The sequence below is a fragment of the Haematobia irritans genome, chromosome 5 (assembly GCF_050003625.1).
Source record: "Haematobia irritans isolate KBUSLIRL chromosome 5, ASM5000362v1, whole genome shotgun sequence".
In the NCBI taxonomy this organism is placed as follows: domain Eukaryota; kingdom Metazoa; phylum Arthropoda; class Insecta; order Diptera; family Muscidae; genus Haematobia; species Haematobia irritans.
Genome location: NC_134401.1, coordinates 88,288,200 through 88,360,288, shown reverse-complemented (window position 1 = coordinate 88,360,288; position 72,089 = coordinate 88,288,200). Strand labels below are relative to the sequence as shown.

General features: G+C 33.9%; 1 protein-coding gene across 1 annotated transcript; it reads left to right on the top strand.

Annotated features, from left to right (window-relative positions):
• The first annotated feature begins 54,203 nt into the window (after positions 1-54,203).
• lms (lateral muscles scarcer) lies at positions 54,204-64,770 on the top strand. Its single transcript, XM_075310295.1, has 3 exons — positions 54,204-54,622; positions 63,635-63,783; positions 63,854-64,770. The coding sequence occupies exons 1-3, from the start codon at positions 54,322-54,324 to the stop codon at positions 64,625-64,627; spliced, it is 1,224 nt and encodes a 407-aa protein (XP_075166410.1). The 5' UTR covers positions 54,204-54,321; the 3' UTR covers positions 64,628-64,770.
• The last annotated feature ends 7,319 nt before the right edge of the window (positions 64,771-72,089 follow it).

Here is a 72,089-nt window from a genome sequence, read left to right as displayed (position 1 = left end):
TTTGTTATAAAGTTTTTTTAAAATTTTCTAAAATTAAGAAAAATTGTTCTTCATGGTGGGTTCACTGTTTTTTGAGTGTATACTTGAAGTTGAATTTGCTAAATATTGAAATAAATAACTTTGTAGTATCGCACGGTGGATGAATGGAAAGTGAGTGAGAGAGAGAGAGAGAGCAGGGTCACGGACAGCTACACGCAAAAAATAATTATTTTCTCCCAAACTAATTTTTATACAAACAAATATCGTTTCCCATTTGCTTTTCGCTATAAGGAAGTTTGTTTGGAAGAATGGTATAGACTTTTTGTGAAAATCTTTGACTTTTTTACAGGGTATGAAAACAATTTAATAAAGACTAAAGACCAGTGTTATGTTGGCATTATCGCCTAAATTGGCCATTTTTCACGGTTACTTTTCTTTAATAACTCATTTCACCGGAAATTAACATTTTCAATTTTTGCATTGGATCATTTCGCATTAAAATTTGCAACAAGTAGATGTGTTTTATTCTGTTTTTGCAGATTTAGTTTTGATTATAGCGGCTATGCTCGTACCCACCTTAACTAAAAAAAAAATATTTTTTTAATTTTCTGACTAATTTTATTTGCTCTTATATATTTATCACTTCCATGTTGTTTATTTATTTCTCATCTCTGTTTTGGTGTAATACAAACAATGAATACGGAATTGTTTGATTTTATAATTTTTACAAATTTTACCTTTCCTCCAGACAGAAAATCGGACCATTCAGTCAGACAATTATAGATATAGCCATCAAAGCACAAGCAATGCGTATATACAAGTAATTCTATTTATAAACCATATTGTAGGGCGCCTACAAACCGATGTAGAGAAACTTTATTTAAAGGAACAAAAACTGGTCCCTTTTTTACAAACGATGTATTTAATACAACTTTTGGAAACAGAAATAATGCAATTTTACATATATTCGAAAAATTTTCGCACGATTGTGGTGGAAGTGGTACTACGAAACCTCAAAATGTGTCTTATTTAAGACAAAGTCAGAAAAGAATAGTGCTTGATATAAATGAAGTGATTTTGAAATAAAAAGTATTTTTTATTGCAAAAATAAAAATGTTGTAACGAAAAAAATGTTGGTGATAAAGGTTTGAACTTTTTGGAGCAATTCAAAAGACTGGAACGGAAACGATCCGGCTGAAATTTCATATGTGATGAAATTCGATACGCGATGTTAATAAATGTTATTCGGTCCATAATTATATTTAGCTAGTGTAATTAGTAATTATATTTAGCTAAACCATTCCCCGGATTTGATCTTTACATAAAAGGAAGATCATCTTGACTTTAATAATTCAGAAAAATTATTCAAAATTTATGAAATAGTTTTTAAATTTGATGACTTTTTGCATCTTGAATACAACGCAAAAATTCGTTCAAAATTGGGACATGTTTTTCCAAACTTCACGTTTTTTACTTGAAACATAGCATTAGCACTTTAATAGCACATGAAGAAAAAAGCTAAAACGACGAATAAATTAAAACTTGTTTTCTCAAAACGCAAAACTCGAATTTAAAAGAAAATGGTTTCTTAAATTTCCCTTACTTCAATATTATGGTGATTATTATGTGGTTAAGCACGCAAACATAATTCTTTCGTATCAAACGAAATTTTAAACAAGCGAAAACAATTTAATAACAAGTATATATGGCCGTAAGTTCGGTCAGGCCGAATCTTATGTACCCTCCACCATGGATAGCTAGAAACTTCTACGAAAGACTGTCATCCTCAATCGAATTACTTAGGTTGTGGTATCTTAAATCGTTTTCTAAATTGTAAGTTAGTCCATACGTGGTATATATTAGACAAAAAAGGTATGTGTAGGTAAGTCTACGAATCGATATGGATTTTTGCACGGTACGTAGGGAGCCAGAATTGAAATATGGGGGTCGCTTATTTATCTGAGGGCTATATATAACTATAGACCGATATGGACCTAGTTAGGCATGGTTGTTAACGGCCATATACTAGCACAATGTACCAAATTTCAACTGACTCGTATGAAATTTGCTCCTCCAAGAGGCTCCAAAACCAAATCTCGGGATATATTTATATGGGGGCTATATATGATTATGGAGTGATATGGACAACTATTTGCATGGATCGCTTTATATGGGGGTTATATATAATTATAGACTGATATGAACCAATTCCTGCATGGTTGTTGAATACCATATACTAACATCACGTACCAAATTTCAACCGAATCGGATGAATTTTGCTCTTCCAAGGGACTCCGGAGGTCAAATCTGGGGATCGGTTTATATGGGGGCTATATATAATTATTGACCGATTTCGACCAATTTTTGCATGGACGTTTGAGGCCATATATTAACACCACGTACCAAATACCAACTGAATCAGATGAATTTTGGTCTTCCAAGAGGCTCCGGAGGTCAAATCTGGTGATCGGTTTATATGGGGGATATATACAATTGTGCACCGATGCGGACCAATTTTTGCATGGTCATTAGAGACCATATACTAATACCATGTACCAAATTTCGGACGGATCGGATGAAATTTGCTTCTCTTAGAGGCTCCGAAAGCCCAATCGGGGGATCGGTTTATATGGGGGCTATATATAATTATGGACCGATGTGGGCCAATTTTTGCAAGGTTGTTAGAGACCATATACTAACACCATGTACCAAATTTCAGCCGGATCGGATGAAATTTGCTTCTCTTAGATAGTCTGCAAGCCAAATTTGGGGTTCCGTTTATATGGGGTCTATACGTAAAAGTGGACCGATATGGCCCATTTGCAATACCATCCGACCTACATCAATAACAACTACTTGTGCCAAGTTTCAAGTCGATAACTTGTTTCGTTCGGAAGTTTGCGTGATTTCAACAGACGAACGGACGGACGGACATGCTCAGATCGACTCAGAATTTCACCACGACCCAGAATATATATACTTTATGGGGTCTTAGAGCAATATTTCGAATGACAAAGTTAATATACCCCTATCCACCATAGGAGGGTATAAAAATTGCGGAGGCGTCTTTTTTGAACACCTGTTTCTATATGAAGGAGTTGCCAGATCGAAACAAAATTTAACATGTGTTCATAACAGAGATGGAAGTTTCCAAAACACTTATCTTTTTTCTGTTTATACCGCGCTTTTTGTGTTAGGCTAAGGAGTTTCCGAACTGTCCTCGTATAGAAAACTGCAGAAAAAACAGGTACATATTTTCAATTACACTTCCCTTCCGTATTCTCCGTCCATTCCAAGCAACAATCAACAATCGACTGACGCGCAAAATGAAAATCGTGTGTATCTGCTCAATGTTTTTATAAAATTCTTTTCGCTGCAAAAAAGTTAAAAAATTAAATGGTCACGAAAAATGTACATGGCCATGTAATGGTTCTAACAGATCTATATGTAACCTATAAAAATACTTTTTTCCCTGCAAAAAAGTAAAAAAAATTAATGGTCAGGTACATGATTTTCCAACCCTGTAATGGTCTCAAAATCTTTAATTTAAACAATAGAAAATGTTTGGGGCATTTGACCATTTAAACGCTTATTTCCAGCATAAATTTTTCGCTGCTCGAAAATTATTTGTACAAAGACAAAATACATGGTTTTCGCGACAAATATATGCCCTATATAAGCATTAAATGGATGCGGCAACCATGTCCAAATATGTTTGTTATGTGCGTGTAAACTGGTGGATTCTACTGCATACACTAAAAAAACAGTGATCCTAGAAAATTTACGTTAATTTTAGAAAAATTTTTATTAAATTTTATTACAATCGCAGATGTCACGCCAATTTCACAAAAATAAGTAAATATTTTTCGACAAATTCAAGAAAATTTATCGGACATAATATTTTTTTCACTTCCCAGCAAAAAAAATTGGAAGTTCTTCTTAAGGCACAACTTTAAAAGCACTTCCAAAAATGTCCTCCCATAGATGTTCTTTATTTTAACTGCACAGGAAGTTAATTTGGGTCAATTTTTTATAACTCGCTTTTTGCATATTTTTAATGGGAAATTAAAAACTTTATTGTTTAAAATGGGTAAAAACAGATTAAAAATTAATAAAATAGTGCAAATTATTTAAATTTTGCCAAAAAAATGCTAAATTCTTTCTGGAAAAATTGCGAATTTTTAAAAATATTTGATGTCAAACGTTGCAGACAAGCATTAAAAGTCATAAAAAATTATTCATTCGTCAAAATATCACAAAATTTCTTTATTCACATCCAAATCACTGGAATCGCATCACACCTTAAGAATTGTTGCAAATTCAGTGCAACGGCTGTTGAAATGGTGGACATCCGTCCTATGACAAGCCCATGTTAAAATCATCGCTTCTGCGCCAATTTTACACCACTTCCGGATCCAAAAAGAACATTTTCACTACTTTTTTGGCGACGCTTTTTATACCCTCCACCATAGGATGGGGGGTATATTAACTTTGTCATTCCGTTTGTAACACATCGAAATATTGCTCTAAGACCCCATAAAGTATATATATTCAGGTTCGTGGTGAAATTCAGAGTCGATCTGAGCATGCCCGTCCGTCCGTCTGTTGAAATCACGCTAACTTCCGAACGAAACAAGCTATCGACTTGAAACTTGGCACAAGTAGTTGTTATTGATGTAGGTCGGATGGTATTGCAAATGGGCCATATCGGTCCACTTTTACGTATAGCCCCCATATAAACGGACCCCCAAATCTGGTTTGCGAGGCCTCTAAGAGAAGCAAATTTCATCCGATCCGGCTGAAATTCGGTACATGGTGTTAGTATATGGTCTCTAACAATCATGCAAAAATTGGTCCACATCGGTCCATAATTATATATAGCCATCATATAAACCGGTCCCCGGTTTGGCTTGCATAGGCTCTAAGAGAAACAAATTTCATCCGATCCGGCTGAAATTTGGTACATGATGTTAGTATATGGTCTCTAATGACCATGCAAAAATTGGTCCATATCGGTCCATAATTATATATAGCCTCCATATAACACGATACCACGATTTGGCTTGCAGAGCCTCTAAGAGAAACAAATTTCATCCGATCCGGCTGAAATTTGGTACATGATGTTAATATATGGCCTCAAACACCCATGCAAAAATTGGTAGATATCGGTCCATAATTATATATAGGCCCCATATAAACCGATCCCCAGATTTGACCTCCGGAGCACCTTGGAAGAGGAAAATTCTTCCCATTCGGTTGAAAATTGGTACGTGGTGTTAGTATATGGTATCCAACAACCATGCAGGAATTGGTTCCTATTAGTCCATAATTATATATAGCTCCCATATAAACCGATCGCCAGATTTGACCTCCGGTGCCTTTTGGAGAAGGAAAATTCATCCGATCTGGTTGAAATTTGGTACGTGGTGGTAGTATATGATATTTAAAAACCATGCCAAAAGTGGTCCATATCAGTCCATAATCATTTATAGCCCCCATATAAACCGATCCCGAGATTTGGTTTTGGAGCCTCTTGGAGAAGCAAATTTCATCCGAGTGAGTTGAAATTTGTGGATGACAGTCTTTCGTAGAAGTTTCTACGCAATCCATGGTGGAGGGTACATAAGATTCGGCCTGGCCGAACTTGCGGGCGTATATACTTGTTTTTTTGCTGGGTTGTTAAAGAAAATTTCACTGTTTGACGGTATGAATTGGAGTTCAAAAGTTCGTTTAAAAGTACGAAGTTTGATTTGGTAAAATTTACCATTTTTAAGAAATTCTGAACTATTTTGTGGGAGACACCAATTTAGTAAATTTTTATGATTGATTTGTGTATAATTCCCCCCCCCCCCCCCCCCCCTTATTTGTTCATTTAACTAACGTACACAAAAAATGATTAAAGTCAATAAAACTTTTTCAAAACATAATAATTCCATGAACTAGAATAGAATTATATTTTTGCAATATAGGGTTCATTGTTTGTTTGAGTGTAAGACTTTTTAGTAAACTTATTATACAAAATGTAAAAATTTTTTATCTTCAGAACATTGTCTTCTGATTGGAAACCACAATTCCAATGCAATTAGTGTTGATTTAATTGAACAAATACCATCATTAAATCCAAAATTAGCAAATAATGTCAACTCTGACCTATTTGGTAATTAATTCCCGAACAATTATTCAAATTGTTCAAGTGCTCATCTTGACATCAACACCACATCACAGCATTGTGGCAGTTGCAGTGGCGGGGATGTCTGAGACATGATCAACCGAATGGAAATCACTGCAGACATAGATTTATGTCTCCCTTACGCGTCATTCACTCACACCCTCCTCTTAGGCCACATGGCAATGGGAGTGTTCGGCAAAGATCTTGAATATAGCGGTAAATTACTAGAGGAGACAATCGTTTATCACAGCACCGTGGCCGAAACTATCCAGTCACACCATCTCATGTATTCAACCATGCATATGGTATCCCAAGAACCCCAATGGCCAATTTGGTACTGCGGCAGAATTTCTGTGGCGCTGTTAAATAGTTGTCTCTTCTGGTTCCGGGGATGTGTTAATTGGTGTTGCTTTTCGCCTCAAAGTAATTACAGATGCTAGTATTGTATTGGGTTATGCATATTTGCCATACGATTTACCCTACATTTGTGATAGATATTGTCAAACAGGTCAAGCAGATGCCTTTAACGTTAATATTGCATCTATTGCTTTTCGGTCCAAAGTAATTATACCGATACTAAAATTTGTTATATCCTCCACCATAGGATCGGGATATACCAACTTGGTCATTCCCTGTGCAACACATTGAAATATAGGTCTCAGACCTCATAAAGGATATAAATTTTAGGTTGTGGTTAAATTTTGCGTCGATATAGCGATGTCCGTCCTTCCGGCTGCCCGTCCATCTGTTGAAATCACGCTAACTTTCGAACGAAACAAGCTATTCACTTGAAACTTGGCACATGTAGGTGTTTTTGAAGTATGTCGGATGGTATTGCAAATGGGCCATATTGAACCACTTTAAGATATAGCCCACATATAAACCGATCCCCAGATTTGACTTGCAGAGCCCCGGGAGGAGCGGTGGAAATTTGATACGAGGTATTAGTATATGATCTCTAATAACCATGCAAAAAATGTTCCACATCGGTCCATAATTATATAAACGGGTTCCCAGATTTGCCTTTCGGAGCCTCCTGGAAGAGCAAATCTCCATAATTATATAAAGCCACCATATAAACCAAACCCCAGATTTGACCTCCGGGACTTTTTGGAGGAGTGAATTTCATCCCATCCCTTTGGAATTCGGTAGTTGATATTAGTATAGGCCCTCTAACAACCCTGCATTGGTCAATAATTATATATAGCCCCATATAAACCGATTCCCAGATTTGATTTCCGGAGCTTCCTGGAGGTGAAATTTTAATCCGATCCGGTTGAAATTTGGTGCGCAGTGTTAGTATACACAGAAAAAAATTTCTCGAAAATTTGAACTTTAATTGTTCAATTGAGTTTTAAAAAATAATCAAATAAAATTTCAATTGATTCAATAAACTTAATTGAGTTTTAAACAATAATCAAATAAAATTTTAATTGATTCAATAAACTTTATAACTGAAAAAAAAAATCAATCACAAAAATTTATAGTATCAATTAATTTTTTAATTGATTTTCAATTAATTTTTTAATTTTTTGTTACTATCATTTCTGTGATTGAAGACATTTCAACTGAAAACTAATTGGATCAATTAATTGCGTGATTGAAATCAAAAAATATTTTTTTGAAATGCAGAAATTGTATTTCTTAATCGAATAGATAACAAAATAAGCATTTCTTTACATTAAGAAAAATTTATCTGATCTCACAGAAATTGTACAAATTATATTTCTTAATATATATATATATATATATATATATATATATATATATATATATATATATATATATATATATATATATATATATATATATATATATATATATATATATATATATATATATATATATATATATATATATATATATATATATATATATATATATATATATATATATATATATATATATATATATATATATATATATATATATATATATATATATATATATATATATATATATATATATATATACGAATTTAACGGAGGTAGACAAATTTAAAAGATGAATATCTTAAATTTAATAAAGAAAAATTAACAAAGATTTTGGACTTTGTTTTAATATTTTTTTTTATTTTAAAGAAATACGCAATTTAAATCACATAAAAAATTTAATATACCCTTCACTGGTAGAGTAGGCAAATGAATACACGAAGATATCCTACATTGCTGCTATATAGAGTGTTTATTGCAAATGCCACGATATAACTTACAACGCCAGATGAAAAAACGAAACTGTTTCAAAAGTCTTGTCAAAGGAAACTTCGCCCTTAATTTAATCTGTGGCATTGGTGCCTAAATACCATATCAACATCTCGACCAAAACATCAGCCCTTTTGGTGCTCCGTCTCCGTTTAGTTGTCGTCATGCATACGCTATTGAATCTTTAGCAATTTGAAATCAAAATCATTTCGAGGACAGATTACAAGTGATAATTGGTGTTGGCAGATTTATGGCCAAAAGTGATGAGCATATGTTTTAATTAATTTCCAAGAACGGGTGGCTACCTCAAGTTTCCATGTAAGGATATGAGACAACATAAATGTTTTAGTCTATTATCTCAAACAAAATAAAATGTTAGCAGAGAAATTTAACACCACGGATACATCTTAGGAAAATCCTTTGGTTATAATTTTTAAATGTTTCAAGAAAAAAAGAGTTTTTAAATAAATTGCAATTATACTGAGGAATTGCAATTCGGCACCAAGGCACAACATTATAACTACTTCTCGAGATGTTATTTATTAGTATGAATGAAAAACAAATCTCACCAGCCGCATACACTCAAAAAAAAGTGAACTCACTATTTCACTAAAGCCAATTTAACTATATTTTAGTTCATGAACTTATTATATTTGGTAAAAGTTTTATTTACTCGAATAATTTTTTCCGTACGTTAGTTAAATGAACTAAAAGATGGGAAAAATTATACACAAGTTAAGGATGGAGATTTACTAAATTCGCATTTGTCATAAAATAGTTCATTATTTCTTCAAATTTGTAAATTTTACTACAAAAGCGTCCATCATGAACTTCGTATGTCACTAAAGACATTCTTGCAATTTTTAACTCCAATTTTTTCCTTCAAACTACAACATTTTCTTTAAAAAGTGAAAAAAATTATATATGTCCAATAAATTTTCTTGTATTTGTTGAAAAATTTTTACTTATTTTTGTGATATCGGCGCGATGCCAGCGCTTGTAATACTGTTTAGTTAAAAATTTCTTAAATTATTCAAAATTTTCTAAAATTAATCAAACGTTTTCTTCCTGGTGGGTTCACTGCTTTTTCAGTGTAGTTTTTTTAACAACTATTTTTTCCAAAGTATGTTTTTTTATATTGTACATCGTTTTTATTTTGTTACTTTTGGCATATATTTTTATATAAATATATTTTATATATATTAAAAAATTGAAAATTCTAGTGGAACACCCAGAAAAAAGTGACCCCTTCCTTAAGTTAAAATGAACTAATTGTGAAGAAAGTTGAACTTCGTATAGCGCCAAAGACATTTTTATTTTTTTTGAACGATGTGATTGTCGTTGAAACTAGGTAGAATGCATTCCATATATTAGTTAACATTTTCCTATATTTATGTATCCTTATACTACAGAATGAAAAAAATTAACTGAATTAAATTCATATATGGAATGATTTCATTGAACTTTTTTCATTCATTGGGAAAAATCTAACATGTTTGTGGTAAACCTTTTTACTTCAAACTTCACCACTGTGGTATCACAATGGACTGAATAGTCTAAGTGAGCCTGATACATCGGGCTGCCACATAACCTAACCTAACCTAACCTACTTCAAACTTAGGACTGCTTACCTTCGTTTTTAAATATAATTTTATTTATTTGTATAGGGAATTGTTCTTCAACAAAATACACGTTTTATTAGTATATTAAATATATTTATTAAGAATCAACAGCATCGACTGGCCTTGAAATATTATTTTATTATTCCACTATTTCCAATTTCCATTAAATATCATCAACTGTAAACCACATTTTTTCTTCTTCTTGTACCTTTCACTTTTAATAAGTTGCTGCGTAACGATTTTGTCCTTCTTTACAATTTCAATACCTACAAATATAAAAAAATCATAAACCAATTTTTTCCAAAAGGTTAGCGTCACCGAATGTTACCTGTTAATTGAAAATTCCAAAATGAAGACGAATGAAGGGGTTGTTGTTCTGTTTTCTTTCTTCATACAACATCGCGAACTTAATTTTTTCTCACTAATTTAAAATAACAAATATTTTATATATTTTATTTTTATTTATTACATTATTTTACTATATTTTTTTAACAATCCCTCCGTATACCATAACAACGCGATTCCAACTAAAACAAGTAAGGAAAGTCTAAAGTCGGGCGGGGCCGACTATATTATACCTGCACCACTTCGTAGATCTAAATTTTCGATACCATATCACATCCGTCAAATGTGTTGGGGGCTATATATAAAGGTTTGTCCCAAGTACATACATTTAAATATCACTCGATCTGGACAGAATTTTATAGACTTCTACAAGATCTATAGACTCAAAGTTTAAGTCGGCTAATGCACTAGGGTGGAACACAATTTTAGTAAAAAACCAGTAAGGAAAGTCTAAAGTCGGGCGGGGCCGACTATATTATACCGTGCACCACTTTGTAGATCTAAATTTTCGATACCATATCACATCCGTCAAATGTGTTGGGGGCTATATATAAAGGTTTGTCCCAAATACATAAATTTAAATATCACTCGATCTGGAAGAATTTGATAGACTTCTACAAAATCTATAGACTCAAAATTTAAGTCGGCTAATGCACTAGGGTGGAACACAATGTTAGTAAAAAAATATGGGAAACGTTTAAATCTGAAGCAATTTTAAGGAAACTTCGAAAAAGTTTATTTATGATTTATCGCTCGATATATATGTATTAGAAGTTTAGGAAAATTAGAGTCATTTTTACAACTTTTCGACTAAGCAGTGGCGATTTTACAAGGAAAATGTTGGTATTTTGACCATTTTTGTCGAAATCAGAAAAACATATATATGGGAGCTATATCTAAATCTGAACCGATTTCAACAAAATTTGGCACGCATAGCTACAATGCTAATTCTACTCCCTATGCAAAATTTCAACTAATCGGAGCAAAAAATTGGCCTCTGTGGGCAAATGAGTGTAAATCGGGCGAAAGATATATATGGGAGCTATATCTAAATCTGAACCGATTTGGCTGATATTTTGCAAGTTTTTCGAGACTCATAAAATATTCGGATGTACGGAATTTGAGGAAGATCGGTTGATATACACGGCAATTATGACCAGATCGGTGAAAAATATATATGGCAGCTATATCTAAATCTGAGCCGATTTTTTCCAAAATCAATAGGGATCGTCTTTGAGCCGAAACAGGACCCTATACCAAATTTTAGGACAATCGGACTAAAACTGCGAGCTGTACTTTGCACACAAAAATACATCAACAGACAGACAGACGGACATCGCTAAATCGACTCAGAATTTAATTCTAAGCCGATCCGTATACTAAAAGGTTGGTCTATGATTACTCCTTCTTGGCGTTACATACAAATGCAAAAACTTATTATACCTTGTACCACAGTAGTGGTGAAGGGTATAAATATGGGAAACATTTAAATCTGAAGCAATTTTAAGGAAACTTTGCAAAAGTTTATTTATGATTCATCGCTCGATATATATGTATTAGAAGTTTAGGAAAATTAGAGTCATTTTTACAACTTTTCTACTAAGCAGTGGCGATTTTACAAGGAAAATTTTGGTATTTTGACCATTTTTGTCGAAATCAGAAAAACATATATATGGGAGCTATATCTAAATCTGAACCGATTTCAACCAAATTCTACTCCCTGTGCAAAATTTCAACTAAATCGGAGTTAAGAATTGGCCTCTGTGGTCATATGAGTGTAAATCGGGCGAAAGCTATATATGGGAGATATATCTAAATCTGAACCGATTTCAACCAAATTTGGCGCGCATAGCTACAATGCTAATTCTACTCTCTGTGCAAAATTTCAACTAAATCGGAGTAAAAGATTGGCCACTGTGGTCATATGAGCGCATCCTCAAAAAAATCGCTTCTTTACCATATGTTCCAAACATATTTTGCAGGAAGCACATATATTATTGGATACTGCCGAAACATTAATATGACTATATCGACTCAGGAGCCCACCCAGAACATTTTTGCCAAAGACACCATGTGTCTATCTTGTCTCCTTTTGGGTGTTGCAAACATATGCACTAACTTATAATACCCTGTTCCACAGTGTGACGCAGGGTATAAAAATTGGTTCTCAGAGGAATTAAAGAGGAAATTGGCAATAGTTTATAAGAAATTATGAATAAACTATTATTATTAAATTAAATATATATATGAAATTTGTGTGTGTAATTTAAATCCCCATTTGTGCAACTCTTGTCTTATATACTCCTTAAAAGCCAACTTATATCTTGCATTACACGAAATGGTTTTTATATTTTGAGGTAACTCATTGCTGTAGATCTATATAAAATATTATTTGAAGAGTTGATTGGTAAGTTATAAACTTTTTTCAAAGCTATATTTTGGGAACATTGCAGGGATTTCAAATAAGTACTACACTTATTGCATCCATGGTTGGGTTAGGTGGCAGCCCGATGTATCAGGCTCACTTGGACTATTCAGTCCATTGTGATACCACAGTGGTGAACTTCTCTCTTATCACTGAGTGCTGCCCGATTCCATGTTAAGCTCAATGACAAGGGACATTGGTGAACTTCTCTCTTATCACTGAGTGCTGCCCGATTCCATGTTAAGCTCAATGACAAGGGACCTCCTGTTTATAGCCGAGTCCGAACGGCGTTCCACATTGCTGTGAAACCACTTAGAGAAGCTTTGAAACCCTCAGAAATGTCACCAGCATTACTGAGGTGGGATAATCCACCGCTGAAAAACTTTTTGGTGTTCGGTCGAAGCAGGAATCGAACCCACGACCTTGTGTATGCAAGGCGGGCATGCTAACCATTGCACCACGGTGGCTCCCACGGATGGACACTAGATCGACTCAGGAGGTAATTCTGAGAAACCAAAGTTATTATATCCTGACCACTATGTGGTTTAAGCTATATGTTAAATAGAAGAAGAAAATGTAGAATTGTATTGTATTAATGGGATCTGTCTTCTATCTAAAAACCTTGGGTTTAAATTAAGTTATTAGTATGTAAACACGAAACGAGAGAACTGATTATCGTTTTAATATCAGCAGGCCCTTCGAGTAGGAAGAAAGAGATCTCAGTTAATTTTCTAAAATATGCCCATGTAACAAATATTCAAATTCAATTTCTTGTAGGTCACAAAAGCGTGCTTTAGTCCGACATAAGATCCCCTCAAAGTTGCAACTAAAATGGTTTACATCAATGCAAATCTTTATGACTAAGTTTAAATTAATTCTTCAAGTTTAAAACAAATACAGTCCTTTAAGAGTTTATATACTCTCCACCATAGGATGGGGGTATATTAACTTTGTCATTCCGTTTATAACACATCGAAATATTGTTCTAAGACCCCATAAAGTATATATGGGTCGTGGTGAAATTTTGAGTCGATCTAAGCATGTCCGCCCGTCCGTCTGTTGAAATCACGCTAACTTCCCTCCTCTTAGAGAAGCAAATTTCATCTGATCCGGTTGTGGTGTTAGTATATGTTCTCTAACAACCATGCAAAAATAGATCCATATGGATCCAAAATTATATATAGCCCCATATAAACCGATCCCGAAATTTGAACTCCGGAGCCTCCTGGAGGAGCAAAATTCCTCCGATCCGGTTGAAATTTGGTACGTGGTGTTAGTTTATGGTCTGCAACAATCATGCAAAAATTGTTCCATATCGGTCCATAATTATATATAGCCCCCATATAAACCGATCCCCAGATTTGACCTCCGGAGCCTCTTGGAGGAGCAAAATTCATCCGATACGGTTGAAATTTGGTACGTGGATTAACCCTTTCACTACCGATGTCCACTTAGAAGGATATTCGAAAAAGACACCAAATTCTATTTTCCTAATTAGAATAGGATCTAATTGCACCACATATTATAGCAGTATCGCCCGCTTTGTCATCTTCTACCCATGAAATAATATACAAATATTAAATTATGCGGACCGTACTATCGATTCAAATAAAGATTTCATTCATTGTTCTGAATTTGATGTGTTTTTTTTTTTTTTTTGGAAAATTCTGCTATAGCTCTAAAATAACCTATGTGTATGAGTGCTGTCCTGCTACGTCGGATCTAAATCTTAAAAAGCTTAAGGTAAAGTTGAAGGCTAAATTGGCAATAGGTATCCGCAACTTCTTACTGCTTCACATTCCTGGCCAGAGCATTTTCACGCAATGGACCTTATGTTTCTCCTACTTACCTCCTTATTTTAAGCTCACTTATATTATTGGGATTATTTCTCTCTTATTAATAAATGATTCCTGATTCTTGGGTAATCCCAATAATAAGAGACCCTTCCCAAAGGATCTGATGCCAAACTCTCTCACATTCAGTTGATATATATCTAGAAATTTCCTTACTATTTAAATTTATATTCCTCTCTGTTTCTACAGGGATCACAATGGTGATTGGAATTTTATTGTGTCTATCACCGACCCTATGACCTTGGTATGGATAATGAACATGTTGTCAATAGGACCAGAATGGTTATCTTTGATATATTCTCTACTAAATTGCTGTGTTCTTGGTTAAACCACATTTTGAGATGAATTTCCGTATATCCGGAGTAGATCACAGAATTCTATGAAATCTCTTCCCAATAAAAGAAATTCTTCAAGAATTTCAAAGGAAAATTTAAGACCAACATCCCGATTGGTGGGTATGGAGCTGCAAGAAGTAATAATGCATTTACGAAACACAAATACCATAATTAAAACTGTATGTTTTTGTTAATATCTAATTTGATAATTGGTTGTAATTTATGGCCTTGTTGCAACTACGTCATTATTCATAAATGCAATACAGCAGTGGAGCAGACTCCACAAAATTTGGATAGCTGTGGCAATACAACATCACAATTTTCCATAGCATTGCAGTTTGGGGGCTCCTCTTACTGGGGTAATATGTCCGTCTGTCGCCTGCCTGCCTTATGAATTTCTGAGAAATGAAGACATCTGAAAACATGAATGGAGGATGAATGGTGCTGATCTCGAATGGATTGTACTCACCAGCAATTCAATGGGACGGTTTAACACTCATTTATGTGATACTAAAACAAAATCAACTTTGTCATTCTGCCACTGCTTAAAAGGTGGCATTTTAGTGTAGCATGGTGTGATTATGATCTTCCGATTGTGGCTGGCTGAAGGCGGTTGAAGGGAAATTATGATTTTCTGTTGAGAAATTATGTCGCAGAGTATATTGGTGCAATGTCGTTTCCATTTTAGTGAATGAATTTATGATTTAAGTGTCATATTAAGATTCTTTAAAGAATTGCAAAAAGGTCATATAATTAGCATTTTTTTAGTTGGAAAAATTTCTTCTGCATAACAACGAACATGTTCATATTGGTTGTAGTGAAGAGAACTGTTGATAGTTTGAGTTGCGACTCTAATATTTGTAGAAAAATATCTCATTGTCAAGTTTGGGAATTTTACTGTTCTAAAATTTGCGGAATAATTATGCAAAACCAGACTGATTACTTTTTCCCATGTTTCTGGTACAAACGGACTAGTCTTTTAAATCAAACATGTCAAATTTTGCAACAACAAATTAACCTTACTAAATTTAACTTATTTTTATTGCAAACAAATTACTTGGTTATAATTTATCACAATGGACTGAATAGCCTAAGTGATCCTGAAGCTTAATCGGGCTGCCACTTTAACCTATAATTAAACAATATAATTTTTCTAAAATTTCCAATGCCCAGTACAATTTTCTTTATGCCTACAATGTCTCAAATATTTTATGAACTAAGCGTGACTGTACAATGTTCAATGTAAACTTAAGGAGAAGAACAAATCCGTACGATGCTCAAAAACAGCAAGAGTGCACATATGCACGGTTATTGTAGCCATGACTTGGTGCTAATGATTCCTTTTTATACCCTAAACCACATAGTGGTCAGAAAATACGTGCCTATCAGATTTTAGACCCCATAAAATATATACCGATCGACTCAGAATCACCTCCTGAGTCGATCTAGCGATTGGTGTCCGTTCGTCCGTCTGTCCATGTATTTATTGGATTCCGGTCGCAATTATTAACGATTTTGGTGAAATTTGGTACAGGATGTTTTTTGGACACAAGGACGAACGCTATTCAACTTGAAAGAAATCGGATAAAGTTTAGATATAGCTCCCATTTATATATGTATCGCCCGATTTCGACAAATGGGGTCAAATTGCGCTGTTTTACTCACCGATTGTCGTCAAATTTGGTACAAAGTATTATTTTTCATCACTCTTTAGTCTGCAAAATTTCATCGAAATCGGTTCAGATTTAGATATAGCTCTCATATATGTATCGGCCGATTTTCCCAAATTTGGCCATAAACCCTTATTTACCAAGCAATCTTACTCGATCTTCTATAATCTTTTATAGTACTAGCAATATCTGCAAAAAATCATCGAGATCGATTCAGATTTAGCTATAGCTCCCATATATATGTATCGCCCGATTTTTCCAAATTGGGCTGTAAATCCCTTATTTATCAACCAATCTTACTCAAAGTTGGCTTACTTTAATACGAGCTGCCTCGTGTTTTATAGTACTAACAATATGCGCGAAAAATCATGGAAATCGGCTACACGCAAAAAAATAATTCTTTCCTCCCAAACGAAATTTTAGACAAACAAAGTTCGTTTCTCATTTGCTTTTCGCTGTAAGCAAGTGTATTTGGAAGAAAAGTATATACTTTTTGTGATAAACGTTTATTCTTTTCCAGGATGTAAAAACAATTTCATAAAGACTAACTCAAAAAAAAACATTGTTTTCTTGATAATTGCATTTTCCCTCACATCTTTCTCACATCCACGAAGTTTTTTAGTTCTTAACACCTTTTCCTGTAATACCAACAATGTAGAAGAAATTATACGATTTTATAAATTTTTAAAAATTTTTTACCTTTCGCCTGGATGGAGAATCGAACCGCGGACCATGCACTTTGTAAGCCAACACACTAACCACTGAGCTATGTACGTTATGGTCATCAATAGATAATTATCCATATAAGTTATATTTATATAGCATAACTTGGGGCGCCCAAGAACCGAATAAACAAAGTTTATTCAACAGTTTGGCACCGTAGAGCAGTGGTTGCTACGTCCGACTTGCATGCCAAGGGTCGTGGGTTCGATCCCTGCTTCGAATAAAGTTTTTTTTGTTTTGTTTTGTTTTTTTTGTTTTTTTTTTATATATATTCCAGATATGTTCGGAAGATTCCGAAAAAATGTTCAACATTACAGTGTACTATATTAAATTTTGAACTGTAAAATATGTCTTATTAAAGACCTAAAAACAGAAAAGAACTGTGTTTGATATAAACGAAATGGACTGTGTTGTTCTTTCAAAAATAACTTTTTTTATTGAAAAAATAAAAATTTGTAACAAACGATTTTTTTGGTAATAAAAGTTTAAAGTTTTCGAAGCAATTCAAAATAACAAAAGAAAAACGTTTTCGGTACACGTTTTCCAAACGTTTTTTTTTTTCTTTGCGTGTAAGATTTCGATATAGCTCCCATGTATATGCATTGCCCGATTTTGTAAAATTTGCAGAAACCAGCATTCCCGCCTGATTGACTTTAAATTTTGCACAAGGAGAGCAATTGTTGGGTCGTAAAGTGTTTCGAGGGAGTAGAATTTTTTGCTTAGCATAGAAGACGCATTTCTCTAATATAAAGTTTTTTCCTTGTCCAAAAGTCGATAAAATTTTCAATGAAGTCGTATTGTCCTTATAATTAAGTGATTTCACTTAAAAATGGGTTTCATAACATGAAAGAAAAAATGTTTTGGGCTAAGGTCAATTTGACTTTAATAATTCAGAAAAAATCTTTAAATTTAATGAAATTGTCTTTATATTTGTTGTCTTTTTGCATCTTGACTACAAAGCAAAAATTCGTTCAAATATAGGACATGTTTTTCAACACTTCATTTTAAAGACGGTTTTTACTTGAAACAAAGCATAATTTCTACTGAAAGACAAGGCCGTATTCAGGGGGGGATGAGGGGGATCAAACCCCCCCCCCGAAATGAATGAATATTTTTATATAAATAAATATATATTTTTAGCTGCATAGAAAAATCTTATCGAAGATGTTGAAGAAAAGCTGGAGGTTTTATTTTGAAAAACGCTTACCTATAAAACTTGCACAAATCATAGAATACTAGTTGAAAAGCCCGTCAAACGACGGTCGAAAAAACAAATTATTTTTGTTCTCGCACCACAAATTTCATTTTTGGAAAATCTTTTTGTGAACATGACTCGCTTTGTTTGGCCATAGCAACAACAACGAAACAGCCAAACACTCATGTGTAAATTAAATGGCGCAAAACCTGCGAAAAGAACCTGCCTAATTCAGCGATGGAAGCAATAAATAGATTTTTCCAAACGTGCATATTCATTTAAAAAATTTTGGTCACTTTGCCAGTTACTCAGGGATGGAAAATACAATTTTTAAGAAAGTACAAAAAAGGTATTTTTTGAGCGGAAAGGTACTTTTTACTAAATTTCAACAAAAATTTCACTGGAAGATTATTGTCAAGAGACTGAATTTTAAAGAAAATAAAATTTTGACAAAATTTTCTATAGAAATAAAATTTTGCAAAAATTTCCTATAGAAATAAAATTTGTACAAAATTTTCAATTGAAATAAAATTTTGACAAAATTTTCTATAAAAATAAAATTTTGCAAAAATTCTATATAGAAATAAAATGTTGACAATTATTTCTACCGAAATAAAAAATCGATAATACAGAATCGCATTCTTTTTTCGACTAAAACTTTCTTGAAGTTCAATAAAATCCTGTTGACTATGTCTTTTACAAAATGGAGATTTTCTTCCCACATGAACATGTCTGTTTTGCCATATTTGTAAAAGACTATTAGCAAATAAGGTTGATAAAGACTTTCTCAAAATATTAAAATATTTTGTCAAAGCTATTGTACCATAAATCTGATATCGACTCAAAAATGTCTACACAAAAGGTACTAAATCATTCGCGGGGGTACTACGGTACTGACCGGGGTGAAAAAGGTTTGAAAAAAGTACTATAGTACTGCATTTTCCATCCCTTCAGTTACTACGTGCTCATCCGAACGTTCATTTTCAACAATGAAGAGATTAAAGACGTATCTTAGAAATTCGACTAGCGAATAGGATTGGCATTAATGTCGGTTCATCGCCGAATAAATGTGCCGACTGAAGAAGTCATTGATTTATTTGCTGCCCAAAAAGCCCGTCGGCTCAATTTATAACAAGTATATACAGTACTAAGTTCGGCCGGGCCGACTCTTAAATACCCACCACCATGAACCAAATATTAGGGTTTCCTTTGACATTTCAGGAGGACTTGAGGATATTCCCGAAGATAAATTTAAAGATTTCACCTATGAGGACTATATCAGATTCTGGATTTATAAGAACCATTTTTGTTTGAGTTTTAAAGGAATCATTAACATCTCTTGTAAGTGTGCAAGAAAATTATAAAATAAAGTCTTGATTTGAAATCTTAAATCTGTAGAAGTAAAATCTGGAAATTTTACATTGAGTTTCAAGCTATTTTCATGATCAGTGCGCCTTCTACACCCTCAAGAAGTGAAGTCGGTCTATATGGAGGCATTACGAAATGGATCGATAAAAACTCAATCCGATACACGTTTTTGTGAGCCTAAAATACCAGAATATTTAAAATTTCAGGCAAATCAGATAAAAACTACGGTTTCTAGAAACCCAAGGAGTTAAATCGGGAGATCGTTCTTATGGGGGCTATACTAAAATATGGACCGATACTCACCATTTTCGGCACACCTCTTTATGACCGGAAAATACCTCTAGATTTCCAATTTCAGGCAAATAGGATAAAAACTTCGGATTCTAGAAGCCCAAGAAGTAAAATCTTGAAGTCGGTCTATATGGAGGCTATATCAAAATATGGACCGATACTCACCATTTTCGGCACACCTCTTTATGGTCCTAAAATACCTCTAGATTTCCAATTTCAGACAAATTGGATAAAAACTACGGTTTCTATAAGCCCAAGATCCCAAATCGGGAGGTCGTTTTATATGGGGACCATACCAAAACATGGACCGATACTCACAATTTTTGGCACACGTATTTGTGGTCCTACAATACCTCTAGATTTCTAATTTCAGGTAAATTGAATAAAAACTGCGGTTTCTATAATCCCAAGAAGTAAAATCGGGAGATCGTTCTATATGGGGGCTATACCAAAATATGGATCGATACTCACAATTTTTGGCACATGTATTTGTGGTCCTAAAATACCTCTAGATTTCCAATTTCAGGTAAATTGAATTAAAAATTGCGGTTTCTATCAGCCCAAGAAGTAAATTCGGGAGATCGGTCTATATGGGGGCTATACCAAAACATGGACCGATAATCACAATTTTTGGCACACCTCTTTATGGTCATAAAATACCTCTAGGTTTCAAATTTCAGGCAAATTGATTTTTTAAGACTGTAATGCAATGTTATAGTCTCGAACGTTATAAAAACATTGACTCAAATGAACTTCCTGTGTAGTTAAAATAAAGAAGATCTTTGGCTTTATTTTCTCTTGAAGAAAAGGGAATTTTATTTGTCTAAATTTTCGTTCCGTAGGAAAGTATTTTTTCTTTGGGTGTAGAAACCGCTCTGGGGTTAAAAAAAAGACAGATTTCGTTTCTTCATAAAATTTAGTTTCTGTTTTAAAAAAACCAACATCAATTTTTCTAACATTGAAATTAAGATGAAAATTCTTTGTAAGTCGAGACAATTTGTCTGATACCCCATCCAATGAACTAGAAAACAATTGTCCCTACCCGTCTATAGTAGAAGAAATAAAACATTTCAATCTCATATTACCCCCTTTAACACCAACAGACTAATTAGTCACATGAAACTGAAAATCGCAATTAATCATACTAAAATATCAAGCCATACAAGAAAGAGGTCAATGGACATACCAATACAGCAACCCCAAAATGCAAAACATCCCACACTCAATGTATGATTTGAAATTACCTAATAAATTGTTCGTTTTCATATTTTTGTGATATTTGAAACCCATATGTAAAGTGGTTCCTGTGGTGAAGAGCGTGTGAGGATAATGGATAGTGGGCGCTTCTAATTCAAAACAGTTAAGGCGGAACATTTTCAAAAAACAATTTTTTTAAAAACTCCTTCCACGGTGAGATCCTGATATCATTAAGCAATGGTCCGTATATTAATACAGATGTTTCGAAAAATACCAAATATTCCAACTAAAATGTATTCACACAAAAAAATTGGGAAAAATGAAGAAGAGACATATAAACTCATCGCGTATTTGAAATGTTGGGTATTTTTGTGCAATTTAATTAATGACTTTGGTTTCGTTATTTTCCCAGAGATTCGAGGAAGGAATAAGCAAATAGAGTTGCCATATTGAATTTTCGTTACACAGAAAAAAAAGTGTCTCGTAAATTTAAGAAGATTTTTACAATAATTTATTACAAGAATTTTCCAGAATTTTAGTTCATTTTTCGTATCTTCAACGAAAATTAACTACTCGAAAGGAAATTTTACAAATTCTAAGTAGCAATCGTTTAGTTCATGGCCTACAAAATACGATGGAAATTTCCTTAAAAAATTTCTTAACTGGTAGTTAAAAATTCGTTTGTTATGCTATAAAACTACTTGTGAAATATAAAGTATTTTCTAAATAATAAGTGCAATTTACTATAAAATTTTTTTGTATGAGAAAATATTTTTTTACGAAAAATGAACTTGAAAGTGGATAGCAATTTCTTACTGACAATTCCTATAGTTAATAATTGTTGGTAAAAAATTACCCAATGAAATATTTTTAGTTCACGTGTAATTAAATTTATAGACATTTTCGTCAAAAATGGTAGATAACATTTCATGAAAATTTTGCAAATTTTAAGTTAAACGTTTCATAGTTCATAAACTGGTGTGCCTTTACGAATATTATTCTCAGAGTAAATTGTCAGCAGATGCGATGAACTAATGCATAGTACAGAGATCTTTATCGGCATAGTGGAATGTGATTAATGTAAAGATGATGTTACTTGAGTTTTGTTGTGTATACATGAGCGTGGGGTTGTTTTTATTTTGGTTCATTTAGTGGTTTGTGTGTGTGTTTGTTATTCTTGGATGGTTTATTGGCTGGATGAGGTGTTGTTTTCAATAAAGGCACATGTGTTTTTGTTGTTGTAGGAATGTTTTGGCTTTGCTTGGTTTTGTTTGGCATGCTTCAGTTGTATAGTTGGCGTTGGCGTGGGCTGTTGTATCTTTTAATATGCAACAAGGGAATATAAAGGCATGGAATATTTTGGAATTTTGAGACATATATTGGTGTTTGTTTATTAAACCTTTTAAATGAAAGTTATTAATATTTTATCGGTAGTTTCGAGAAAAGTTATTAAGAATATTTAGGAAAATATGTTGAAATTGAAAGTGTATTGAAATTTTTATTATTCAATGTAAAAAATTAATATTCAATTCCAGATGAATTTGGAAAATTTTTGTTATATCTCAGCGTATGGTTTAGCCATAAATTCGTAAGTATTGTTTTTTAATATGGCTTTCTTTTAAAAATAATATTTTTATGTATATTATTATTTGTTAATTATTTTTTTTGGAAACCAGTTTAATGTTTTTCTTTGTTGTAAAAGCAATATTTAATTTCAGGGCAACTCCAGATGGGTTCGAAAATAGAGAATTGGTAAGTTTTCTTTTAAAATTTGGCTTTCTTTCAACTAGAATATTTACGTTTTTATGACCTTTTATCATCAAAGTTATAGGTTTTTAATACCTTATTTTAGTATTTCTTTAATCAATTTTTTTGGAAACCAATGTAATATTTTAATGTAAAAAAACAAATATTTAATTTCAGAATAACCCCTTAAAAATTTGAAAAAAATGTTAGTACTCCTTTGCTTGTAATTTAACAGTGAATTGGTAAGGATTCTTTAACTTTCTTTTAACCAGAATATTTGTTTTTTTATGCATAATATTATTTTTTTCATTAGATTTTTTGGAAACCTATTTAATAATTTTATTTAATGTAAAAAATAAATATTTAATTTCAGTATAAATTTGGACAACTTTTTATATTTCCCCTCGGCGTACAATTTAATAGAGAATTGGTAAGTTTTATATTAAAACTCTGGCTTTCTTTCAACTAGAATATTTATTTTATTATATCCTTCACATCGATAACGACACAGTTTTATGAGTTTATATAGAATACTTCATTATTTCTCTAATTGTTTCAGGTACCAATTTTATGAGATACGTTTTCAAAAAAAAAGTTGAATTCCTTACACCATTCGATAAAATGCCCCCAAATATGGTAAGTTACAAGCTAGAATGAAGAATTAAAATTATATTTCATTATATGGTGTTAATTTTTAACAATTTTCATTATTGTTTCCTTTTTTTCCAGCAAGATATGTGAAAAAATTACCTACGATGAATAAAAAAAGGATAAGTCAAAATATCCAAACAGCGGGTTCAAATAAACTACTCTCTGTTCCACGTGGTCATAATTTTTATTCACAAAAAACATTGTATTAAGAACTTTCATCATAAGTTTTTATAATAAAGTACTTTTGCTTAAAGAAAGTTTAATTTTAATGTATACAAATTTTCATAATAGTAAAACGGTTTGTTGTTCCTTTAATTATTTAATTTCTCTGTACTGTGGAATGATTGATTTAAAAATAGTTTAATCGTCGACATTTTAAAGAGACTGTTAACCAATTTTTATTATCGGGTTTTCCACAAAATAAGCAATTAAAACAAAATAATACTGACTTTTTAACTTGGTAGGGGCATATAAATCTTATGGTGTTGTAAAAATGAACTAAACTACAATGTTATAGATGAACTAAAATTTAAGAGAATTATAAACTAGACAAGTTGAAAAAAATCTTAAGGGCTAAATCATGGTCAATATTACTACAGTTTAGTTCATTTTGCAATGGAAAAGGGTTCACTGTTTTTTCAGTGTAATTAAGTCATAGCTTAGTTCTGTACTTAGTTTTTATGATAACTACACTCAAAAGGGGGTTAGTATCGATTTATCTTTAATTTCGTTCATGGATATTAGAGGTGTGCGCGTGACACAAAATTGTCTTGACACGCGTGAATCACGTGAGTCGTGAACAAAATCCAAAGCAACTCTCGTGAATGTGACTAAAATAAATATGTCCCGTCTGAGCGTACGTGAGAAATAAAATCGGTCCGTAAATATGCGTGAATAAAATTTCTGCAAAATAACGCTCACGAAAATAATCAAGATTTAATTCACACTCGTATGTTAACTGAAATTAATTTAGCTCTCGAACTGTATTCTCTTTTTGAATTTTGTTACCTTTGCTGGTTTCCGTTTGGAAAAAATCGTGAATTTGTTGTGAATCGTGCGTGAATGTGAGTCTTTTAAAGTAGTTCGTGCGTGAGTACTGGTTTTCATTTCGTGAATGTGCGTGAGAGCGATTGGCTACCACACGCATCGTGCGTGAGCGTTCGTGAATAAATATTTTGCTTCGTGAATGTGCGTGAGTGTGAAATTTCAGTTACGCGCACACCTCTAATGGGTATCATAATGTTTCCGATAAAATTTCTTTAACATGAGATGGCTTCCTACTAAAGGGTGGTTAAATTGTAAGGGCCGATGTTGAATGTGAACCACACCTAAACGCCAAGTTTTTTTCCGAATTTTATTTGACATTTCTCTATTTCAGACTTACTCAATTTGAACCATGGAGAGATACACAATCCAACAACGTGTTAAATGGTTCCAAGAAATGGCAACAGTGGATGATCAATTTTCGAAGAAAATCATCTTCGGTGGTGAGGCACATTTTCACCTCAGTGGATTCGTCAATAAAAAGAATTGCCGCATTTGGGTAAATGAAAATCCAAGAGTGATTGTCGAAAAACCAATGCACCCACAAAGAGTGACTGTTTGGTGCGGTTTATGGGCTGGCGGCAACATCGGGCCATATTTTTTCCAAAATGAGGCCGGTAAGGCAGTTACTGTGAATGGTGTTCGCTATCGTGAGATGATAACGAACTTTTTATGGCCCGAATTGGAAGATATGGATGTGGACGATATGTGGTTTCAGCAAGACGGTGCCACTTGCCACACAGCTAACGCAACAATGGCTCTTTTGCGCAACAAATTCAATGGCCGTGTTATTTCACGTAATGGCGATGTCAATTGGCCGCCGAGATCATGTGACTTGCACCGTTGGACTTTTTCTTTGGGGTTATTTGAAAGAAAAGGTGTACGTCGATAAGCCAGCAACAATTCAAGAGCTAAAGGATGAGATAATTCGGCACATTAACGGCATAGAACCTCCATTATGCTTCAGCGTCATCGAAAATTTGGACCATCGGATGAAGGTGTGCCACCGAGGTCGCGGCGCCCATTTGGCCGATATTTTGTTCCATACATAATTGAGTAATACCAATATATCATAATAAAATAAAATTACAATAATTTCCTAAATAGTTTGTGTTTTATTCAAAATCAACATCGGCCCTTGAAATTTTATCCACCCTTTATTTAATACTATTTTGTTTGCTTTCGACAAATATTTCTCGAATTCAGAATTTTATGAAATTTATCAATTGTACCAAAAATGGTATTTGCATGGTATTTTTATATTTTTTTGCATGGTATTTTTATATTTTTGTGAAATTCTAATTCTAATTTTTTCCCTAAAAAACGAAATTTTCTTTACCCAGAGAAAAAATGAATTACACTAGTACATTTGATGAGAGGTGACTTTTCTTATGTATTTTGAATTGCTAAATTCGAAAAAAAAAATGTTAAAAGATTTTATGGAACAGTTTTTGAGATATCCCGTTATTTTTAGTTGTTCGCTCTTTTTTTCAATAAACAAATTATAACTCGAGTTAGGTGAGCCACTCACTCACACAAAAATGCAAAATTATATACATTTTCTTCCCTGTTTTTTGAGTGTACAAGATGTTCGAAAGGTGGATGTATGAATAACCCAGCAAACAGCAGTATATATACAGTGGCGTGCAGAAATGAGTAAATAATTATTTTTTTCATTTCTAAACGAATAAAATAAGCAGTAATAAAGAAACTCAAAATAGTTTTATTTTTCTTTATTCCTTCTTCAATTCTAAATAAAACAACAAAAAACTCAAAATAAAAAGTAAAGAATTCAGAGAGATAACAGGTGGGCTGATAAGTCCCCGGTCTGACACATAGATGGCGTCGCCAGTATTAAATTCATATTATTTTCATATAGTACCAACCTTCAAATGATTCGTGTCAAAGTTTGACGTTTGTAAGTCAATTAGTTTGTGAGACAGAGCGTCTTTTGTGAAGCAACTTTTGTTATTGTGAAAAAAATGGAAAAAAGGAATTTCGTGTTTTGATAAAATACTGTTTTCTGAAGGAAAAAAAAAAATACGGTGGAAGAAAACACTTGGCTTGATAATGAGTTTCCGGACTCTGCCCCAGGGAAATCAACAATAATTGATTGGTATGCAAAATTCAAGCGTGGTGAAATGAGCACCGAGGACGGTGAACGCAGTGGACGCCCGAAAGAGATGGTTACCGACGAAAACATCCAAAAACTTCACAAAATGATTTTGAATGACAGTAAAATGAAGTTGATCGAGATAGCAGAGACCTTAAAGATATCAAAGAAACGTGTTGGTCATATCATTCATCAATATTTGGATATGCGGAAGCTCTGTGCGAAATGGGTGCCGCGCGAGCTCACATTTGACCAAAAACAACAACGTGTTGATGATTCTGAGCAGTGTTTGCAGCTGTTAACTCGTAATACACCCTAGTTTTTCCGTCGATATGTGGCAATGGATGAAACATGGCTCCATTACTACACTCCTGAGTCCAATCGACAGTCGGCTGAGTGGACAGCGACCGGTGAACCGTCTCCGAAGCGTGGAAAGACTCAAAAGTCTGCTGGAAAAGTAATGGCCTTTGTTTTTTGGGATGCGCATGGAATAATTTTTATCGATTACCTTGAGAAGGGAAAATCCATCCAGTTCACAAAAAACGCTCACAAACTAATTGACTTACAGACGTCAAATTTCGACACGAATCATTTGAAGGTTGGTACTATATAAAAATAATATGCATTTAATACTAGCGACGCCATCTATGTGTCATACCGGGGACTTATCAGCCAACCTGTTATTATATGGCGTTATTGGAGCATTTGGAGGTTGAAATCGCGGCAAAACGGCCCCATATGAAGAAGAAAAAAGTGTTGTTTCACCAAGACAACGCACCGTGCCACAAGTCATTGAGAACGATGGCAAAAATTCATGAATTGAGCTTCGAATTGCCAGATCTGGCCCCCAGCTACTTTTTCTTGTTCTCAGACCTCAAAAGGATGCTCACAGGGAAAAAATTTGGCTGCAATGAAGAGGTGATCGGCGAAACTGAGACTAATTTTGAGGCAAAACCGAAGGAGTACTACCAAAATGGTATTAAAAAATTGAAAGGTCGTTATAATCGTTGTATCGCTCTTGAACGGAACTATGTTGAATAATAAAAACGAATTTTGACAAAAAAATGTGTTCTTCTTTGTTAGATCGGGGACTTATCAGCCAACCTGCTAAATAAACATAACAAAAAACTCGCATGTACTCAATTTTGCACTTTTCTATACCGGTGTCAGTTGGAAAATTTTCTAGTACTTGGTCCATAACCCTTTATTTTTTAATACCATATTTATACGTTTTGGCATACTTTCAATTCCTGTATACTTTCATCTGGTATATTCTGCCACTCAAGCTGTACTCGTTTCCACAGGTCTTCTAATTTTGAAGGAGCTAATTTGTACAATCCCAGCCGTCTTACAACGATTGACCATAAATTCTCAATCGGGTTGAGGTCGGAGCTTTGCACTGGCCAATTCATTAATTTTTGCTCACTACGCCATTTTTTCACTATTTTTGCACTATGTTTCGGATCACCATCCTGTTGAAATACGACTTCATCTTCAGAATAGGCACTCTTGTCAACAAACTCGGGAAGATGAGTCTGCAAAATGGCGACGTAGTCTTCTTTTTTCATTATACCATCAATTTTCTGCGATGGCCCAATGTGCCACCAAGTGAAGCAGCCCCAAACCATGATGCTTCCACCACAATGCTTCACAGTTTGCTTAACAAGGTGGCGTTGAATGGTATCACCAGGACGACGCCAGCAATATTGTTTACCTTCCGATTGGAAACGGTTAAAATTTGATTCATCTGACCTGATAACACGTTTCCAGTAATCTGTCGTCCAATCTTTATGCTCTCTTGCAAACACCATTCGCGCTTTTTGATTCTTTTCGGACAATGCAGATTTTTTGCAGCTGAAACATAACCAATGTTGTGGAGCGCTCGTCTTGCTGTCCATTCACTAACCTGCTTATTTTTGGCAACAGTAGTATTTTTCGGCGTTACGAACTTGTTCTGTCTCACTTCTGCCATAAGGCGAGCGTCCGCTTTGGTCAACAGCTGTTGGCGGCCTCTGGTTTGCTCTTTGGGAGTAGCATTTCGTCTTTTTTGGAAGCGAATGACCACAGACTGACTTATATTTAGTTCCTTGGCTATCTTCCGCGATGAAGACCCATTATTTGTTAAGGAAACTATATTGTCCTCCACATCGCGCGAAAACTTTTTATTTTTTTATTTTAATTTTTACTTGATATTATTGCAGTAGAGTTGGGTAGTTCGCGAACGAACTGCTTCAATTGAACGGTTCACTGAAATGAGCGAGCTGAACTAGTTCACATCTATCGTTCTTTTCCGTTCACCATGTCAGTTTAGACAACTCAGCACATTGTATCAGTTTGTTCGCTCAGTTGTTTTCGATTTCCTTAATAATTGGACAATTTTCTGACTTTAGGCTCATATCGATCTTTTTTGCACATAAGCTGTTCGGGATTTTTTTGAATGTGTTTTTTTGGGATGAATAAATCAACGCAAAGCTAATATGTATCTTTTATGATGAACTGGAAGAAAGCAACAACAGAAGTTGAAATGAACCGGCCACTGACCGAAAGTGAACTAATGAACTAACTGACCGAACTAGTTCGTTGATCGAAAAAGAGCTGAAGTGAGCGATCACTACATTGAACTATATTGCAGTACACTTCGAACAAAGCTTTAGCTCATACTAGCAAATACGTTTCTAAACACAAAGTTCTATTACTGATCATAAAGAAAGACAAACAATAACAAAACTAACGGTATATTTTTAATTTTATGCTGAGTAGATAAAAAAGTGCAAAAATTAAGTAGATGCGAGTTTTTTTGTTACGTTTATTTATCTCTCTGAATTCTTTACTTTTTATTTTGAGTTTTTTGTTTGTTTTGAGTTTCTTGCTGCTTTTTTTGTTTAGAATCGAAAAAAATTTGTTTGTTAAATTAAAATAATTACAATTTAATTACTTTACGTAACATGGATAAATTATTTTAAATGAAATTGAATTAAATATTAAATGAAGGGGAGCCACCGTGGTGCAATGGTTAGCATGCCCGCCTTGCATACACAAGGTCGTGGGTTCGATTCCTGCTACGACCGAACACCAAAAAGTTTTTCGGCGGTGGATTATCCCACCTCAGTAATGCTGGTGACATTTCTGAGGGTTTTTCAAAGCTTCTCTAAGTGGTTTCACTGGAATGTGGAACGCCGTTCGGACTCGGCTATAAAAAGGAGGTCCCTTGTCATTGAGCTTAACATGGAATCGGGCAGCACTCAGTGATAAGAGAGAAGTTCACCACTGTGGTATCACAATGGACTGAATAGTCTAAGTGAGCCTGATACATCGGGCTGCCACATAACCTAACCTAACCTAATTAAATATGAAAATAACATATTAAATTAATTAAAATCTAATTAAATTAATATTAATATATTGCAATATTTATTCGAGCTTATTGGACAGGAAGATTAAGAGAATTGATACTACTCGTATTAAGTTATTGAACAGAAAATGCCAGATATTGAACTTAATTGGATTCCTTTTCAGTAAATTAATAGTATTAATTCCCTTAATCCTGCTGTCCAATAAGCTCGCATAAATATTGTAATAATATGTACATAGTTTAAATGATTTGGATATTGAACCAGCCTGCATAGATATCAGGCTAACATAAAAATTCAATGAATTTAAATTAACTTAATTATATTAAATTTAACTGTACTTGTTGAGTAATCAATATAATTTTATTTATAAATTGATTTAGTTATATTAAAATGACTTGTATTGGAAAATTCAGTTTTACTTATTAGATTACGAAATCAATTCCATTGGTAACCAAATCCGAAGATTTGGATTTACGAAAATCGATATCTTTTTATGGGATTTTTCTAATCTCACTAACATAGCACATTCTACCCATTCGGCATCACCATTGACATCCTAAACCCAATGTGGAAATATTTACTTCAATTCCAGCAACAAACACTAGCTCGATCACAAAAAAAATGAACAAACTCTCCTCATTCATGTCCACACGAGTCACGTGATTTATTTGATTCTGGTGACAAACACTTGAAATGGTGATGATTTATAATAAGGATACATGAACATGTATTAATTATACCATATTCAAATGGTAGTACACACTTGGAAGAATAGTGGGTATTACCATCTGTTTAACTTGGTTGCCTTTATGACACAATGGTTTCGCATCATTTCCACTTTAGTGACACTTGAGTTTGAACATTGTTTGTTTTCGAAGACTTTTTATGGGGAAATAAAAGAGATCACATTTATATAAATAAGATAATTGTTTTTTTTTTTTTAATGATTTTAATTTTAAATTTAATGTTAAAAATTATAGGTCATGTAACTTGGGTCCTTTAATTACTTATGCCCTATCATTGAATAAATTCGAATCAAATATTCTTTAACCCATTTATCATATGTGATGCGTATTTAGACTGATTGTCTGTACGAAGTAAAGGGTGATACGGTCAAAATTTGGTCAATATAAACTTGACGTATTTCTTTCAACTTTGCATTTAAAAAACACACCCCTCATTTTGAAGGTGTGTGTGTGTAGAATGTTGCTCCTATTTTGATTTTGGAATTCACTCTTCAGTTGTCAAAATACCGTCCAAGCAAGAAGAGCAGTGTATCAAAATTTTGCTCGCGCATCGCGAAAATCCGAGCTACTCGCACGCAAAGCTGGCAAAATCGCTAAAAGTTGCCAAATTAACCGTTACAAATGTAATTAAAGTGTTTGGGGACCGTTTGTCGACAGACAGGAAGTCTGGATCGGGGGGAAATCGAAAACCGGAAGCCGCTGAGACGACAAAGAGAGTTGCCGGTAGTTTCAAGCGAAACCCTAAACTCTCTCTCCGAGATGCCGCAAATAAGCTGGGTGTATCGTCTACAACCGTGCATTGAGCCAAAAAACGAGCCGGACTATCGACTTACAAGAAGGTAGTGACTCCAAATCGCGATGATGAACAAAATACGACGGCCAAAGGAAGGGGAAAGGTAGCAGATATTTTCAAGCACATAAAACTGTCAAAGTTCGCAAAGAAATATCTGGTTTGGCAAGCCATCTGTACCAGTGGTTTGAAAAGCAGCATTTTCATAGCTTTCAGAACTGTCAACCAAGAAATTTACGTGAAAGAGTGTTTGAATAAACGTCTGCTGCCTTTCCTGAAGAAACACGGTTGTTCCGTACTGTTTTGGCCGGATTTGGCATCTTGCCATTACGGTAAAAAGGCCATGGAGTGGTACGTCGCCAACAACGTGCAGGTGGTTCCCAAGGACAAGAACCCTCCCAACACGCCAGAGCTCCGCCCAATTGAGAAATACCGGGCTATTGTCAAGCGGAACCTAAAGAAGACCAAAAAACTGCTAAGGACGAGCAGCAGTTCAAGGCAAACTGGCTTTCTGCGGCGAAGAAGGTGGACAAGGTGGCTGTACAAAATCTGATGGCAGGTGTCAAGCGTGAGGCCCGGCAATTCGGATTTGGAAAAGCGAAAGCCTAACTGAATATTTGTCATGAATTTTATACTAATTGAACTTGAAAAAAAAAATTTAATTTGATTTTTTAAATAAACGATTTCACCGATTTACACGCGTTTTCCTTGACCAAATTTTGACCGTATCACCCTTTACACATAGTGTAGCGTAGTACATGCAAGGATATAATTTTGCATTCAGTTTCAAGCAATTTTCATGCGCCCTCAATAAGTGAAATCGGTCTATATGGAGGCCTTACCAAATGGACTGATAAAACTAAATCTTATACACTTTGTTATGGGTCTAAAATGCCAGTATATTTTCAATTTGTGGCAAATCGGATAGAAACTACAATTTTTGAAACCCTAGGAGATAAATCGGGAGTTCGTTGTAATGGGGGCTATACCAGAACATGGAAGGATACACACAGTATTTAGCACATTTAATTGTAGTTCTAGAATCTATATCAAAAACTGCACCGACACTCAATATATTCGGCACACCTCTTTATGGTCCTAGAACACCTCTAGATTTCCAATTTCAGGCAAATTGGATAAAAACTACGGATTCTAGAAGCCCAAGAAGTAAAATCAGGAGATCGGTTTATATAGGGCGGGTATATCAAAACATGGTCCGATAAACCATTTTCGGCACATCTCTTTATTTTCCTAGAATACCTCTAGATTCCAAATTTCAGGCAAATTGGATAAAAACTACGGATTCTAGAAGCCCAAGAAAATAAAATCGGGAGATCGGTCTATATGGTGGATATATCAAAACATGGACCCGTACACCCCATTTGCGGCACACCTCTTTATGGTCCTAGAATACCTCTAGTTTTCCAATTTTAGGCAAATCGGATAGAAAATACACTTTCTAGACGCCCAAGAAACAAAATCGGGAAATCGGTCCATATGGGGGCCATACCAAAACATGGACCGATATGCACCACTTTTTATTTGTTCTAAAATAACTCTAGATTTCCAATTACAGGCAAATTGGATAAAAACTACAGGTTTTATAAGCCCAAGAACCCAAATCGGGAGGTCGGTTTATATGGGGACTATATCAAAACTTGGACCGATGTAGCCCATCTTCGAACTTGACCTGTTTGCAAACAGAAGACGAATCTGTGCCAAATTTCAGGACGATAACGCCATTATTGAAGGCTGTAGCGTGATTACAACAGACAGGCAGACAGACGGACATGCTTATATCGTCTTAGAATTTCTCCCTGATCAAGAATATATATACTTTATATAGTCGGAAATCGATATTTCGATGAGTTACAAACGGAATGACAAGCTTATTATACCTCCGTCACCATTCTATGGTGGTGGGTGTAAAAAGGAATGCAGTATTCTTTAACCCTTTCGGTACCCAATTAAAGTTTAAGTTTACTTGTACTAACAGCAGCGCATACATTCAAACGGTTACTTGGATCCAAAGATTTTGACCTTTCTCTAAGGACTTTGGTATTGATTCAATTTTTTTTTTTTGAAGTTAGAACACAGATCTCATATATCGAATTTTGCATTTTCTTTTTGTACCCACCAAGGAATGAATCTATCATTCTAAACTTGTGGAAAACTCGCCTTTTATCTGTATGCAGGTCAAGTTCAAAGATGGTCTATATCGATTCTTGTTTCGCATCCATATAAACCCATCTTCCGATATGACTTCTTTAACATATAAATTTCGCTTCTTTTATTTGATTCGCTTGAAATTGAAATTTATTTGAGGTATTCTGGTTCATAAGGTCACATTGGACTAAATAGTCTAAGTGAGCCGGGCTGCCATAAGGAGATACGCCAAATTTGGTATAGATCGACCCATGCTATCATATATCCCCTAAATATACCGACCTTCCGATTTGAATTTTCGAGGGCATGGAAGTCGCTATTTTATCAGATTTGTTTGAAATTGGAAATCTAGAACAGTTTTATGCCCATACAGAGATATGATAAAATTGGTATATATGTTTTGATATAGCCCGACGGATCAAAGAAATTCCTCCCCCTATCGTAATGAAATTTTCGACTCAAAAATTTCAAAAACAATAAATTGGCATGATTAATAAAATTATGTGTACTTAATTGAAGAAAAAAATAATAATATTTTTGGCACATTTTATTATAAGTACACATATACTTTAAGTACATATATCAATTTCGTCGTTGTTATTTTTATACCCTTCACTACAACTGTTGTACAGGATATAATAAGTTTGTGCATTTGTATGTAACGCCAAGAAGGAAAGGTCTGAGACCGATCGTCTTAGAATTGAATTCTGAGTCGATTTAGCGATGTCCTTCTGTCTGTCCGTCCGTCTGTTCATGTATTTTTGTGTATTTTTGTGTGCAAAGTACAGGTCGCAGTTTAAGTCCGATCGTTCTCAAATTTGGCATAGGGTCGTTTTGTGGGACAGAGACAATCGCTATTGATTTTGGAAAAAATCGGCTCAGATTTAGATATAGCTGTCATATATATTTATCCCCGATCTGGTCATAATTGGCGTTTTTATCAACCGATGTTCTTCAATTTCCGTACATCCGAATATTTTATGAGCCTCGAAAAGCTTGCAAAATATCAGCCAAATCGGTTAAGATTTAGATATAGCTCCAATATATATCTTTCGTCCTATTTTGACTCATATGACCACAGAGGCCAAAGTTTACCACCGATTTGCGTGCAATTTAGCACAGAGAGTAGAATTGACATTCTTGACAATGCTTGGTAAATTTGATTGAAATCGGTTCAGATTTAGATGTAGCTCCTATATATATCTTTCGTCCGATTTGGACTTATATGGCCTCAAATGCCATAGTTTTTCCGTGATTTGCTTCAAATTTTGCACAAGGAGCACGTTTAATGGTATCGTTATGTGTGCCAAATTTGGTTAAAATCGGTTCAGATTTAGATATAGCTCCCATATATATCATTCGCCCGATTTGCACTAATATTGCCTTAAATGCCAGAGTTTTGCCGTAATTTGCTTAAAATTTTGCACGAGAGGTACGTTTAATGGTAAAGTTATATGTGCCAAATTTGGCTAAAATCGGTTGAGATTTAGATATTGCTCTCATATATATCTTTCGCCGGTTTGGACTTATATGGCCTGAAAAGCCATGAGTTGCTTCAAATTTTGCCTGATAAATCATAAATGCTCTTTTGTACAATTGCATTAAAATTTCTCCCGCTTCATATTGCCCATATTTTTATACCCTCCACCATAGGATTATATAAACTTTGTCATTCCGTTTGTAACACATCGAAATATATATTCTGGGTCGTGGTGAAATTCTGAGTCGATCTGAGCATGTCCGTGCGTCCGTCTGTTGAAATCACGCTAACTTTCGAACGAAACAAGCTATCGACTTGAAACTTTGTACAAGTAGTTGTTGTAGGTCGGACGGTATTGTAAATGGGCCATATCGGTCCACTTTTACGTATAGCCCCCATATAAACGGACCCCCAAATTTGGCTTGCGAATCCTCTAAGAGAAGCAAATTTCATCCGATCCGGCTGAAATTTGGTACGTGGTGTTAGTATATGGTCTCTAATGACCATGCAAAAATTGGTCCACATCGGTCCATAATTATATATAGCCCCCATATAAACCGATCACCAGATTTGACCTCCGGAGCCTCTTGGAAGACCAAAATTCATCTGATTCAGTTGAAATTTGGTACGTGGTGTTAATATATGGCCTCAAACACCTATGCTATAATTGGTCGAAATCGGTCCATAATTATATATAGACCCTATATAAACCGATCCCCAGATTTGACCTCCAGAAAAGCAAAATTCATCCGATTCGGTTGAAATTTGGTACCTGACGTTAGTATATGGTATCCAACAACAATGCAGGAATTGGTTCATATCAGTCCATAATTATATATAGCCCCCATATAAACCGATCCCCAGATTTGACCTCCGGTGCCTTTTGGAGAAGCAAAATTCATCCGATCTGGTTGAAATTTGGTACGTGGTGGTAGTATATGATATTTAACAACTATGCCAAAAGTGGTCCATATCTATCATATCTTTAGACTTTTCTTACTTGTTTTAAGTCACTTAAGCTAGATAGAAATGTTGACTTTTCGACTCGCAAACTAACGTATTTTAGATTTTAGATCCTATTTTATAAGGCTTACATAATATAAATTAAAGCTTTAGTGTATATCAAAAGTGAAAATATGAAAATTTAAAAAGACAAGATTTTGTATGGCTTAAAAAAATATATGAAGGCTTTAAATGTACATTAAAGGTATTATAACTAAAAAAGTTACCGATATATATTTTTAGAGACTAACATTTTTCTGGGGTGGCTTAGTACTCTCAGGTCCCCTAGCTACGCCAATGGTCCCCATATAGACCGATTTGAATTTTTGAGGCTATGAAAACCGCAATTTTTATACGATTCGCTTGAAATTTTAATCGAGAAGTGAATTTTGTATATATCGGGTGATGTTTTGAAATAGCCTTCATATATCTCTATCTCCAGATTTGGGGACATGGAAGCCGTCCCCGATTTGTTTGAACGTTAGGTTAGGTTAGGTGGCAGCCCGATGTATCAGGCTCACTTAGACTATTCAGTCCATTGTGATACCACATTGGTGAACTTCTCTCTTATCACTGAGTGCTGCCCGATTCCATGTTAAGCTCAATGACAAGGGACCTCCTTTTTATAGCCGAGTCCGAAAGGCGTTCCACATTGCAGTGAAACCACTTAGAGAAGCTTTGAAACTATTGCACCACGGTGGTGCAATGGTTAGCATTGAACGTTAAAATCTATGTTTTAAAATCTAAAATCTAGCTCCAGTAGGAGCTGTGCCAAATGTAGTTTATGTCAACCAATGCTTCGATACAACTCTCTTATAGACCAATCTACCGATTCGACTGCTTGAACCCATGGAAACAGCAATTTTCACCTGACAATTTATTTTGGACACAAAAAGGACCCTAACTATCTTTAATTAATTAGTGTTTATTTGGAAGTAATACCCATATAGATTAGAATGACTAATTTCGATCAATATGCTGCACACTGAATAAGAGTTTGCCCGGCTCCAAAGATTTTGTCTTTACACCAATGATTTTGGTATGGATACTTTTAGGACACAATTCTCATTTAAATTTGAGTTTCACGTTCTTGATACTAGGACACATATTTGAATTTATTGAATTTATTAAAGAAACCTTAAATTTCCAAATTCAGACTCGACTTCAAGTAGCAAGGTCTCATGTAAACATCGTGCTTAAAATAAAATGCCCTATTTTTAAACATTTATCAAGATGCAAACTGACAATAAATTTAAAAGCAATTTCACTAATTTTAAAGAATTATCAAATCAATGTTGACCTTAGTCAAAAAAAATTCTTTCATGTAAAGATACAATTCGAATAACTTAATTGTAAGGACAAAACGACTCATTGAAAAGTTAATCGATTTTTGAACAAGGAAAAAAACATAACATCAGAGAAATGCGTCTTCTATGCTAGGCAAAAAACCATTCATATTTTAAGTTCAAGATAAGTGTGCATAAGAACTCTTCCCTGGTCTTTTTAGCTTTTTTCTGTTACGAAATAATGTAGTCTCTTTTCAGTGCATTCAAAATCCATTTCATAGAAAACATAGAAAAACGCGTGGAATGTTTATACCCATTTAATTGTCAATTAGAAAAATTAAGCTGTCATTTCTTTGATTTGTGTGAAACACTGCAGTCGGCAAATTTGATCATTAAATTAAATCATTTTGACACGAGAGTCAACAGCAGCAACGTCAGGTATGACAGCGCCAAGAATGCCATGATTAAAAATCGCAACGATATGTGAATGGCAATGGGACATTGTGCAGAGGACATTTCTTTGCATTTCCTTTTTACTGAATTGAGTATAGTTTTACGTTAATATAAAGATTGATATTGAAGACATTAAACGCAACTGAACACTACCTCTCTAGTTTGGTGCACGCCTAGAGTTAACACAGCAAACAATATTGGTAATGTTGACATTTCAACAGATCGTTTTAGTAAGTATTTTTTAGACCTTTCCTAAGGAAACTTATGCTATTGAAAAAGCGAAGAGTTTTATTGTATTGCACCCACAATTGTCACTCATGCCAAAAAAAATCTACCAAAATTTTACGAAAATTTGACCAAAAATCTACCAAATTAAAAAAATCTTATTTTGAAGTTTTCGATCAAGGTTGTGTGTCTTTCTTCGAATGAATGCAATATTATATTATTTATTTATTTATTTATTTCGATATTTATTATAATTAAAATTACAATAAATAAAAAGAAAATTAAGCACTAGCACACTCAAAAAAAAAAAGTTTACTTGGATCCAAGAGTTTTCACCTTCCCTTAAGGATTTTGGTATTGATTCCGAGCCAAAGATGCGGCTTCTTTAAAATAAAGACATCTTTGACGGACCTCCCTGGCTTTAAATCTAGGATTAATAAAATTAAAATTAGATACAGATCTCATTCATCGAATTTGTATCCTCTTTTTGCGATATATTAATAAAGGTATTTATGTACAAACAAATTCCAATTTAAAATCCAAACAAGTAAGTAAAGTAGAAAGTCGGGCGGGGCCGACTATATCATACCCTAAACAGCTATTACAGAATTAGTAATCATAAGCATTTGTGGGGTAACATATAGGTCTGGGAGATAAACCGCAGTTGCATCTTTAAGAAAATTAAGGGGTACATGTCCATGGGTGCTTTGTGTCAATCTGACTATAGCTCATAGTCAATGTTGCCAGGGAATATGTTCGGTTTACCCTACAAGGACAAAAAAATTCCCTACTTTCCCATACATTCCCAAACAATTTTCCCTACTATATTTTTCGTTAAATTTAAAAAATTTTACAAAACAAAAATGGTTCTAAGTACTTTATTATCTTCAAACATGAATATGCAACGTATATAACTTAGAATATAAATTTGCATTACCACCACGGTTGCCACAGTTGGTAGAATTCTACCCAAATTAGTAACCTTTTTTGTTAAATCTCTATAAAAATAAAATTTTGGAAAAAGTTTCTATAAACAAATTTTTGTGAGAAATTTTTCTATAGAAATAAAATTTTGGCAATAAATTCTATAGAAATAAAATTTTGAGAAAAAATTCCACAGAAATAAAATTTTGAGAAAATTTTTCATAGAAATAATATTTAAAAAAAAATATATTTTGAAAAAATTTCTATAGAAATACAATTTTGACAAAATGTTCTATAGAAATAAAATGTTGACAAAATTTTCTACAGGAATAAAGTTTGCTACACATTATTAAAGATCAAGCCTTGCCGGCTTCTAATTTCCTCCTCTAGAGCCACCAAAATGTAAAAATTATTACAAATTGTGTTGAGTGAAAATATCCTACATTGTGGCCCTACGTCCCTACAAGACGCTAAATATTAGAAAACCCCTACATATAGTGAATTTCCCCTACTTCTAGCAACACTGGCTGTGTTGATATTGCACCTACGGAGTTAGTATGCCACTAATATTGAGCCCATTATTAAAAAAGAGAAAATCGTTAAATTAGTGTGGGTAATAAATACAAATTTGTAAAAATCGAGCAATATTCTTATGTAAGAGCTACAAGTACGTATAAGTACGATCGGCTAGTACATCAAAATTTGAAATTTGAGTAACATTGGTTAATAAATAAGAGTACTATGGTCAAATTTGGGAAAATCGAGCGATGCATATATATGGAAGCTATATCTAAATCTGAACCATTTTGCATAATATTTTGCGGGTTTGATCAATACCACAAAAGGTACCTCATTTCAGTTAAGAAATGAGGCCTGTATGGTCAAACATAAGGTTATTAGGGGCGAATTTTTCAAAATCGGGTGATACATATATGGGAGCTATATCTACATCTGAACCTATTTCGATGAAATTATGCACATATAATTAGTACTATAGAGGACTGGATCTAGCCAACTTTTAGTAAGATCGGTTAATAAATAAGGGTTCTATGGCCAAATATGGGAAAATCGGGCTATACATATATATGGGAGCTATATCTAAATCTTAACCGATTTCGATGATTTTTTGCACATATAATTAGTGCTATAGAAGACTATATTTAGGAAAATTTGGGTAAGATCGGTTGATAAATAAGGGTTTTATGGCCAAATTTAGAAAAATCGGGCGGTACATATATATGGGAGCTATAGCTAAATTTGAACCCATTTCGATGATTTTTTTCACATATAGTTAGTGCTATAGAAGATTATATTTAGCCAACTTTGAGTAAGATCGGTTGATAAATAAAGGTTTTATGGCAAAATTTGGGAAAATCGGGCGACACATATATATGAGAGCTATATCTAAATCTGAACCGATTTGGATGAAATTTTGCAGACTTGAAGGGCGATGGAAAAGATAACCTTTTGCCAAATTTGGTGACGATCCGTTTGAAAAAACGCGCAACGTGACCCCATTCGTCGAAATCGGGCGATACATATATATGGGAGCTATATCTAAATTTGATCCGATTTCTTCCAAATTCAATAGCGTTCGTCCTTGTGCCCAAAAACTCCCTGTACCTAATTTCATCAAAATCGGTTAATAATTGCGATCGGAATCCTGTGAACAACAAATACATGGACAGACGGACGGACACCGAGCGCTAGATCGACTCAGGAGGTGATTCTGAGTCGATCGGTATATATTTTATGGGGTCTAAAATCAATATTTCTGGTAGGCACATTTTTTGGCCGATCAAACTTATTATACCCTGACCACTATGTGGTTTAGGGTATAATTATGACAGGTACTTCAAAGTAAAAACAGTTTTCTTAATGTTAAAAAAAAACTTTAAACCAAAGATGCAAACCCTTAAAATAAGTCTTAGCCTATATATGAAGCGATTTTATCTTAAATTAAAAAATGCGATATGTCAGTTGAGTAAAAGACGATTTCTTTAAATTAAAAATGTTTTTCTTTATTTTAAAGAAAATTTGCGTTACTTCAAAGATATACAACTTCTGAAGAGAGACAGAATATTTCAAGATTTGTGTCCTAAATTTAATGAAACAAAAAATTGAAGCAAGGATAAGGATAACTTTCATTTAATTAAAATGTCATTATTTTAAAGAATTTTGTCCTTAACTTTGGGTAAATTTCGATTCCTAAAATTTAAGTTTCATAATCTTAATATTTTTTTCAGTGCAGCTAAGGCTATTGGCTTAGCAATATTATATATTATGATCTCTGCTATTAGCGACAATTTTTATACCCTCCACTATAGGATGGGGGTATATTAACTTTTTTCATTCCGTTTGTAACATATCGAAATATTGCTCTAAGACCCCATAAAGTATATATATTCTGGGTCGTGGTGAAATTCTGAGTCGATCTGAGCATGTCCGTCGTCCGTCCGTCCGTCTGTTGAAATCACGCTAACTTCCGAACGAAACAAGCTATCGACTTGAAACTTGGCACAAGTAGTTATTATTGATGTAGGTCGGATGGTATTGCAAATGGGCCATATCGGTCCACGTTTACGTATAGCCCCCATATAAACGGACCACCAAATTTGGCTTGCGATTGCTCTAAGACAAGCAAATTTCATCCGATCCGGCTGAAATTTGGTACATGGTGTTAGTATATGGTCTCTAACAACAAATAGAGCAAAATCTAACCTTCTCCGATTTACTTGAAATTGGGAGAATATGATGAAATTTATACAGGGTACATGATTTTTTTTCGATGTCTGTTTGGGGAAGGGGAATAGTGAAGTTGGGTAGTTTGTGAATGAGCAAAGGTGGGGGTTCCCTTTTGCCCGATTTTTTGAAAATAGAAAGTAGAGGATTGTCGATAAATTGGAACTCGGTACATAATTTTAAGATTCTTCCACAGGCTTCTACCAGACTTTTTTAAGTAAAAAACTTAAATTTAGATGAAGTTGAAATGTAGAAGATTGTCCAACGATTGAATTCATAACAATTAAAAAACAAGAAATTAGTTGAAAGGGAACACCACCTACTCCCCTATATAAACGAAAAAGCAAGTAGTCCGTTTTTTTAAATGTACGGGGCACGTGTGTGGAAACCATGAATTTGTTTTGAGATGGAAGGATATGGTTGACTAACAGGTTGGCTGATAAGTCACCGGTCTAACAAAGAAAAACACATTTTTTTTGTCAACATTCGTATTTATTATTCAACATAGTTCCCTTCAAGAGCGATACAACGATTATAACGACCTTCCGATTTGTTGATACCATTTTGGTAGTACTCCTTCGGGTTTGCCTCAAAATAGGCCTCAGTTTCGGCGATCACCTCTTCACTGCAGCCAAATTTTTTCCCTGCGAGCATCCTTTTGAGGTCTGAGAACAAGAAAAAGTCGCTGGGGGCCAGATCTGGAGAACACGGTGGGTGCGGAAGCAATTCGAAGCCCAATTCATGAATTTTTGCCATCGTTCTCAATGACTTGTGGCACGGTGTGTTGTCTTGGTGGAACAACACTTTTTTCTTCTTTATATGGGGCCGTTTTGCCGCGATTTCGACCTTCAAACTCTCCAGTCACTGTTGATGGTTTTTCCCTTCTCAAGATAATCGATAACAATTATTCCATACGCATCCCAAAAAACAGAGGCCATTATTTTGCCAGCGGACTTTTGAGTCTTTCCAGTCGGGTGCATTACGAGTTAACAGCTGCAAACACCGCTCAGAATCATCAACACGTTGTTGTTTTTGGTCAAATGTGAGCTCGCGCGGCACCCATATCCAAATATTGATGAATGATATGACCAACACGTTCCTTTGATATCTTTAAGGCCTCTGCTATCTCGATCAACTTCATTTTGTGGATTTTTTGATGTTTTCGTCGGTAACCACCTCTTTCGGGCGTCCACTGCGTTCACCGTCCTCCGTGCTCATTTCACCACACTTGGATTTTGCATACCAATCAATTATTGTTGATTTCACTGGGGCAGAGTCCGGAAACTCATTATCAAGCCAAGTTTTTGCTTCCACCGTATTTTTTCCCTTCAGAAAACAGTATTTTATCAAAACACGAAATTACTTTTTTTCCATTTTTTTCATAATAACAAAAGTTGCTTCACAAAAGACGCTCTATCTCACAAACTAATTGACTTACAGACGTCAAATTTTGACACGAATCATTTGAAGGTTGGTACTATATAAAAATAATATGCATTTAATACTAGCGACGCCATCTATGTATTAGACCGGGGACTTATCAGCCAACCTGTTAAGTTAATGAAAATATGCTTCGGAAGGCGCAGCGAAGCGGACCGGGTTACGCTAGTTATGTATAAAAAATAAGATCGTATAATTATTAATATTGCCAATGTTTTGTCATTTTAAATTTTCGAGTCAAAAATTCAAAAATTTCTTCCTTTCCTATTGTTAACACATTTACATTGATATTTCAGACGATTAAATTAAGATTTCGCTAAAATTAAATTTAAAAGTGAAAATTTAGTTAACTAAATAACATTAAAATAAAACTAATGGATTTAGTGATTATGTTCTAGTTAATATACATTTTGTATATAATCGATGTAAATTTTGTATTTCAAATTGAATTAAAAATTACTATTGAATAGTTAATTGGGTTACTCTGACCATGCGTTGTGTTAATTAATAAGTCTTTATATTTTCCATGCAAAAGAAGCGAACTGCTCGTTATTATTTTTATGAGAATTCATAAATAATTAAGACATCTCCTCGGTTCTGTGATCAAGGGAAGATCAACAGTAAAATAAGACGACAGAAAAGCAAACATGGCATTTCAGAATACGGAGGACTTTTGGCATTAACTCAACTAGCATTTGTCATTCGCTGAAACCAAAAAAAAAAAACGACAATACATGAAAATAATTCACTTTCACAAATGAAATCATTTTTATAACGTATTTAACAATCTCGCCATGACATTTTTTTCCTTTCCTTACATGCTCCACTCCACCACCACCAAATTCGTTTAAATGTAGAAATTATTCCTAAATTATGTGTTAATAATTTCACATCTTAATGATGTTGTTTGTTTGCTTTCGGTTTGGGGCGTCCGTTTATGGTTTGCTTAAATGTTCATTAGTTCAAAAATGCTCGAATTCATAATGGCCGATATGAGAATGAACCAGAGATCGACGTGAAATTTTCACCGACATTTTTCTTTTTGATTTGCTTGTGTTTTCTGTTCTGTTAGTTGGCCTAGCCAAAAATCCATTGTTCGGAAAACATGGCTAATTAGTCATTTGGTAATTGCTACAGATTGGTAATATTCATTATTTCAAATAAGTAAAATTTATTTTGTTCAAAGTTCGTTTTTTTAATATTTAAAATTTTTATCATAAGACAATGGAGATCAAAGAAATAGTGTATCGGTTAAGGATTGTCGTATATTGAAATTTTGAACAAAATGAGATCATACTAAATTGGATTTTCTAAAGCACGTGTATTGTTTTGGTAGGGAAACATTTTTTTCTTTTAAGTAATCTAAGTTAAAACCAAAAGCCGAAAGTTAGACCGAACCGACATTTATGTATTCATGGATTGCGTTCAAAAATCAAATAATCATTCACAATAGCATTGTTACATCTAATTATGGATCTATATTGATCATATTTTTTGATTATTGATCGGTCTATATAGAGGATATATGTATATAGTTTTCGACTAATGTGCAGCAATTTCACGGTCGTTATTTTTGGGTACATACAGACTTGATGTACCGAATTTTAGGTGGGTCAAGTTGCGCAAGTAAAATCTGTGCACGCACAGAAAAAAACATTTTTAGACATGGTTGCCGCATCCATTTAATGCTTATCTAGAGCATGTAATTGTCGCTAAAACCATGTATTTTGTCTTTGCAAAAATAGTTTTCGAGCAGAGTGAAATGTATGCTGGAATAAGCATTTAAATGGTACCGGACCATTCAATTTTTTGACTTTTTTGCTGGAAAAAAAGTATTTTTATACGTTACGTACATATTACAATTGTATGGCCATAAATGCCATGTACATTTCTCCGTGACCATTTAATTTTCTAACTTTTTTGCAGCGAAAAGAATTTTAGAAAAACATTGAGCAGGTACACACGGTTTTCATTTTGCGCGCCATTCGTGTGTTGAGAGGTACCACGTGATTTTATGTGAATACAAATCAGGGAAGTGTAATTGAAAAATGTAGCTGTTTTTGTTAGTTAGTAGATTTGATGGACACGAAGTAAATATGGAATGATTACCAGCAAAAATTATTTCAGCAGTAAGACTTTAGTTGCGCTTTTTGGTATACAATAAAGTAGGCAGTGCATCTACACTCCATGGTGGTAATAACGTATACGAGAAATCAAAGTAGTTTATGATCATTCGTTTACGTTATTACAACCAATTCATGCAGTATAGATGCATAAAAGGTAGTTCTGTTTTCTTTCACGCCAACAATGCTATACTCAAGATTATATATCACTTCTGAGAAATATTTCTATCAAAATGAGCAATTATATCAGCGCTATGAAGAAGCTGCTCTAAATCGGGACATCGCCCACCGAAATCAGCGCTGATTTGGTTGTTTTGTAAGCAGTTGGTACTGCCTCTCTCCCTTACAATCCTGCTGAAATAGTGCTCCATTTTTTGTTGGGTTATTGTTGAAATTGTAGCAAAATAGAGTGTGTAAAAATATGTGATGTTTCGAATACAAAAATAAAATTTTGCTATAATTGACTAGAACTATTTTAAAAAATATTTGATTTTTAAGCTTGTTTTGGTCGATAGTGGGGCCAAATAATGTGAATGGCGTAAATAAACGAAAGGCCTGATTTTAGTCGAGTTAAATATTTTGTGTAGGTATTGGTGGTGGTTATGGAACTCAAACAAAAAAAAAATACATTTGAGCAAATTACCATTTTTACTATCTTTTTACCAAAAATGGATAGTTTACAAAATTTAATTTAATTTACGCCATAAAGAATTATATCTCTCAATTTTGTTCTCACACGATTTTTTGGGTTGACTATATAGTTGAACCAAAAATTAAAATTCTGCTATTTCAAGTATATTTTCAAGTATATTTTTGGTAAAAAGGCCTCATTTATAACAACGAAGGGATTTTGGATGAACGAGTTTTTGTTACACTGTTAGAAAAATATGTTTTTCATATGTTCCGATATAAACAAAATGTGTTTCGGGCACAATTTTTAAACACAATATATTTAAGTGCAAACATGTAATTTTCCTAAACTAACACAAAATGTTTGGGACACATATGTTAATATGTTAGAACATATTATGCTTGGGGCATGAATGTTTCATAAAAATAATATGCGTGAATGTAAACATATATAAATTTACAAATTTCGAGTAAACATATATATGTTGTGATACTTTATTCAGAGAGCGACAGAGAGAGAGAGAGAGTTAGTATAGAGAAAGAAATAGAGATGGAAACAGGGAGGGTTGAATAAAAAGATATCAACATAACACAGCGAGAGAATGAAATGAGAGAAATTTCTGTGAAACCGCTTGTATGTTGTTTGGGAAAACTGTTTTATAATATGGCCAAAAATTTGGTATGCTTAAGTCTAAGTATTATTTAATTTGAATAGTAGATTGAGTATTCGGAATAAAGAGAATAGACATTCGAAACCAGGAAAATAGACATTTGAAAAAAAACAGCATATTTGTATTACAGAAAATAAAGATGCGAAGAACTCAAAAATTTCGTGGAAGTTAAAAATATGTGAGGGAATGAACACAATCTTCTTTGGGGAATTCTTCCAAGCATATACTATTTTTGGACTCAAAATGCTTCCAAACATATAATATGCTCACATAAAACAAACATATTAATGTTTCGGCGGTATCCAATAATATATGTGCTTCCTGCAAAATATGTTTTGAACATATGTTAGAGAAGCGATTTTTTTTGAGGGTGTATGTATTGCGTTTTATGATGTTTTTTTTTTTTTGAACACATTTGCTCTTTTGGCCATCTTAGTGGTATCTCTAAATTGTATCTCTAAACTGTATCTCTAAATTTCATGTCTTTTTTGATTTTGTTTTATAATTGTTGTTAGTTTTCCATTCAGAAAATAAATAAAATTTAAAGTTTAGATATTGTTACTTTTTGAAAATTAGCCAATTTTTATTTTTTGGGTTGAAAGCTAACGTGAAAGCTAACGATAAATATAAAACAAATTTATTTAACAAACCGAGTCAAAATTAAAAAAAATGGAAGTTGATAAACTAGGGTCTCAAAGGCTCACTTCTGGGTCTATAACTCGGCTCCAACCATAAAAAATTTCAAAGAGTGATATATAACCGTTCCCAAATGACATACATACATTTAGCTATTTGTGTTATCTCACCATTTTATACAATCAGATATTTTTGAACCCTTTGAAGGGAAGGGTATGTGAAGAAGTGATGCAATCAAAACCAAACTTCGCATTTGTCTTAGTTTTGGCAATCAAGGAGGCCCTTCAAAGTTTCGCTTTCCTGCGACGCCTCTTTTTTGTTCATTTGTTGTATGGGATCGAAGCACTGTGCGATGTATTGAGATGATCGACACTTTGGTATTGTTTGTTGCCAGCCTTACTCTCCAAAATGTCTCATGCGAAAAAGTCCAACGGATTGAGATCTGAAAATTTTGGTGGCCATTGTGCAGTAGACATTTTTAAGCCATTCTTGGTTGATTCCCAGGACTTTAATAATGTCTTTGGGACATTTTCCCGATTATATTCGGCATTTATTCGATGAGAACGAGAATACCATTATAATCGGCGGTGTTCTGCTTGAGTTCTGGTGGCTAATCGAAGGTGTAAATTTTTAGCTGATCCCTTTGGCAAGTAAAACCGATAATTTTGTCTCTCATCTCATTGGAGAAAACCTAATTTGGCCTCTTTCGTGGAAGTGAAGCAAGAAATAGGATCTTTCCAGTCTAGTTTTTTGTGTGCATCGGTGAGCCTTTGCACTTTTTAGAATTTCAATGGCTTCAGTCCACACTCATTTTTCAATATGTGTTGCATTCGTTCTCGCAATAAGTTAAACTCACGTTCAAGTTTTCTACAGCTGGCCTTCGTTTTCAATCAATTCTGGTCTTCACTTTTCGGATCATTTCTCGTGTTGTAACCGTTGTATTGCCCAATTTTTAGCTGCTATGCAACACTGACAGTATTACGGTAAGGAACAATCGCACGACAGACAAAAGATTTATTCGCATTTAAATGCGAGAGGGCTCTAACTAACCATAGCCGCTTGTGTTTTTCTAGCCAAATATACAGCAGTCATACTATTACGTTAGAATTCCATCACGAATAACTTTCGTTGTGAATCCAACAGATCAAAATGCTTTTGTAAGCTTGTAAACAATATAATTAACTGTACTCAAAAACTGTTTCCTTTGATCCAAAGATTTTGACTTTCGCTTAAGTATTTTGGTATTGATTCCAATCAAAAGATAAAGCTTCTTTAAAATAAAGACATTTTTTGGAGATCTATCTATCTTTAAATTTAGGATCAATAAAATTAATATTAGATATAGGTTAGGTTAAAGTGGCAGCCCGATTAAGTTTCAGTCTCGCTTAGACTATTCAGTCCATTGTGATACCACATTAACAGGACACTCACACAGAGGTGTTTAATTGATTCCTTTTCCTCCGCATCCTGACAGCTCATACAGTAGTCATTATACTTCGCGCCTATAGTTTTTGCAAATTCGCCTATCAGACAGCGACCCGTTATAGCAAATATCAGGAGCGATATCTGACGTCTTGAGAACACTAGCATATCTAGTGTGCGGTTTAAATGGGGCCATATTTGCTTGGTGTCGTTGCAACCCTTGCAATTATCCCATTGAACATTTGCCATCATAACAGCATTCTCACGCAGTAAGAGAGAATGTGTAAGGTAGTTCCTAGCCTTGCTAACTCATCTGCTTGGCAGTTCTCCGGTATGTTCCTATGGCCATGCACCCATATTAGGTGAATATATTGTACTGCTCATGCTGCACTCAATAAAAAGTTTACTTGGATCCAAAGATTTTGACCTTCCTTTAAGGATTTTGGTATTGATTCCGAGTCAAATAAGGAAAATTGTTTGCGACCTACCTGGCTTTAAATCTAGGATCTATAAAATTAAAATTAGGATACGGATCTCATATATCGAAGTTTCATTCTATTTTTCCGGTATATTACGAGTAATAGAGCTATTCACATACAAACAAATGCCAGTTTAAAAATCCAAATAATGACGGATACTTCGAAGTAAAAAATATTTTCTTAATTCAAAAAAAAAAAAAAAAATAATAATAATAAATCAAAAATGCTAAATCACCAAAATAAATCTTATTTGAAGCGTTTTTATCCCAAATCTGAAAATTCAATATTTCAGCCAATTTAATGACGATTTCTTTAAATCAAAAATGTGTTTCTTTACTATAAAGAAAATTTGCCTTAGTTTAAAGACATGCAACTTTAACGAAGGGACGCAAATTTTCAAAATGTTTGTCCTAAATTTAATGAAAAAAAATTTTTTTAAGCAAAGATTATAAACCTTCTTTTAATTAAAATTTGATTATTTTAAAGAAATTTATCCTTAATAGTGTGTAAGGTTGAGGTTGCGCAATCTTTAATGTCACTTAAATATTTTTTCAATGTGGTTGAGATATTTGCGGCAGTCGATGGCCGTTTTCGAGTTAAGGAACACAGAATCCACAGAATTAGATATAAGATCTCATTTATCGAATTTTTGCGATATATTAATAAAGATATTTACGTACGTAAAATCAACTGCCAATTTAAAATCCAAATTATAACATATACTTCAAAGTAAACAAGTAAGGAAAGTCTAAAGTCGGGCGGGGCCGACTATATTATACCCTGCACCCATAAGCGTAGGAAGGCCTCTGGGGAGGGGGCTTAGACCCCCCCAGAAAAATTTTAGCCCCCCAGAATTTGAAAACCTATTTACGATTTTACATTTTTCTAAAAATTAAACAACTATATACAACCGCACAAAGTTCCGCTAAAGACTTTCATGCACAATCGAATTACTTTGGTTGTGGTAGCAGTTGCCGATGGCAATGTTTGAAATCTGATATTTATAAAATAAATCTGTGGTTGAACTTTTGATTTAGTTCAATAACTAAAGCTCCTTTATTATTTTGTTTATTCTGGTTTAGTCAATTTAATTAAAAAAATAGTAATTGATACTATTATTTCATAAATTAATATCTTAATAATGCTGCAGAAAAGCATAGCCAAAAAGAAGTGAAAATCTTCTTTTTGGGTCCGGAAGTGGTGCAAAATTGGCGGAGAAGCGATGAATGTAATATGAAATTGTCATAGAACGAATGTCCACCGTTTCAACAGCCGTTGCAATGAATTTGCATCACTTCTTAAGTTGTGATCCAAATTCAGTGTTTTGAATGTGAATTAAAAAATTTTGTTATATTTTCCCAAATAATTAATTTTTATATTTTTTATGATTTTTAATGCATTCTAACGCTTGTTTGAAACGTTTTCCCTCGAATATTTTAAAAATTCTACTATAATTTCTATAATGAATTTAGCATTTTTGTGGCAATATTTGAATAATTTGTACCATTTTATTTATTCTTACCTTTTTTTAAAAGAAAACAAAAAATTACGCATTAAAATATGAAAAAAATTAAGTAAAAAAACTTCCTGTGTAGTTAAAATAATTAACTTCTTTGTGAGGACATTTTTGGAAGTGCTTTTAAAGTTGTGACATTAGAACAACTCCCAATTTTTTTTGCTGGGAAAAGTGTGGAACTACTTTTAGTTGCTTTATTATAAATTAATTGTCGAGTTATTTTGATGCCTATATTGTTATTCATTTTTATGAAATAAAACATTAATTGAACCTAGGGGGGGCTATAGCTATATAGGAAAATTGTCTAGCTACGCTAATGCCTGCACCACTTTGTAGATCGATACCATATCACATCCGTCAAATGTGTTGGGTGCTATATATAAAGGTTTGTCCAAATACATACATTTAAATATCACTCGATTTGGACAGAATTTGATAGACTTTTACAAAATCTATAGACTCAAAATTTATGTTGGCTAATGCACTAGGGTGGAACACAATTTTAGTAAAAAATATGGGAAACATTTAAATCTGATGCAATTTTAAGGAAACTTCGCAAAAGTTTATTTATGATTTATCGCTCGATATATATGTATTAGAAGTTTAGGAAAATTAGACTCATTTTTACAACTTTTCGACTAAGCAGTGGCGATTTAACAAGGAAAATGTTGGTATTTTGACCATATTTGTCGAAATCAGAAAAACTTATATATGGGAGCTATATCTAAATCTGAACCGATTTCAATCAAATTTGGCACACATGACTATACTACCAATTGTACTCCTTGTGCAAAATTTCAAGCTAATCGGGATAAAACTCTGGCTTCTGGGTCCATATAAGTCCATATCGGGCGAAAGATATATATGGGAACTATATCTAAATCAGAATCGATTTCAACCAAATTTGGCACGCATAGCTACAATGGTAAATTTACTCCCTGTGCAAAATTTCAACCAAATTGGGCCAAAACTCTGGCTTTTAGGACCATATTAGTCCATATCGGGCGAAAGATATATATGGGAGCTATATCTAAATCTGAACCGATTTCTATAAAATTTTGCACACTGGACTATATTTGTAATTGTACTCCTAGTGCAAAATTTCAACTAAATTCGGCCAAAAATCTGGCTTCTAATTCTGAACCGATTTCAATCAAACTTTGCACACTTGACTATACGACTAAGTGTTATGTTTGTACAAAATTTCAAGAAAATCGCTATAAAACTGTGGCTGCTGGATCCATATTATTGCATATCGGGCGAAAGATATATATGGGAGCTATATCTAAATCTGAACCGATTTTTTCCAAAATCAATAGGGTTCTATTCTGACCCAAATTAGGAACATGTGCCAAATTTGAAGGCGATTGGACTTAAATTGCGACCTAGACTTTGATCACAAAAATGTGTTCACAGACAGACGGACGGGCGGACGGACAGACGGACATGGTTATATCGACTCAGGGACCCAACCTGAACATTAGTGCCAAAGACACCATGTGTCTATCTCGTCTCCTTCTAGGTGTTACAAACATATGCACTAACTTATAATACCCTGTTCCACAGTGTGGCGCAGGGTATAAAAATGGTTTCATAATTCAAAAAAAAAAAATGTAAACCAAAGACACAAAATCCCCAAAAAAGTCTTAGCCTATATTTGAAGCGTTTTTATCTTAAACCTAAAAATAAAAATTTTCATTTATGGACGATTTCTTTAAATCAAAAACGCGTTTCTTTGCTTTAAGGAAAATTTGCCTACAACTTTAACGGAAGGACGCAAAATTTCCAAAATTTGTGTCGTAAATTCAATGAAAAAACAAATTTAAGCAAAGATTATAAACTTTATTTTAATTAAAATTTAATCATTCATAAAGAAATTTGCCCTTGATATTGTATAAATCGTGTGTCCTAAAAATTAGGTCGTGTAATCTTTAATAGCACGTAAATATTTTTTGTTTTAGTTTGTCACTGCAATAAATCCGTCAGCTGTTTGCATTACAATATAACAAAGTGTCGGTCATCTCAAGACGTCGCTTCGCCGGGAATGGGTCAAAATACCGCAGAACCGCTTTCGTGCGGCCACTTTTGAAGCCTAGAATACATGCCAAAGGTATATAATTCGAACAAATTTTAACGAATTTGATTTCCGACATTTTTTGCTTTTGGACAATACATGTAAAAAAACTAAAAAAGTTTAGAGCTTCACTTTGTTGCATCAGCCACCTCGTATATCTTTACATTCTCTTAATTTACAATTAATATTTTGTATTATCGTAACACCACCCTTTATTGGCAATGGCATCCAATTATAAAATTTATTTATTTTACTATAAGAATGTCATTCATTACAAAATGCATTTTAGTATTTTAAAAAATTTCATTTTAATCCAAACCATTTCTAAGTAATTTATTTGCACAATTTTATGCAAAACAAAAATTAATTAATTGTGATGAATTAAAGCAAAATGTGCTCAATTAATTTCAAACAATTGTTTACATAAAAATATTTTGCCAAAAAACAAAACAAGGCAAAAATGTGTAATTGACAAATCGCCATCAGCAAAAGTGCTAAATTAAATATGAAGCAAATAAAAAATGTTTTGTGAAAATATTTAGCCACTCATTGGTTCGAAATGGACATGACATGGGATGTACAAGGGATGCTGCTTGTATTGCTGCTCAAATTTGGATCTTTCAAAATGTGGCTCATTAGCTGAAAATGATGGTGTTCATTTGCCTTTAAATGATTCTTAATAGAGACATCAACTTCCAATTACCACAGAGATTAGAAGTGAGCGAAATGAACATAATTTTCAATATATTGAAATATCAACAATAAACGATGCAGCACATAAACAGAATTTTGAAGAGAAACAACACACCTCCTCTGTTTATTTCAAAATCATCTCAAGTGGTAGTGATCTCACAACCAACAAAGTGGGCGGTTTAATGTTCACACATGTTTTCCAAACGCACAAGCATTTCAATACGGCAAGTATTGAAATTAGAAGAGTACCATTATGTTTGTATTCATTGGCAATCTCTTTCTACCCCTATGAGGATCTAAATTTAAAACTCAACATTATTGGTTGGTTCCTTTTTCTTTGGGGCATTACACGATCGAGAAGGAGGATTTGTTGATGTTTATCTTCTTCTCCCTGAATTTGGATGATCCCCATCGGATGGCATTTTAGTCTGTAGATAATTACGAAAGAAAGCACACGTCGATCGCGACTATTTTCGATATAAACGAAAATAAAATTTCGCTTTGTTTTGAAGAGAAAATCGGTTAATTGTAAAACATTTTGAAATGGATACCCCCGCCGCTGTACAACGCTACCGCAATAGTTTCTCTATTGAGAATATTCTATCGAAACCTGTAATAAATTCCAATGTTAGTGACATCAAATTAAAATATGATTTAAGTGTGGCTGTCCAAGGACATTGTGAAAGAAATTTACATTTAAATGGAATCCATAATGATAAGAACCATGATCCCGTTATGCATGATGGCCAACTGTCGGAATTAAGAGTTTCAAGTCCAGAATCCAGTTTTACCGAAGATAACAATGATGATGCGAAAAGTGATATTACCTCTGAAGACGATCATGGTAAGTAAGTTAAATCGTCGAATCGATAGGGTCCATATTTCCCATTTCTCTCGGATCGTTAAAGACTAACAATTCGAACCAGATGGCCAAAAGAACATCGCACAGTGGGATGAGAAAACAAAAATTACTAAAACGACTACCATTGGTGAATGGGAACAGATAAAACTTTAAAACAAATAAAATATCAATTCCATAAATATCCAGTTATGCACATTAGAAACTATAAATATGGCATAAATAATTTAAAGGGAATTTAAATACAAGAAGATCGGTTCAAATTCCATATGTTCAAAAGTGAATCTGAAATCGACACATACGGGGTGGCTAATATTGTACACTGAGCCACACTGTGGAACAGGGTATTATAAGTTAGTGCATAGGTTTGCAACATCCAGAAGGAGACGAGAGAGACACATGGTGTCTTTGCCAATAATGTCTGTGAACACATTTTTGTAATCAAAGTCTAGGTCGCAGTTTTCATCCAATCAACCTCAAATTTAGCACAAGAATCTATTTTAGGTTGGACTATAACCCTTTTGATTTTGGAAAAAATCGGTTCAGATTATGATATAGCTCTTATATATATGGATCCAGAATCCAGATTTTTACCCTGATTTGATTTGATTTTTGCACGAGGAGTACAAATAATAGTGTCGTACAGTGTGCTAAATTTGGTAAAAATCGGTTCAGATTTACATATAGCTCCCATATGTATCTTCCGCACGATTTACACTCATATGACCACAGAGGCCAAAGTTTTGCTCCGATTTACGTGAGACTTTGCCCATTAGGAATAGAATTATAGCTATGGATGCCAAATTTTGTTTAAATCGGTTCAGATTTAGATATAGTTCACATATATGTTTCGACCGATTGACACTCATATAACCCCAGAGGCCAAAGATTACCACCGATTTACGTGAAATTTCACACAGGGAGTGGAATTGCCATTATAGCTATCCATGCCAAATTTTGTTCTGATTTAGATATAGCTCCCATATAAATCTATCGAACTATACGGATTAAATTTGTCCCAGTACAGATTTTTGCCTTTATTTCCTTCAAAGTCAAGTATGCCAAATTTCATTGAAATCGGTTCAGATTTAGATATAGCTCCCATATATGTATATCATCCGAATTAGATTCATATGACCACCGGAGACCAAAATTTCATTCCAATTTAAATAATAAATATTGCGCAAAGAGTAGAATTAACATTTTAACAATGTGTGCCAAATTTAGTTCGCATTGGTTATGTTTTGGATATAGGTTCCATATACATACACGCCTGATTTGGGAAAATATGGTAGACAATTTCTTAATTTTTGATTTTCATACAAATCGGTCCAGATTTAGATAAAAATTCATCCGATTTTGGCAAAACTGGCCGCAGATTTTAGCCGCCGCCGACCAGTTTTTGCTAGTCGAAGCCGCCGAATATGTCGAATATGTTGTACAACTAATCTCATTACCATTGTCATAACTTCAAATTGATTTTATATTGGATAATTGTCCATCGCCGCCGGAGGCAAAAATTTAGTGTCAGCCACCGCCGACAAAAATGGGTCGGCTTCATTCTCTGAACATCAGTGATGAAATCGCTACTGCTAAGTAGCAGAAATTGCAAAAATGTTCTCAATTGTTCCTGTCTCTAATACATACGTATCGCACGATAAATCATAAATGCACTTTTGCAAAATTGCATGCAAATGGCTTTAGCTTTAAATATTCCCCATATTTTTGTACTAAAATTGTTTTCGTCAATTTTTCGTAAAATTGTTTCGTATTATGCGATGAAAATTCTCTAGAGTTATTGTAGAATTGTAAATAAATTTGTCCAAATCGGTTCAGATTTAATATAAACCTTTATATCGCTCCCAACAATTTTGAAGGATTTGAGATGAAATCAAAAATATTGCTTTACAAGAAGGATATAATATAGTTGACCCCGCCCGAGTTTAGACTTTCCTTCATTGTTTTATTAAATATTTTTTTCAAAAGATTGTTTTTATGTTGTATATCATTTTTTTTTTTTTTGCTTTGGAGTATATTTTTGTAGAAATATATATTTTTCCCATCTAAACTCAATAAAAAATTTTAAATTGTAGTAATTTGCAAAACCTTCTAAAAAGCACTTCTATGGTGGTGAAAACGTCAATAGACACTCAAATACCCGCGGGGGTGAAATTTTTAATTTTATTTTCATCATGTTTTATTCATTTGTTGATTTTTTTATTCTTTTTTGCGACATTTAATTGTCCAAAATTAAAATTTTTTCTTTAAACCGCCAAATAGTGTATTTTCTAAGACTGGTCCAAATGAACTACATCGGAAGTGGAAACTAATTGAAGTGGAAACATTTCTGTTTAAGAGCATCCCGGGAATACTCTTAGAAAGAAATGTTTTGGAACAACTTTTTTTCTGGGTTGTTTATACTTTATTATTATTATTTTTTAGTTCATTTTACTTTCGGCCTAAACTCAATAAAAAATTTAAAATTGTAGTAAATTGCAAAACCTTCTCAAAAGCACTTCTATGGTGGTGAAAACGTCAAAGACACTCAAATACCCGCGGGGGTGAAATTTTTAATTTTATTTTCATCATGTTTTACTCTTTTGTTGATTTTTTATTCTTTTTTGCGACATTTAACTGTCCAACATTTACATTTTTTTTAAACCGCCAAATAGTGTATTTTCTAAGACTGGTCCAAATGAACTACATCGGAAGTGGAAACTAATTGAAGTGGAAACATTTCTGTTTAAGAGCATCCCGGGAATACTCTTAGAAAGAAATGTTTTGGAACAACTTTTTTTCTGGGTTGTTTATATTTTATTATTATTATTTTTTTTAGTTCATTTTACTTTCGGTGTGGTTACTCCATTAAACTCTTTTCTGCCCGTTAAAAGGATAGAAAGAAAACTTCATAGGTATTAGTCTATTTTTGAAGCTCTTTATCTTTATGCAATCAGTTAATATTTCGCTTAATTTAAAGATGATTTTTTTAAATCAAATATTTTTTTGTTTACTTTAAGGAAATTTGTCTTACTTCATAGACATATGACTATAATGCAGGGATGTAAATTTCGAATTCTTAAAGCAAATATTGTGAACTTTCTTTTAATTTAAATTTTTTTATATCAAAGAAATTTGTCCTAAATATTGTGTAAATTGGGTATGTTAAAATTTAGTTCCATAGTCCTTGATATTGGGTCAATTTATTTTTCAGATAACACGTGAACAGATAACACTTTGACACTTTGAATACTTACATGTGAAACAATAAAGTATCAGCTCTACATGAGATAATGGATATTTACGCACCACCTTCTGTAATGGACATAAGAGACCATACATTTAGCATAAATAAATACAAGAAGACTAGTTACAATTCTACACTCAAAAAAAGTTTACTTGGATCCAAAGATTTTGACCTAAGGATTTTGGTATTGATTTCGAGCCAAAGATGCGGCTACTTTAAAATAAAGAAATTTTTTAGCGACCTATCTGGCTTTAAATCTAGGACCAATAAAATGAAAATTAGGATACAGATCTCTTTTATCAAATTTTCATTCTCTTTTCGCAGTTTATTAATAAAAGTACTTACGTACAAACAAATGCCAGTTTAAAAATCCAAATTACAACGGATATTTCAAAGTAAAAAATGTTTTCTTAATGCCAAAAAAAAAAATTAAACCAAAGACGCTAAATCCTCAAACAAAGTCTTAGCCTATATTTGACGCGTTTTTATCTTAAATCTAAAGTTTCAATATTTCATTTAATTTAAGGACAATTTCATTAAATGTGTTTCTTTACTTTAAGGAAAATTAGCCTTAGTTCAAAGACATGCGACTTTAACGAAGGGACGCAAATTTACAAACTTTGTGTCCTAAATTTAGTGAACAAAAATTTTGAAGCAAAGATTATAAACTTTATTTTAATTAAAATTTCATTATTTTAAAGAAATTTGTCCTTTGTAAATTTCACATCCTAAAATTTAGGTTGTGTAATCTTTATAATATCACGTAAATATTTTTTTCAGTGTATGGTTTCAAAAGGGTCGACGCTTTGCTGTTTGTTAATGCCGACCATACTCTCTAAAATGACCCAAGCGTAAAGTCCAACGGAGTGAGATCCTGAGATTTTGGTGGCCATAGAATAGATGCGAGAAAACTCCTTTGACCCCACGGTCGATGAATACGAGCAGAGAGCGAACTTTGGACATTACGGCAGTGTTGCCAGGTTAGGGGTTTTCCCCCCAAATTTAGGGGTTTTTTCACGTTTAGGGGGATTTTTAGGGGTAAAATTTATTTGGGGGGATTTTTGGGGGTAAAAAATTATTTCAGACCTTATAAAGTGGAGCAATTCTCAAGCAAATTCGGAACAATTCTAGCATGAGTTATGAGAACAAAGATGCGGAAAGTCAACAAGAAGATTCTAAATACAAACAAGTATAGCATTATTTTCATTAGCTTTTTTAAACTCTTCTGTTGAAAGGGCATTTTTAATATTTGACAAAATTAAAAACAATTGTATTTTAACTTAGCAGCTGAAAGCTTTTTAAAAGTAAGCACGCTTTTTAAATTGATATACATATTGTATTATTACGTCCATAGAAAAAATAATTTCCTCAGGGATGAAATTTTAAACAAACGAAAATCTCTTTTGTTTTAAAGTATTTCCTTAAATAGCAAATTTTATTTTTTATTTACTTCAAACGAAAAAAAAATTAGCATCAAAAGAAAACTTAGTTTTTCTAAAACTTCGTTTCTCAGGAAAGAACTCTTCTTTCAGGAAATATATTTGTGTTAAATTTAATTTTTAAAGTGTATCACTACAGGATTTTTTTTTCACGTAATTTTGGGACCACTTTTTGTACTTTTATATTCTGAAATTTTTTGGGGGTTTTTGAAAAAAGCTTAGACCAATTTAGGGGTTTTTTTCTTAAGATTTGGGGGGAAGAATCAAAAATCACCTGGCAACACTGCATTACGGTGGCCTAAACCATTACTATCGGTGTACATTTTCAGTTGATCTCTTGGCAAGTAACTGCTCAATTCTGTATGGGTTCTCATCGGAGAAAAATGAATTCGGTAACTGACCACTTTCATGCAAGCGAAGCAAATCCTTTGCTCTATGCAGTCTAACATTTTTTGTGCATCGATTAGATCTTGCACTTTTTGGAACATCAATGGCCAAGCACATTTGTAAATATCCGTTACATCAGTTTTCGCTATATGTTCAGCTCACGAGCAGGTTTTGTAACAGGTTTTTCAATTCAGTCGAAATGTTCAATCCAAACCATTATTGTTTTCAAAATTTATATATTTGCCGTAATTTACTAACTATTTATTCCAAAAGTACAGTCAAGTTCATTTGTATCAAGCACTGCTTCTTTCTTAGAGACAGCTGTCGTAATATGGTGAATTTTGAGGCTTTCTAGTAAAAATTTAAAGTTGGACATAAAACATTTTCAAAAAAAGTTTTTTGTTTTCTTTCAATGAAGTTCCTTTGAACCTGCTTGTGTGGCAACTACAAATAGAAATGATTGATTGGTCTATGAATGATTGTTCTATAAATAGAAATGATTGACTGTATGAGTGCTTTCTTTTAGTAATATTAGTGTGTTGAAAACTGTAGGTTAGGTGTAATGGCAACCTAATATTTCAGTATTCTATGTTTCATTGGCTCATTGGCAACAGACCTCCGAGTCCGAACGGCGTTCCACATTTCGGTGAAACCACTTAGAGAACCTTAGGGCATAATCCATCGTTGAAAAACGACTCTATGTATGCAAGATGGACATGCCAGCCATTGTACCGCGGTGGCTCCCTAATATAAGGCCAAAGAACATGCGTCTCTTGTTCATAGCCCCTAGTTGCACTGAAAACACAGTGAACCCACCAGAAAGAAACATTTTGGTTAATTTTAGGAAATCTAAATTAATTTTAGAAAATTTTAACTAAACAGTATTGCAAACGCTGACATCACGCCGATATCACAAAAATAAGTAAATATCAAGACAATTTATTACACATAATTAATTTTTTTTCATTTGGCAGAGAAAATTTTGTAGTTTGAAGAAAAAAATGGAATGTCATTAGTGACATACGAAGTTCATGATGAACGCATTTGTAATAAAATTTGCAAATTTAAAGAAATATTGAACTATTTTGTGGAAGACACGAACTTAGTAAATCTTTATGCTTCATTTGTGTATAATTTTTCCCCGTTTTTAGTTCATTTAACTAACGTTCCTAAAAAAATATTAGAATAAAGGAAACTTTCTACCAACATAATAATTCCATGAACTAAAATAAAGTTAAATTGGCTTTAGTGAAATATATGGTTTTTTGAGTGTGCTATTGCCTTTATATACAGGCCTGCCAGATTTGAAATTGACAAAAACAAGAAACAGGGATAATCTTCACAATTGTTTAACACATTTACTGTAAGCCTACTTAAATATAATTTTATTATAACTTGTAATAATAATAAATTATGAATATGCGTAAAATTATTTATTTAATTTAATTAGATAGTTTAGTGTGATTGTCTCAACAGAAATTTCTGCTGTTATGCTAAATTTGGCCATCAGGTATAATTTTCAACCATGTATATCTACTAAACGGCCAATTGGCTTTGGTTAATTATACAAATTTGTGCTAGTCGAACAGCACAGCCAATGAATGACAAGATGCACGAGCTGTATTTTGTTTTTCAACCATTGAAGGTGATAATCATCTTGGTAATGCCTCGTTGGGTGTGTTTGCGTAGAGATGGCGATTTCAGCCATTGTTAATTTTTTTCGATGTCGATGCTTGATGAGATGTAGTGAAATAGTTCCCAATGTTTTTGTTACTATTTGGCACAATGCTCGCCAAGATTCGAATGATAGTTTTGTACCAAATAATTCGTGTTAACGCACTTTTCCTATTTGTTTGTAATTTATCGGGTTCTCGGTCAGTCCGTCTGTGCCTCTTTTGTGCGGTTGATAATTGGTAATTGATGCAATTAGCTTTGATTAATTGCTGCAATGTAAAGAAAACTATTCTAATTAATTTAGTTTAGTTGTTTTTGTTTGTCTTTTTAGATCACAAACGGTTGCCAATAAACATTTCATCGGAGAATGTTGGACACCCAAACAAAAAATACTTTCCGCAGGAACGAAATTTTAGACAAACGATTATGCCCTTTCATATAAAATATTTTCTTTTAGACTAAAACAAAACCAAATTTATGATATGTGATTCAATGATTGTCTCTAATTCTTTTTATTTGCCTTTAAAGAAAAATCTTCACACTTTGCTTGCCTAAAACTTCGTTCCTCAGATGAGAAAAAAATACTTCTTTCAGTGTATATATGGTTAGTTATACCTTTAAAATCATCCGATAGACGACATGCGATTTAAGTACACCGAAAGAATTCTTTTCGTTAGTTTTACGAAACATTTTAATAATTTTCAATAAAATGTTTATTGATTTTCATAAATTTTACCAAGAACTTTTATGAAAATACGAAATATATAAAAATAAAAGTTTTGGAACATGCAGATTTGTTAAGTGTTGAAAATTTGAATTTTTCAGAAAGATACTTAAAACTATAACAAACGAAGAACTTTTTCGAAAGCCGTTTTCCAAACATTTTATTGAAACTTGTTTTACCAAAATCCTTACGGGAAAACCAAAAAAAAAAAAAAAAAAAACATCATTAAAATAATGTTTTTATGTTTTGCTTTATAGTTAGTATACAAAAAGTCAACAAACTTTAAGACGATTTCATTAATTTTAAAGAATTTTTCAGAATTATTAAAGCCAAATTGACTTTAGTCAAGCAAAATTTTCGAATCACCTAACTGTAAAAACAAAACGACATCATTGAAAAGTTTATCGACTCTTTGTAGCAGAGAAATGCGTCTTGTTCGCTAGATTCCATCAAATGTTTAAAGACACATCCCAGCAAAAAAATTTTAAGTTCTTCTAAAGGCACAACTTTAAAAGCACTTCCAAAAATTCCCTCCCAAAGATGTTCTTTATTTTAACTACCAAGGAAGATCGTTTGATTAAATTTTTTAAAACTCACTTTTTTCATATTTTTAACAAGAAATTTTAAATTATTTTTTTTAAATAGCCAAGCAAAAAAAAAATTGGAAGTTGTTCCACAAACATTTCTTTTAAAGCCCATCCCAGAATCCCCCATCGAGTTTTTTCAACTTCCGATGCAGTCCTTTTGGACAAGTCCACAAACATTTCTTCTAAAGCGCATCGTGGGATCCCCCAATAATTTTTTCATAATTTTATTAAATCCGAGAATATTTCTAAAATGAATAAATTTATTTAAATTTAGTCTGTCTTGAGCTTCGTTCAGCACTAAAGTCATGTTAGGTCGAAAACCTTTCTTGTTAGCACCTATCTCATTTAATATCATAATTTATCATGGTTTTAAATTCTTTAATAAAATAAATAAAATAAATAAATTCCAATTCTTTCCTTCAAAATATGACATTTTTTATAAAATATAATAAAAATTATTATTATTAATACGCCGAAGCCTAAGTTGCTTTTCTTATTAGTTCCACCTCCAGGAGGATCCGGAAATATGGCGATCGGTTGCAGGAAGCTCAGGAAATTAAATCTGGGGATCCGTTTATATGGGGGCTATATATAATTAGGTCATATTAGTTTAGTTAAATATTTCCAAACAACCCATATTTTCTTTCCCAGTGGGTTCACTTATTTTTCGGTGTAGTATGGGTAACACTAAGTCGGTCCATCCATCTGATGAGTGTTTACTTGTTGTTATATGTAATTCTAAATCTAATAGCAATGCCGACAGCACATCATTAATTTTTTCTAACCAAAAATAGATTCACCTCAAGTGTTTTTTTTTTGCTGCTGCTGTAACTAATTGTCAATCTGTCAACAAAAGATGCTTTCAGTTATAGCCAAATTTTATTTTTTCTAATGCTAATGATCACCTGCTAATGATTTCGTTTCATTGACATCTCATTTAAGGTTCCAATGATGATCGCAAGAAACGACCACGTACTGCATTTTCTGCCTCACAGATTAAGGCATTGGAAACGGAATTCGAGAGGGGGAAATATTTGTCGGTGGCAAAGAGAACTGCTTTGGCAAAGCAACTGCATTTGACAGAGACACAGGTAAGTAACGAAAACAAAACGATTCCAATTCTAAATGCAATATTGATTTCGCTATCACTTTTCTTTCTAGATAAAAATTTGGTTTCAAAATCGTCGCACAAAATGGAAACGAAAATATACAGCTGATGTTGAGACTTTGGCTTCCCATTACTATGCCCAATTAGGTATTGGAGGTTTGGCCAGACCCATGGTTGTTGGAGATCGTCTATGGTTATTTAGTCAAACACCTGCGGGTCCAGCTCCTTTGCAATCGATTATGCTTAATGGAGGACCAGCAGGCAATATTCCACCCTCAAATTTGTCTCCCTTGGCAGCCAGCCAATTAAGAGCCTATCCTACCTCAAATCTAATGCAAAGTGTTGCCAGTCCAAATGTCATAGAAAGTGCCCGAAATGCCATATTAGCTCGGGGTCAACCTCTAAATTACACATTGAGTCCGTATCTAACACAAAGATCTGTCCCAGGTACAAATGTCATAAATCCCGCCTCAAGATATCTGGACTATACACACTCATCAGCTATGTACCAGAATTCATCTGCCTCCAGTGATGCCTACTTGCAAATGAAATATAATGTCTTGAATACACTACAGGTACCGGAAACGGATGCTGCGACCAGTTCAAATGGTTTAGCTGAATTGGAACGTGTTTTTGGTGATACAAATGCCAACTTTTTGGAACATAAAACAAATGCTGCAGTAGCGGCGACTGAAAAGAATGGTAAATCCTCAGATTTTGGTTACAATGGCCTTGCCTTAACACAACGTACTGTGAAATCGTCTACTGGTAATGATAGTGATTCCGAGTGCAGTGAAATCGATTGTGAGCAAATCGACGATGAATGAGAAATGTCAGTGAACGAAGCAGGACTATCGTCAAATATATTTTAAGTTTTTTAAGTTATTTGTATGTATATTTAAAATAGACATAATAAGAATGGTTTTTATATAAGAAAATAAATTTGACATCAATTTATGGTAAATTTAAATTTATATGGTTTCGCCATAGTGTTGCAATCTGCAATCTAACAGTTTATGGTATGGAAACCATTGCTGTTCGCATTGGTCAAAACCGTCGAACTGAACGGACGTGTTGTTCATATATCGGAATAAATAAATTAATCGTAATAAGTACTTATTAGAATTTGTGGTGACCACCATGCAGCGAAATTCAAAGTCATCCACTGGACTGTTCATTTCAGGGCTGAGTGGACGGGTTTCAATTGAAGTTCATAATTTTGGAAATAACCAAGATTCAGGCCGACCTGCATACGGGACGACAGTTTGCCACACATCTTTGACAACTCGAACCTTTACTAAGGGAACGATATCAAAAGGTGGTAATCCCTCAAGAAGGAGATTTACGGAACGGGGAAATGCTTCGTATATCCTAAAGAAATTAGCATCAGTCAGTCCTAGCACGTTGTCGGCAAAGCAATTCTTTAAAATGGGCGAAGGGAATTCTTGAAGCTGGCAAATGGGAATGTTCGTCGGATGAGTTTCAAAATCCAAAAACGGATCAAAGATCGTTTGCATCAGTTGCAAATATATTGATAGCCATCAGTTGTAATGGATATCGTAAACAGGGGAGTAGTGGACAGTATGGTTCCAATGCATAAGTGGGGGAAGTTGAGAATGCTTTGTCTGACGTCTACTCACAGATGCTAGAAAAGTTGTAACGTGGTTTTGTCGTCGGCTGAGGTAGACCAGTGGTCGTCCAGGATCAACTTTATTATGGTGGTATTTATACAATAATAGTAGTACGAACTTTATTTATTTGACCTTATATACGTATAATGCTTATGCTTGCAAAGTATGATGGGGAGTCGGTGATTTATTATGTAGCTTCTTAGTAAAGATGCCGGTGGATCGGTTGTTCACGATTTGGTTCGGCTAAAGTCGTTGATTGTTCGGTGACGATCGGTTAGTGATTCGGTTGAGGGTTCGGGATTGTCGTTGACAATTCGGCGTCGTTGACTATTCAGTTGATGATTCGGTGGTGGTGATGGTGGTTTGCTGGTCAGCCGTCGGTGGCTGTCCGGTGTCGATGACCCGGTTGTGTTGGTTTGGTCGGCTGTCGGTGGTTGGTCGATGTTTATGATTCCGGGGATGCGTTGATATTTCGGGTGATACGGCGATACAGTGTTGCCAGGTAATTTTTGATTCTTCCCCCCATATCTTAAGAAAAAACTTTTTTCAAAAACCCCCAACAATTTTAAGTATGTAAATAGTACAAAAAAGACCCAAAATTTCGTTAAAAAATCCTGTAGTGATACACCTTAAAAATTAAATTTAACACAAATATATATACTGAAAGAAGATTTATTCTGAGAAACACAATTTTAGACAAAATAAGTTGTTGCTAAAAATTTTCTTTTGAAGTAAATAAAAATTATTAGATAAAATCATTGCACCAGAAATTCGGGTTCGATTCCTGCCTCGACCGAACACCAAAAAGTTTTTCAGCGGTGGATTATCCCACCTCAGTAATGCTGGTGACATTTCTGAGGGTTTCAAAGCTTCTCTAAGTGGTTGCACTGCAATGTGCATATAAAAAGGAGGTACCTTTACATTGTGCTTAACATGGAATCGAACAGCGATAAGAGAGAAGTTCACCAATGTGGTATCACAACGGACTGAATAGTCTAAGTGAGCCTTATACATCAGACTGCCACTTAACCTAACCTAAGCTTGTTATACCCTAAACCACATAGTGGTCAGGGTATATAAGTTTGATCGGCCAAAAAATGTGCCTACCAGAAATATTGATTTTAGACCCCATAAAATATATACCGATCGACTCAGAATCACCTCCTGAGTCGATCTAGCGCTTGGTGTCCGTCCGTCTGTCCGTCTGTCCATGTATTTGTTGTTCACAGGATTCCGGTCGCAATTATTAACCGATTTTGATGAAATTTGGTACAGGGAGTTTTTTGGGCACAAGGACGAACGCTATTGAATTTGGAAGAAATCGGATCAAATTTAGATATAGCTCCCATATATATGTATCGCCCGATTTCGACAAATGGGGTCACGTTGCGCTTTTTTTCAAACGGATCGTCACCAAATTTGGCAAAAGGTAATATTTTCCATCGCCCTTCAAGTCTGCAAAATTTCATCCAAATCGGTTCAGATTTAGATATAGCTCTCATATATATGTATCGCCCGATTTTTCTAAATTTGGCCATAAAACCCTTATTTACCAACCGATCTTACCCAAATTTGGCTAAATGTAGTCTTATATAGCACTACCTATATGTGCAAAAAATCATCGAAATCGGTTCAGATTTAGATATAGCTCCCATATATGTATCACCCGATTTTGAAAAATTCGCCCCTAATAATCTTATGTTTGACCATACTGGCCTCATTTCTTAACTGATCTTACTCAAATCTTGCACAAGGTAGCCTTTTGTGATATTAATCAAACCCGCAAAATATTATGCAAATTGGTTCAGATTTAGATATAGCTCCATATATATGTATCGCTCAATTTTACCATATTTGGCCATAGTACTCTTATTTATTAACCAATGTTACTCAAATTTCAAATTTTGATGTACTAGCCGATAGTACTTATACGTACTTGTAGCTCTTACCATAAGCGTAGGAAGGCCCCTGGGGAGGGGGCTTAGACCCCCCCCAGAAAAATTTTAGCCCCCCCCCAGAATTTGAAAACCTATTTACGATTTTCCATTTTTATAAAAAATAAACAATCCCAGCCAAAAAAGTAATGAAAATGATCTTTTTGGATCCGGAAGTGGTGCAAAATTGGGCTTGTCATAGGACGGAAGTCCTCCATTTCAACAGCCGTTGCACTGAATTTGCATCACTTCTTTAGGTGTGATCCGAATTCAATGTTTTGAATGTAAATTAAAAAATTCTGTTATATTTTGTCAAATAAATAATTTTTATAAATTTAATGGATTCTAATGCTTGTCGGAAACGTTTGACCTCAAATATTTTCAAAAATTCACAAGTTTTTCAGATTGGATTTAGAATTTTTTTCGACAAAATTTAAATTATTTGTACCATTTTATGAATTCTTACTTCGTTTTTAAGGCATTTGAAACAAAAAACTTAAATTTCCCATTAAAAGTATGAAAAAACCGCGTTAAAAAAATTGAATTTAAAGAACTTCCTGAGTAGTTAAAATAAAGAACATCATTGGGAGTACATCTTCTGGAAGTGCTTTTAAATTTGTGCCTTTGGAAGAACTTCCAATTTTTTTTTTTTGGTGGGAAATGTGTGGAACTACTTTTAGTTGCTTTATTATAAATTAATTTTCGAGTTATTTTGATGTCTAATTTTTTTTATTCATTTTTATGAAATAAAACAATAATTGAAATATAAATAAATGAAATATAAATTTTTAGCTAGGGGGGCTATAGCCATCCCTAGGAAAATTGTCTAGCTACGCTAATGGCTCTTACATAAGAATATTAGGTTAGGTGGCAGCCCGATGTATCAGGCTCACTTAGACTATTCAGTCCATTGTGATAAAAGAATATTGCTCGAGTTTTACAAATTTGTATTTATTACCCACACTAATTTAACGATTTTCTCTTTTTTAATAATGGGCTCAATATTAGTGGCATACTAACTCCGTAGGTGCAATATCAACACAGCCAGTGTTGCTAGAAGTAGGGGAAATTCCCTATATGTTTTTCTAATATTTATCGTCTTGTAGGGACGTGGGGCCACAATGTAGGACATTTTCACTCAACCCATTTTGTAATAATTTTTACATGTTGGTGGCTCTAGAGGAGGAAATTAGAAGCCGGCAAGGCTTGATCTTTAACAATGTGTGGTAAACTTTATTCCTGTAGAACATTTTGTCAACATTTTATTTCTATAGAAGATTTTGTCAAAATTGTATTTCTATAGAATTTTTTTTTTCAAAATATTATTTCTATAAAAAATTTTCTCAAAATTTTATTCCTGTGGAATTTTTTCTCAAAAATTTATTTCTATAGAATTTATTGTCAAAATTTTATTTCTATAGAAAAATTTCTCACAAAAATTTATTTATAGAAACTTTTACCAAAATTTTATTTTTATAGAGATTTAACAAAAAAGATTACTAATTTGGGTAGAATTCTACCAACTGTGGCAATCGTGGTGGTAATACAAATTTATATTCTATGTTATATACGTTGCATATTCATGTTTTAAGATAATAAAGTACTTAGAACCATTTTTGGTTTGTAAATTTTTTAAATTTACCCCCATTTTCAGGAAGCTCCGTTAGTGCTACGTTAGCTAACGAACTTTTAAACCGTACTATGGACATGTCTGTCATCTTGTCTATATATTTCATATGCCAGTTAGGAACTTTCATATGCCAGTTAGGAACTAAAAATTTTTCAGTTAAAGTTAACCGGAGAGAAGATATTTCGATTTTACTTTCTGCTAACTGGGAGTTAAAGTCTAACGGAGATACATGAAAATGGCCGTTAACGTAAAATATAGTAGGGAAAATTGTTTGAGAATGTATGGGAAAGTAGGGAACTTTTTTTGTCCTTGTAGGGTAAAACGAACATTTTCCCTGTCAACATTGACTATGAGCAATAGTCAAATTGACACAAAGCACCCATAGACATGTTTCTTAAATATGCAACTGCGGTTTATCTCCCAGATCTATATGTTACCCCACAAATACTTATGATTACTAATTTTGTAATGGTGGTTTAGAGTATGATATAGTCGGCCCCGCCCGACTTTCTACTTTACTTACTTGTTTTAAATTGTATCAAATATTAAAAATGCTCCTTCAACAGGCGCGTTTAAAAAAGAATTGCACACTTGCTTGTATTTAGGAACATGGGTTGACTTCCCTTATTTTTTCTCAAAATTCATGCCAGAATTGTTCAAAATTTTGTTGAGAACTGCTCTACTTTATAAGATCAAAGATATTTTTTTTAACCCCAAAAATCCCCCCAAATAAATGTTACCCCTAAAAATCCCCCTAAACGTGTAAAAAAACCCTAAATTTGGTGAGGGGGGGAAACCCACAACCTGGCAACACTGCGGCGATATGTTGATGATTCGGGCGATGCGGGATATGTTGATGATTCGGATGATGCGGCGATTCAGTGTTGATAGTGTATGTTGATAATGCGGGTGATGTGGCGATTCGTTGTTAGGTTAGGAAACAATTAGTGCGGAAGCAAGCTAATAGCCGAAGCTACTAGTGCAGAAGCAAGCTAACAGCCGAAGCTATTAGTGTGGAAGCAAGCTAATCGTCGGGAAACGATTAGTGCGGAAGCAAGCTAATAGCCGAAGCTACTAGTGTGGAAGCAAGCTAATAGCGGAAGCTATTAGTGCGGAAGCAAGCTAAACGTCGGGGAACGATTAGTGCGGAAGCAAACTAATAGCCGAAGCTACTAGTGCGGAAGCAAGCTAATAGCCGAAGCTACTAGTGCCGAAGCAAGCTAATAGCTGAAGCTACTAGTGCGGAAGCAATCTAATCATCGGGAAAGAATTAGTGCGGAAGCAAGCTAATTGCCGAAACAATTAGTGCGGAAGCAAGCTAATAACCGAAGCTATTAGTGCGGAAGCAAACTAAATGCCGAAACACTTAGTGCGGTGGTAGAGTTCCTGTCGCTTAGTGTGAACTGACTGCGGTCGTGCCACTCGTCGTGTTCAATATCCTTCGGCTGTCGGGACTCCATGCTCGTTGCCCAAAAACCCCGAGTTTATATTCTCCCACAGGCACGGCGTAGATGAGAATTATACTCATAGCACGCAAAAAGTAAATGTTGCCCAAAGTCACATTACCTCATAAAGCATTTTTCCCATACCCACCCAGACTGCATTGAATGACAGTGGGTATGTGGAGAGTGGAGTAGTGGGCATGTGGCCACACAATGCGTGTGCCTTTATATTATACAACATGGGGCACAATCAATTAAATCTATGTAAGGACGAATACAATACAAAAATGTATTTCGTTCCGTTACACAGTTTCCCGGTCCTACTCCTCGAAACCAAGAGTCTGGATGGTATCAAGGACCATTTAAGCTAATCGCATTTGAGGACAGAGTTCCATAGATTGTTTCACTTTTTTGTTTAGAAAGGAGTCGCTCTAGAGTTAGCCGAGAAGAAAGACATACCGGCTAGACCTGCAAACCCTCCTGATGGAGGGTGGACCAAGATAGCATGCGGTGTTTATATTGAACACTCAGTCTTTGCTTTCATTATTTCCGAATGAAGGTGTATAAAAACGATCAGCCAAAGGATTCAGAAATTGACAAGCCTCTGTCTGAAACAAAAATGAGCAGATCTTCTTGCGAAGTCGAGGGAGACACCAAAAATGCAGACAAGGATGAACACCATATGCGAGAGGAGGTTTCTACTGCCTCAAAACTTACCAAAGGTGAATCGATATTGTAAGCAGTGTTTTCCAGTATTGGGGATTTTTCCCCAAATCAGGGATATTTTTATACCCTTCACCACTACTGTGGTACAGGGTACAATAAGTTTGTGCATTTGTATGTAACGCCAAGAAATAGTGGTCATAGACCCATCTTTTAGTATACTGGGGGCTAATCACGGCATTCGATATCGAGAACTTTTGATCGAAATCTAAATTTTTCGGATCACGGGAGTCGATATCGAGTTTTTTTGATCGACAATTTTTTCGATTGGTAAATTGCAATCGTAAAACATTTTTCACTTGTTGTTTACATTGTTTTCGCCATATAGGAATAGTAAATATATTAGTTTTAGTTCGAATTGTTGCTAGTTTGTAGTAAATCTACATATAATGATCATATTTTGAATATTTAGGACTAATGCAACTCCAATAAAAGTTAAACAAAAATTGGTCATATTCGAGTTCGGCAGCGAGCATCCTAGCTTGGCAAAGAACCATATATAAAGTGCACATGATAGATCGATATCCAAGAGATTGTGATCAACCAAATACCGTACCATTCTGTGAGAACATAACGCTTCCGGACCACCTTGTACACCCAGAAAAAAGTGACCCCTTCTTTAAGTTAAAATGAACTCATTGTGAAGAAAGTTGAACTTCGTATAGCGCCAAAGCCATTTTTATTTGTTTGAACGATGTGATTTTCGTAGAAATTAGGAATAATGTATTCCATATATTAGTTAACATTTTCCTATATTTATGTACCACTATACTACAGAATGAAAAAATTTAACTAATTTGAATTCATATATGGAATGATTTTATTGAAATTTTTTCATTCATTTCGACAAATCTTACACATTTGTGGTAAAACTTTTACTTCATAATTAGAACTGCTTACCTTCGTTTTTAAATACAATTTTATTTATT

What these genes read in the sequence shown, in the direction of transcription:
- lms (XM_075310295.1), top strand. Translation starts at nt 54,322, where the DNA reads ATGGATACCCCCGCCGCTGTACAACGCTACCGCAATAGTTTCTCTATT. An exon ending in TACCTCTGAAGACGATCATG is followed by an intron (nt 54,623 to 63,634) that starts GTAAGTAAGTTA and finishes ATCTCATTTAAG; the next exon opens with GTTCCAATGATGATCGCAAG. An exon ending in TGCATTTGACAGAGACACAG is followed by an intron (nt 63,784 to 63,853) that starts GTAAGTAACGAA and finishes TTTTCTTTCTAG; the next exon opens with ATAAAAATTTGGTTTCAAAA.